Source organism: Loxodonta africana, chromosome 3 (genome assembly GCF_030014295.1).
Source record: "Loxodonta africana isolate mLoxAfr1 chromosome 3, mLoxAfr1.hap2, whole genome shotgun sequence".
NCBI classification, from domain to species: Eukaryota; Metazoa; Chordata; class Mammalia; order Proboscidea; family Elephantidae; genus Loxodonta; species Loxodonta africana.
Window position 1 is genome coordinate 174,040,046 of NC_087344.1, and position 72,089 is coordinate 174,112,134.

Genomic DNA, 72,089 nt, shown 5'->3' on the forward strand with positions numbered 1-72,089 from the left:
AGGCAGGCCCTAACAGGTACCTTAGAGATCATCTTATCTAGCGTACTGAGATCTGCAAAGGGAAATGACTTGCCCAGGATCACAGGTTAGTGGTGCTAGTTACTATCAGAACCAGAACAGCAACTTGAGCCTCTGAATTCTCATAATACTGTCCATTCTTTCACCTCTCGATGTATGGAGCAGTCCAAATAAATGCAATCAATATTTTTTGTTGTTGTTGTTAAGTAAGGAGCCCTGGTAGCGAAATGGGTAAGCTAACCAATGGCTGCCAACCAAAAGGTTGGTGGTTTGAACCCACCAACTGCTCTGCAGGAGAAAAACGTGATAATCTGCTTCCGTAAAGATTTACAGCCTTGGAAAACCTATGGGACAGTTCCATTCCGTCATTATGAGTTGGAATCAACTCCAGGGCCACAGGTTTGTTTTTTGTGGTTGTGGGGTGCCATCGAGTCAATTTTCAACTGGTAGTGACCACATGTGGCAGAGTAGAACTGCCTCCCTAGGGTTTCCTAGGCTTTAATCTTTATGGGGAGCCCTGGTGACGTAGTGGTTAAGAACTTGCTATTAACCAAAAGATCGGCAATTTGAATCTACCACCTGTTCCTTGGAAACCCTTTGGGGCAGTTCTACTTTGTCCTTCCTATAGGGTCTCTTTGAGTCGGAATTGGCTCGATGGCAATGAGTTTGGTTTTGGTTTAATCTTTATGGGAGCAGATCACCAGGTCTTTTCTCCTACAGAGATGCCAGGTGGGTTCAAACTGCCAGCCTATCAGTTAATAGCCAAGCATATAACTGTTGAGCCACCAGGGCTCTTTAATCATTATTTATGTAACTTAATAAAAGAAGTTTCTTCATTGCATCAAATGACTAAAGCTCAAAATTTTAATTAGAAGATTTTTAACTTATATTTCCCTTTTAATATTTAAATTGATAGTAACCATTCATAGTCCAGTTGTTCTTTGTGAGTTTACATTTAGAGAAAAAGATTATATATGGCTACAATTTATTACTCTTTCCAGTTACTTCAAAATAATACAACTGCTGTATTAATCAGCGCTGTGAAGTCAATTTTTATTTACTTATATTTTTAAATTCAGAACATGTAAGTCCTATTTTATAAAGATTTAAAGATGTTTAAGTAGAAAAGATCCCTTGAAGTAATTAAACTGCTTCATATCTCCCTCAATTTATACAATCATACTAGTTTCTTTCTAGTCAAGATAAGAAGGTTTTATTAGAATAAGAACTATAATTTGATGCACATTCTTTATAATGTGCCATTACCCCATTTCCATAACTTGTCTGTGAGTTAGGTATTATTTACTATTATAAGTAAGAACACGAAGGTGCAGAGTTTATGTAAATTGCCCACAACCACACACCAAAGTAACAGAGACTACATTCAAACCCTGGTATGCCTTACCCCAAAACCCACACTTTCACCACTATAAAAAAAAATTGATTCCATCTGTGCATTTATCAATATGTTTGTACTATTTATATATGCATATATGTATATATATGTAGCTTGTTTGTCAAAACTTGCATATTTGCATCTAACGAGGAACCAAATTTTCTTTTAATTACACCCTTATCAGTGCATTCAACAAGTTTCTATTTAGAGCCTATTTTCCATCAGACAGCAGGCTCCATGCTAAAGATATGGCTCTAGATATAAATGTTATTTTTCCTGGTTGCCATTGAATTGGCTCAAACTCACAGCAATCTTATGTACAACAGAACAAAACATTGCCTAGTCATGATCTGTCTTCATGAATATTGATATGTTTGAGCCCAGAGTAAACAGGTATCTGAATAGTTATGAATACTTGTTTTTTCTAATAACATTTTTTCTTTTACGAGTATTTTCTCAAATCTAACTGAAAATACTGTTATTGGGCTAATAAGCTTTAAAAATATTTCCTAACAATTGTCCAAAGTATTTCCCCCCTTGAAAAACCTACCAGTTCCTCCTTTAAAATGTTTCCTACAAAATTTCTGGAAATATGAGGATGCAGACTTGCCTGATCTGTACATGGGCTCACTGTCCTAATATAAAGAATATATTTTCTTAGCACTGCCGTTTAGGTGCCATTAGATACTTAGTCACAAGTATGAGATGCAAAATAAGGAATTTTTTTCTATTTCACCTGTAAGATATCTATTATAAATCTCTCTCTCTCTCTCTCCCTCTCTTTTAGATATTATGTATTGACTTCCAAATTTGAAAAATTACAATTAAGTCTCTTATGCCATTGCTGACTGTTATGGATTATATTGTGCCCCCAAAAAATATGTGTCCACTTGGCTAGGCTATGATTCCCAATATTGTTTGATTGTCCACCATTTTGTCATCTGATGTGATTTTCCTTGTGTTGTAAATCCTACCTCTATGATGGTAATGAGGCAGAATTAGAGGCAGTTTTTTTTTTTTATGTTAATAAGGCAGGACTCAATCTGGAAGACTAGGTTGTACCTTGAATAAGCCTCTTTTGAGACATAAAAGAGAGAAACAAGCAGAGAGAGAGGGGAATCTCAGACCATCAAGAAAGTAGTGCCAGAAATAGAGTGCATCCTTTAGGCCCAGGATCTCTGCTTTGAGCAGCTCCTAGACTAGGGGAAGATTGATGACAAGGACTTTGCCCCAGAGCCAACAGAGAGAGAAAGCCTTTCCCTGCAGCTGGTGCCCTGAATTTGGACTTTAACCTCCTAGACTGTGAGAGAATAAATCTCTGTTTGTTAAAGCCATCCACTTGTGGTATTTCTTTTATAGTAGCACTAGATAGCTAAGACACTCATATATGCATTTTCTGTGTTCTCTCCTTCCAGTATGCTTTTATTGGTTATATTCACTTTCAGGGTTTTCGATATCACGACTATGGAAACATTTCTCATGCTGAACCAAGTATTTAACAACATTGCATTGCCTTTCTTAGACAACCTTTTTGACTTTCCCCAAAGTTACATTTTAATTTATTTTTTATTTCCTTGGCATTCTTCATAATTTTCTCATTCCTCTTTCCCCTATAATCTTTCAAAAACATTTGAATTAGATACAGAAATTCCTGAAATATTCCCCTAATTTTTTTTTTTTTTTTTTTATCTGTTCTCTTGTTTTTCATCTCTTGTCCTTTTTGGTACCTTCATGGAAGATTTTTTTGGAAGATTTTCCATCTAGAGATTTTTTACATTCCAACTTTTCCATTTAATTTTTATTTTAAATATCATATATTTATTTTAATATTCCATTCTTACATATACATATACTTCTATTTCTTTAGGTTTTTGTGTGTTTTTCAAAACATCCTGAAATTTTCTCTCTTATCATTCTATCTCTTTTGTTGAGTTCATTCTTAAGTACCTTAAAGAGTTTTTATTGTGTTGTTGTTTGGTTATATCTTTTAAAAATTACTAGTACATCTAATTATTTTTGCTAGTATATAGGCATGCCAATGATTTTGTAAAGCTGTTAATTTTTTCTGTCTTTTGTTTATCTTCCTTCCCTTCTTTTATAATTACATATCATGGGCCATGTGTAGGTTACTCTTTGATTATTACTTTTTATTATCAGCAGATATCACTTTCAATTAAAGCCGTGTGTATGTGTGTATTGGCAGTGACATGGGGACATGAGCTGGGACAGCTTCAATTTGTGTATATTTTCTTAGAAAACTGTCAAAACTGTTGTATGTATTCTAAGAGCACTATATTATGTAGTTCTGTCTGCTTCTCAACAATTTTCATGCAGAAAATCTGTATGATTCATTTTGAAGCGTTGTGTTATAGGCTGACTTTGTGTTCTCAGAGAGTGCATTTTATTTCCCCTTGAGCTAACACACATCTTGGAGTGTCAAATCAGACACACATAATCAGAGATCTTACTCCAGTATCAAGCTTTAATAATAATCTCACAGATACAGTTAATCAAGAAGCTCAAACAAAACAGAGAGGTCTAAGCTATCAAAGGCAGCATCCCAGGTCCTGCATTAGACCTGCACGTCTAGCTCAGAATAATCAATGAGGTCTCTAAATAAAGTTCACAGGGTTACCTCACACAATCAGTAACTAAACCAGTCGATTCCCACTCATGGCAACCCCATATGTGTCAAAGTAGAAATGTGCTCCATAGAGTTTTTAGCTGATCTTTTGGAAGTAAGTTCCAGGCCTTTTATCAGAGGCAACTCTGGGTAGACTCAAACTTCCAACTTTTAATTTAGTAGCCCAGTGTTTAACCATTTGCACTCAAACAACAGGAGCATTTAAATTATAAAATATCTCTGTTTTATATCCCAGGGAGTTATGAAGCTTACAAGATATTTTTCATGACTCATAGAGTCTGGGTCCTATATACTATAAGTAATCCTTAGCCAGAGACATCCTGCAGAGAGCATTTAAAAGATAAGGTATGTTCTTTCTAGCAAGCCTAAGTAGTTTCTTTCCCCAGAAGCCCAGTTGACAAGAAATTAGACCAGGTAATCTGCCTTTCAATCTTCCCCCTGGGACGTCCCCAGGGAAAGCTGTTGATAGATCATGAACTAACTGCTTTAATCCCTGAATTGACTTTATTTAACAATTATCAAAGTGATCATCAAACATATTCCTTGCAACTCTTACTAACTTCTGGAAAATATGGGTTTTCTTTGTGTGTGTGTGTGTGTGTGTGTGTGTGTTTTCCCTACTATCATAATATTGAATGGAATTTGTGTACAGTTCCAAAACTCACCACACCCAAATAGTTCACTGTTCAATATAATAAATATTTGATTAGATCTTTGGGAGAGCCACCAAATTGCTAAGAAGTTCGTACCAGTCACAAAATTTGTTGATGTAAAGCAAAGGAAGACATTGAGAGGTGCACAAGAATAAAAGACAACTACAACAGTAATAACAGATGATAATTTATGAATGGATACATAAGTAGATATGTATGCTAAACAGGTGTGGGAGGTCATACAGGAGTACAACCACGTGCATATGTAGGTATGGTTGTGAATACTTCTACATAATATATATGTGCTGTATATATATTCATATATGTAGTAGAGCACATAGGGGGCACAGTTATGGAAACTTCTTAGACATATTCAAACATCTCATGAGACTGAACTATTGGGCCAAAAGGCTAAGGACTATTGTCTCGGGGGACATCTAGGTCAATTGGCATAAAGTAGTTCCTAAAGATAATGTCTACACCCTAATTTTGTGAGTGGTGTCTAAGGTCTTAAAAGCTTGCACGTAGTCATCTAAGATACGACTATTGGTCTCTTCCCATCTGGAGCAAAGGAGAGTGAAGAAAACTGAAGACCCAAGAAAGCAATTAGTCCAAAGGACTAATGATCCACATGAACCACAGCCTCCTCCAGCCTGAGACCAGAAGAACTAGATGGTGCCTGGTTACCAGTACCAACTGCTTTGACCAGGATCCCAGTAGTTAGAATGGGTGAAAAATATAAAACAAAATTCAAATTCATAAAAAAGACCAAACTTACTGGTCTGATAGAGACTGGAAGAACCCCTGAGACTATTGCCCTAAGACACCCTTCAAACTCGGAACAAAAGCCTTTCCCAGAGGCCTTTTCAGCCAAATAATAGACTGGCCTATAAAATAAAAAATAACACCCGTGAGGAGTGTGCTCCACAGAACAATCAACTATACAAGACCAAAAGGTCAACATTTGCCCAAAAGCAAAAACAAGAAGGCAGGGAGGGGCAGGGAAACTGAACCAATGGAATGAGGAACTCGGGGGGAAAATGAGGAGAGTACTGACATATTGCAGGGATTCCAGCCAATGTCATGGAACAACTTGTGCATGAATTATTGAATGGAAAACTAATTTGCTGTGTAAAGTGTCACCTAAAGCACAATAAAATATTTTTTAAAAAACCTGTTGGTGTTATTTTCTCTGTAGATTAGTCCTTATTACTTAGGCTGGAAATCTCATGGTTTTATTAAAGGTGGAATGCCATTGTTTTTCTCTATAGTTTTTGTTCTTGTTATTTTCTGTTGTTGTTAAGGGAGAATTTGGAGTGGAAACACTCTTACTGCGCCATCTTCAAACATAAGAAAACAAAATTTAAAAGGCCTTCTAATTCCACAACTAAAACTCTTTATTTTAAAGAAGTTAATTTTTTTTTTTTTTTTGCTTCAAACTCATTTGTTTGATTCTTTTGTGAAAAGATTCAAGGAGCTTTGACAGAGAAAGCATTAAATGCGATATTGTTTTGAATTCTAAATGTATATGAATTACATAGGAAAGTATAAGGTTGAATAAAGGAAAAAACAGAACTAATCTTTAGATTCACTTTCAACTATTTTAAATCTGTATCTACAGTGTCATATTTTATCTGTGGCAATAAGAAGTTTAATTCATTTCAAGGAGATAGTGAAAATATTGTGTTTTATGATATGAGTCTTCTTTTTTATATATTTTCAGTTATTCCACAAGAGAATTAAATGCAAAAATGCAAAAAATGCAAAAAAAAAAAAAGGAAGAATTGGCCAGTTTCTACTGAAGGATAGGTCCTCATTTGTCTTTTCACCACTCACACCTCACATTACACCCAGCTTTTGATAGGCAGCCTTCAAGGGTATATGCTTTGTACTGCTGTTATTATGCAATAAAATATTTTAAAATGTCTTTTCATTATTATTCTCCTAATTAATTAGTATATCTCAAAATATTGAACTTTTCTATTTGTGTCATTTGACTCTAAGGACTCTAAATATTCTTCTGAATGAGTTAAAAGAAAACCGATTATTCTCTTTTGAAAAGGGACTAACTAGCAAGTCATCAGCAAAAGAACACTTGTCAAATAAAAAGAGAAAAGAAACAACCTACTCAAATTAAATTACAGAGAGACTGACAATGTTAGAATACAATTGCCTAGATAGAACTGATCAGAATTCTTAAAGTAACATCCAATTCTTGTAAACTGTACTACTAGGAAGCAGAGGTTTCATTTTACATCTCATTTCTTCTAGAAAAATAAGCTTCCTTAGCAGAATCCCAACATCCCTCTTCAATTCCAATATGACATTTTATTCTGAGGATAATAGATATTAATAATATGCAACACCACGGAATATCAGCTACTAGACCCTAAATATAGGGAAGGTAATTCTGTGGCTTCTGTTCCATTAGGAGACCAACAGAAAATCAAATCCTGACTGGATGTAAGATCTTTATGCTTTAATTCACTCAGTCCACTATTTGCCATAGAGCACCTGAGCAAGCCCCTCAGTGACGGTGTTTTAAATAACATCTTACCAGATTTAGTTTCCTCTTTCACAGCATCTGGTAACAACAAAATTTTGGAAATAATTATTAAAGATTTTACCATCTGTATTAGTTTACTAGGACTGCAGTATCTGGGCAGCTTAAAACAACGGAAATTTATTGTCTTACACTTCTGGAAGCTAGAAGCCTGAAAGCAAGGTGGCTATGCCCTCTTTGAAGGCTCTAGTGAAGAATCCTTCCTTGATTCTTCTAGCTTCTCGTGGTTACTGGCAGTCCTTGAAATTTCTTGGCTGGTGACAACATATCTCAAATCTCTGTCTCTGCCTTCACATAGCTGTCTTCCTTCTGTGTATCTCTATGTTCAAATTCCCCTCTTATAAGGACATCAGTCATTGGATTAGGGCTAATATTTCTTTTGAATGATGGTTATATTTTTCAGATTAGTTAACATACACACACAAAAAGCTTTTGGGGGGAGTCCATAAGTTTTTTTTTTTTTAAATAATTATTGTTTTCAGTGAAAGTTTATGTAGCAAATTAAGTTACCATTTGACAATTTCTACACATATTTTTCATTTCACAATATATTAACATTCTCTTTAATTGCATTCTGGTTGTTCCTTTTCTAGTGCTTTAGTTTCCCTGCCCCCTTGTCTTTTCATCTTTGCTTTGAGAGTGATTGTTGACCTTTTGATCTCATATAGATGGTTTTTAAATGGAGCACCATGCTCAAGGGTAGCGTCTTTTATTTTGTGTGCTAAAAGGTGACCTCAGGAAATAGTTTCGGTTGAAAGTTTAAAGAGTATGTCAGAGAGATAATCTGAGGAAGTCTTCTAGTGTCAACTGGTCCATCAAGTCTGGATTTTTTAAGAATTTAAGACTTCTTCTTCCACATTTTTCTCCAGTTCTGTCAGGGTCATGATCAGAATGGTCAATGTTCATAGCTGGGCACCTACCAGCTCTTCTGGTCCATAAGCTTTTACTGGGGGATCTGGGGAGAGTATGATTCTGGAATGTTATCTCTGGATTCTTCATGACCAAATGATGCATAAGGGTAGGCGTGTCTCAAAAGGAGGAGAAAGAATACCAAGGACAATCATGGGGTATAGATAGGAATTCAAAAGCAAACTGTTAAGGCCCTTAATTTCTATCAAAGCATTCCCAGTAAAGGAAAATTTAAAAATAGGGAAAGAAACTATCATTCAGAGGGTCTTTTTTTTTTTATCTCTAGTGTTCTCTATATAGTACCCTTTGTTCTTTTTTCTTTAAAATTGTTAATTTTAAAAAATAATTTTTATTGTGGTTTAAGTGAAAGCTTACAAATCAAGTCAGTCTCTCACATATAAACTAATATACAGCTTACTACATACTCCCATTTACTCTCCCCCTAATGAGTCAGCCCGCTCCCTCCTTCCAGTCTCTCCTTTCATGACCATTTTACCAGTTTCTAACACTCTACCCTCCCGTCTCCCCTCCAGACAGGAGATGCCAACATAGTCTCAAGAGTCCACATGGTGCAAGTAGCTTGCTCCTCACCAGCATCTCTCTCCAACCCATTGTCCAGTCCAATCCATATCTGATGAGTTGGCTTTGGGAATGGTTCCTGTCCTGGGCCAACAGAAGGTCTGGGGACCATGACCGCCAGGATTCTTCTAGTCTTAGTCAGACCATTAAGTCTGGTCTTTTTATGAGAATATGGGGTCTGCATACCACTGTTCTCCTGCTCTCTAAGGGGTTCTCTGTTGTGCTCCCTGTTAGGGCAGTCATCGGTTGTGGCCGGGCATCATGTAGTTCTTCTGGTCTCAGGATGATGTAGTCTCTAGTTCATGTGGCCCCTTCTGTCTCTTGAGCTCATAATTACCTTGTGAGCTTGGTGTTCTTCATTCTCCTTTGCTCCAGGTGGGTTGAGAACAATTGATGCCTCTTAGATGGCCACTTGTTGGTGTTTAAGACCCCAGATGCCACACTTCAAAGTGGGATTCAGAATGTTTTCTTAGTAGATTTTATTTTGCCAATTGACTTAGATGTCTCCTGAAGCCATAGTCCCCAAACCCCTGCCCCTGCCTTCCTGACCTTCGAAGCATTCAGTTTATTCAGGAAACTTCTTTGCTTTTGGCTTAGTCCAGTTGTGCTGACCTCCCCTGTATTGAGTGTTGTCCTTCCCTTCACCTAAAGTAGGTCTTATCTACTATCTAATCAGTAAGTGATCCTCTCCCACCCTCCCTCCCCCCTCTCATAACCACAAAAGAATGTGTTCTTCTCAGTTTAAACTATTTCTCAAGATCTTATAATAATGGTCTTACACAATATTTGTCCTTTTGCAACTCACTAATTTCACTCAGCATAATGCCTTCCAGGTTTCTCCATGTTATGAAATGTTTCACAGATTCCTCACTGTTCTTTATCGATGCATAGTATTCCATTGTGTGAATATACCATAATTTATCCATTCATCCATTGATGGGAACCTTGCTTGCTTCCATTTTTTGCTATCGTAAACAGTGCTGCAATAAACATGGGTGTGCATATATCTGTTCATGTAAAGGCTCTTATTTCTCTAGGATATATTCGGAGGAGTGGGATTGCTGGGTCATGTAGTAGTTCTATTTCTAACTTTTTAAGGAAATGCCAAACCGATTTCCAAAGTGGTTGTACCATTTTACATTCCCACCAGCAGTGTATAAGTATTCCAATCTGTCCACAGCCTCTCCAACATTTATTACTTTGTGTTTTTTGGATTAATGCCAGCCTTGTTGGAGTGAGATGAAATCTCATTGTAGTTTTAATTTGCATTTCTCTAATGGCTAATGATCGAGAGCATTTCCTCATGTATCTGTTAGCTGCCTGAATGTCTTCTTTAGTGAAGTGTCTGTTCTTATCCTTTGCCCAATTTTTAATTGGGTTGTTTGTCTTTTTGTGGTTCAGTTTTAGAATCATGTAGATTTTGGAGATTAGGCACTGGTCATACCTGAAAACTTTTTCCCAATCTGTAGGTGGTCTTTTTACTCTTTTGGTGAAGTCTTTAGATGAGCATAGGTGTTTGATTTTTAGGAGCTCCTAGTCATTTGGTTTCTCTTCGTCATTTATGGTAATGTTTTGTATTCTGTTTATGCCTTGTATTAGTGCTTCTAACATCATCCCTATTTTTTCCTCCATGATCTTTATCGTTTTAGACTTTATGTTTAGATCTTTGATATATTTGGAGTTAGTTTTTGTGCATGGTGTGAGGTATGGGTCCTATTTCATTTTTTTGCAGATGGATATCCAGTTACGCCAGCACCATTTGTTAAAAAGACTATCTTTTCCCCAATCGACTGACACTGGGCCTTTGTCAAATATCAGCTGCTCATATGTGATTGGATTTATATCTGAGTTCTCAATTCTGTTCCATTGGTCTGTGTGTCTGTTGTTGTATCAGTACCAGGCTATTTGACTACTGTGGCTGTATAATATGTTCTAAAATCAGGTAGAGTGAGGCATCCTACTTTGTTCTTCTTTTTCAGTAATGCTTTACTTATCCGGGGCTGCTTTCCCTTCCATATGAAGTTGGTGATTTCTTTCTCCATCACATGAAAAAACGTAGTTGGAATTTGGATCGGAAGTGCATTGTGTATATAGATGGCTTTTGGTAGAACAGACATTTTAATAATGTTAAGTCTTCCTATCCATGAGCAAGGTATGTTTTTCCACTTATGTAGGTCCCTTTTTGTTTCTTGCCGTAGTACCTTGTAGTTTTCTTTGTATAGGTCTTTTATGCCCCTGGTAAGATTTATTCCTAAGTATCTTATCTTCTTGGGGGCTACTGTGAATGGTATTGATTTGGTTATTTCCTCTTCAATGTTCTTTTTGTTGATGTAGAGGAATCCAACTGTTTTTTGTATGTTTGTCTTGTAACCTGAAACTCTGCCAAACTCTTCTATTAGTTTCAGTAGTTTTCTGGAGGATTCCTTAGGGTTTTCTGTGTATAAGATCATGTCATCTGCAAATAGAGATAATTTTACTTCCTCCTTGCCAGTCCAGATGCCCTTTATTTCTTTGTCTAGCCTAATTGCTCTGGCTAGGACCTCTAGCACAATGTTGAATAAGAGCGGTGATAAAGGGCATCCTTGTCTGGTTCCTGTTCTCAAGGGAAATGCTTTCAGGCTCTCTCCATTTAGAGTGACTTTGGCTGTTGGCTTTATATAGATGCCCTTTATTATGTTGAGGAATTTTCCTTCTATCTTATTTTGCTGAGGTTTTTATCATGAATGGGTGTTGGACTTTGTCAAATGCCTTTTCTGCATCAATTGATAAGATCATGTGGTTTTTGTCTTTTGTTATATTTATATGGTGGATTACATTAACGGTTTTTCTAATATTGAACCAACCTTGCATAAAAAAAGAAAAAAAACGTTTTTTTTTTTTTTTTCTTGCATACCTGGTATAAATCCCACTTGGTCATGGTGGATTATTTTTTTGATATGTTGTTGAATTCTATTGGCTAGAATTTTATTGAGGATTTTTGCATCTATGGTCATGAGGGACATAGGACTATAATTTTCTTTTTTTGTGATGTCTTTACCTGGTTTTGGTATCAGGGATATGGTGGCTTCATAGAATTGGTTAGGTAGTATTCCATCATTTTCTATGCTTTGAAATACCTTTAGTAGTAGTGGTGTTAACTCTTCTCTGAAAGTTGAGTAGAACTCTGCAGTGAAGTCGTCTGGGCCAGGGCTTTTTTTTGTTGGGAGTTTTTTGATTACCTTTTCAATCACTTTTTTGGTTATGGGTCTGTTTAGTTGTTCTACTTCTGATTGTGTTAGTTTAGTTAGGTAGTGTGTTTCTAGGAATTCATCCCATTTCTTCTAGGTTTGCAAGTTTGTTAGAGTACAATTTTTCGTAATAATCTGATATGATTCTTTTAATTTCAGTTGGATCTCTTGTGATGTGGCCCATCTCGTTTCTTATCTGGGTTGTTTGTTTCCTTTCCTGTATTTCTTTAGTTAGTCTGGCCAATGGTTTATCAATTTTGTTAATTTTTTCAAAGAACCAACTTTTGGCTTTGTTAATTCTTTTGATTGTTCTTCTGTTCTCTAATTCGTTTAATTCTGCTCTAATTTTTCTTTGTTTTCTGCAGGTGCCTGGCAGATTCTTTTGTTGCTTGCTTTCTATTTGTTCAAGTTGTTGGGACAGTTCTCTGATTTTGGCTCTTTCTTCTTTATGTATGTGTGCATTTATCAATATAAATTGACCTCTGAGCACTGCTTTCGCTGTCCCAGAGGTTTTGATAGGAAGTGTTTTCAGTATCTTTGCATTCTATGAATTTCTTTATTCCCTCCTTAATGTCTTCTATAACCCAGTCTTTTTTGAGCAGGATATTGTTCAGTTTCCAGGTATTTGATTTCTTTTCCCTGATTTTTCTGTTATTGATTTCTACTTTTATGGCCTTATGGTCTGAGAAAATACTTTGTAATATTTCGGTGTTTTGCACTCTGCAAAGGTTTGTTTTATGACCTAATATGTGATCTATTCTAGAGAATGTTCCATATGCACTAGAAAAAAGAAGTGTACTTTGCAGCTGTTGGGTGGAGTGTTCTGTATAAGTCTATGTGGTCAAGTTGGTTGATTGCAGCTATTAGATCTTCCATGTCTCTATTGAGCTTCTTAATGGAAGTCCTATCCCTCACCGAAAGTGGTGTGTTGAAGTCTCCTACTATAATTGTGGAGGCATCTCACTTTTCAATTCTGTTAAAGTTTATTTTATCTATCTTGCAGCCCGGTCATTGGGTGCATAAATATTTAATACGGTTATATCTTTCTCGGCAATTGTGCCTTTAATCATTATGTAGTGTCCTTCTTTATCCTTTGTGGTGGATTTAACTTTAAAGTCTATTTTGTCAGAAATTAATATGCCCACTCCTGCTCTTTTTTTATTGTTTTTTGCTTGATATATTTTTTTCCATCCTTTAAGTTTCAGTTTATTTGTGTCTCTAAGGTGTGTCTCTTGTAGGGAGCATATAGACAGCTAGTGTTTTTTTAATCCAGTTTGAGACTCTCTGTCTTTTTATTGGTGCATTTAGTCCATTTACATTCAGCATAATTGTAGGTAAGTATGAGTTTAGTGCTGTCATTTTGATGCCTTTTTTTGTGTGTTGTTGAAAATTTCGTTTTTCTTCTTTTTTGTGTTCAGAAGTTATTCTTTGTAAATTGTGTGTTCCTTGTTTTCATAGTAGTTTAATTTATTTTTGCTGAGTCATTATTCTTTTCTTGGTTTTTATTTTGAAGTATGGAATTGTTAGACCTCTTTGTGGTTACCTTAATATTTACCCCCATTTTTCTAAGTAAAAACCTAACTTTTATCATTCTATGTTGCCAGTTTTCCTCTCCATATGGAAGATCTATGCCTCCTGTATTTAGTCCCTCTTTTTTGATTATTGTAACCTTTTCTGTTTAATGATTCCCTGTTTTGAGCATTTTTTTCTTTTTTAAATTAATCTTATTTTGTTTTTGTGATTTCCCTATTTGAGTTTATATCAGGATGTTCTGTTCTGTGACCTTGTGTTGTGTTGGTATCTGATATTATTGATTTTCTGCCCAAAGAATTTCCTTTAGTAATTCTTGTAGCTTTGGTTTGGTTTTTGCAAATTCTCTAAGCTTATGTTTAACAGTAAATGTCTTAATTTCACCTTCATATTTGAGAGAGAGTTTTGCTGGATATAAGATTCTTGGCTAGCAGTTTTTCTCCTTCAGTGCTCTATATATGTCATCCCATTGTCTTCTTGCCTGCATGGTTTCTGCTGAGTAGTTTGAACTTATTCTTATTGGTTCTTCTTTGTAGGTGACTTTTTGTTTATCCCTGGGTGCTTTTAAAATTTTCTCTTTACCTTTGTTTTTGGCAAGTTTGATGAAAATATGCTTTGGTGATTTTCTTTTGGGATCTATCTCGTATGGTGTTCGATGAGCATCTTGGATAGATATCTTTTCATCTTTCATGATGCCAGGGAAGTTTTCTACCAACAGATCCTCAACTATTCTGTCTGTATTTTCTGTTATCCCTCCCTGTTCTGGAACTCCATTCACACACAAAGTATTCTTCTTGATAGAGTCCCACATGATTCTTAGGGTTTCTTCATTTTTTTTTTAATTCCCTTATCTGATTTTTCTTCAACTATACTGGTGTCAATTGCTTTATCCTCTACTTCCCCCACTGTGCATTCCAATTTCTCGATTCTGCTCCTCTGACTTCCTATTGAGTTGTCTAATTCTGTAATTTTACTATTAATCTTTTGGATTTCTGAATGCTGTCTCTCTATGGATTCTTGCATCTTATTAATTTTTCCACTATGTTCTTGAATAATCTTTTTGATTTCTTCAACTGCTTTATCAGTGTGTTCCTGGCTTTTTCTGTAGATTTCCTTATTTCATCTCTGAGGTCATCCCTGATGTCTTGAAGCATTCTGTAAATTAGTTTTTTATATTCTGCATCTGGCAATTCCAGGATTGTATCTTCATTTGGGAAAGAGTTTGATTCTTTATTTTGGGGATTTGTAGAAACAATCATGGTCTGCTTCTTTATGTAATTTGATATTGACTGCTGTCTCCGAGCCATCTACAGGACATTGTAATGATTTATGTTATATATTTGCTCACTGAGTCTTATCTTCTTGTTTTGTTTTGTTTCATTACACCCAGATGGGCTACTAGATTGCACTCTCTTAATTGCTGTAGTCTTTGAATCACTTATGTCCTATTACCAGCTGGTTTGATCTGTTATCAGATATATGAGCCTATGAGTCCATTCACTATTCTTGAATAGAATCAGCTTAGGTGTGGTGATTGTGGGTCACCTAGTGTGTGGTGTAGGCTGTCACCTATTAACTTAGAGGAGTAGTGGTAATGGTTATATTCACCAGATTCTAGTAGCAGGAGGGGGTCACACTCCAAGGAGGGCAGGATGCTGACAGCCTTCCCCCACATGCCACTGAGCCAGGAGTTTCTCTATTCCCAGAGCACTTTGGTGAGTGGGCTCTGCTGCTGTACCTTAGGCACCCAGTGCTTGTACCTCTAAAGATTGGTAGGCATCACTATCCTCAGACCCCTTTAGCAGGTGGCTAGGTGGTGTGGATGGAGCTTTAGCCTTCAATTCCCTGTTGTGGATCAGTGAGGGCTCTGTTTAATAGGTATCAGACCTCCAAAATTTCTCTTTCCATTGCTTTGCTAAAACAATTACAGTCAGATCTCTATCAGAATTGCCTTTGCATTATAATAGCCACCTGGTTCCCTGTAGAGATGAAAGCCAGAGACTGTGGATCTCTTTTGCTTGGCTGGAGCTGGTTGTGTATTATTATTCCAGTTTAAGGAAGTCAGTGAAGGATTTTTCTCTCCAGAATTGTTAATTGCTGCTTCTGTCAGGCCAGGAGAATGGGTTAGGAAAAAAAAAAAAAAACCTGTAGAGCACTTCACTCCCTGGCCCAGGAAATTTCAATGTTAATGAAGCCACCTGGATTAGGAAGGGGAGGGATCGGATAGATAGGAGAGAGTAGCATGGCAATATAGGCAAAGTTACTTATCTTGTTTGGTGAACACTGTTTTATCTGAGATTCCAGAGGGTCGTGTAGCCTGTGTGCACTGGCTAGGTCGAGACTGCCCCCGATGGTCAGGCCTGTGTCCTGTGCTTGCACCATCTCAGGAAGCCATGATCAGCTTCTCCGCTCCTAGTCCAAAGCCCAGAACCAAGGTTTTCTGGCTGGGACTCTGTGCTCCAGGCTCCAAATCCAGTCGCTCCTTCCCCATGATTTTTCCTTCTCCCGTCAGCCGGAACAGGGTGCACCCTGCATGAGCTGGCCGGTTTTCTGGCCAAGGTTACTCCAGAGGTTTAGGGCTGTGTACCATGCTTGCACCCTCTCAGGAAGCTGTGATCTGCTCCTTAGTGCTTAGTCCAAAGCCCAGCTCCAAGGTTTTCTGACTGGGATGCTGGCTGCAGGCTCTGAAAACAGTCCCTGCTTCCCCGTGGGTTCTCATTCTCCTGTCAGCCACATCAGTGTGCAGCCCGGTTGCACTGGCTGAGTCTCTGCTGAGGTTACTCCAGGGGTTTAGGGGATAGGACTGAGTCCTGTGCTTTCCCCGTCTCAGTAAGTCACGATCCACCCAACCACTCTTGCACCAGGAGACCACGAGGGCTCAAGGCTGTGGTGGGTGATGCCAGTTCCAGAAACAGTTGCTGCTTCACCATGTGGCTTTTCGCTCCCCTGTCACTCAGGTCAACTCCTTAGTTCTGTGTTTGATGGTCAGGGTTGGGAGATTGTCATGTATGTGATCGATTCACTCGTTTTTCCAAGTCTTTGTTGCAAGAGGGATCCAAGGTAGTTCTACCTAGTCAGCCATTTTGGCCCCGCCTCCAGCCTGAAATTGTTAATTTTAATACACTATACTTCCTATCCTTCAAAGCACCAAAAAGCATGGAAAAGATCATTTTTCCATGCTTTATTTTCCTGAGGAATAGCTATATTTGCATAACAATCTGTCTTTTCTCTGTCTCTTCGCTCATTAGATATAGTGGGATGACTTGTCTTTTTGGTAAGTTTGGAAGGAAATATTGGGCACGTGTAGCCAAGCTACTTCATCCCTTTCAATTGGCAGTGATGTATATGTAGATAAAAATATACTGCTTTTTTCTTCTGAGAAAGGCTCTGCCCCTGTCCAGAAGAGTCCTGTCCCAGCTCAGGCTATCAGCTGGGAATGCCCATCTAATTTGAGGTTCACGATAAGGAAGCCCACTTCTCAGTTGGTACAAACTGCATTCCCCTATGACAGCTTCTTTACAAAGGTGGTGCTTTAGTTTCTATCATGCTTATTCTTTTGTGTGGCTTTTCAATTAACTTGAACCCAGAACAGAGAAAAAAGGAAACTGGTCTGGCACACCCAAATTTTTTCTATGTAGCACCTCTAAAGTTAAACCTGTGCAAAATGGAGCTGTATTTTGAAGGAGACATTCTAATTCTCAGGTGAAGTGCTACTGAATTGTTTGTCCTTTTTAAATTTTTCTTACTTTTTTTGGTTGCTTTTGTTAAAAGAATACAAATTACTTACTTCATTGATTTGCTACCCTTAGAGGAAATGGCAGAAAGTATTTTATACCAAGCAATGTTTTTCCTTCTCAAATAAAAAAATTTAAAATTTTACCCTCATCGAAGGGGTATTTTGCTGGATGCAATTTTATATTTTAATTTTTTTTTTAACATTATATTAATACTCATTGTAAGGTAGGAAAACATTTTATATGTGAACTTTCTTCTACAAAACCAACAATATAATCATCCATTCTTGGCAGATTGAGAGGCTTTGTTTAATTTTATAGGATGCTTGAGTTGTCACTTGACTGACAGTTATATCAAGGGATAGTTCAATTAGTTCCATCCCCAATGGTATAAAAATAGTAAGTAGTAAGCAGATTGTCAATCAAAATCAATTATTTCAAAACATGACAATAGAAGCTGGAGTGAGGACTGACAAACACAGGTTCATGCAAACCTGAAGAGATTTAAAGATTGACAGACCTATGTGCTAGTGGACTGCAGTTTCATTTAAACTACTGGAGGGGGTCAGGGAGGGCAGGAGGCAGCAAACAATAAAGGTAATGTACCACCACCACCAACACTAAAACTTAATAAATTAATCCTCTACCAATATAATATAAAGAATAATAGCTAGGTCTTAAAATATTCCAGTGAAAACATATGGTTATGTTGTATAGCTAGAGATACCTTTACTCTCAGAGATGACATTGCTGGTGTGAGCCTACCAAGCCTGATATAAAAAAATAAAAATAAAAATTGTGACAAGAAATGGATTCTCATGTTTTTGGTCCTGATCTACATTTCTCAAGCTATTTTCCACTAACCAGTTGCCATCTAGTTGATTTCAACTCATGATGACTCTTTGTGTGTCAACTTTGTGGTGTACAACTGCACTCCATAGTGTTTTTAATGGCTGACTTTTTGGAAGAAGGTTGCCAGGTCTTTCTTCAGAGGCATCTCTGCGTGGACTTGAATTTCCAACCTTTCAGTTAGCAGCTGAGAGTGTTAACCATTTGTACCATTCAGGTACTAACCCATTGCTGATGAGTTGATGCTGACTCATAACGATGCTCTAGGACAGAGTAGCACCATCCATAGGGTTTCCAAGGCTCTCATCTTTATGGGGAAACTGCCATATCTTTCTCCCACAGAGCACCTAGTGGATTCCAACCACCAACCTTTTGGTGAGCAGCTGAGTGCCTAACAAGTGTGCCACCAGGGCTTCTTACCTGGAGACTAAAAACAAAACACAAAACAAAAAACCAAACCCATTGCTGTCAATTGTGACTTTTAGTGACCGTATAGGACACAACAGAACTGCCCCTAGGGTTTCCAAGGAGCATCTAGTGGACTTGAAATGCCAACCTTTTGGTCAGCAGCCAAGCTCTAAGCCACTATGCCACCAAGGCTCCACCTAGGGACTTAAAAATAAATAAATAAATAAATAAACCTTGCCATCCAGTTGATTCTGGGCAACTCTGTAAGACAGTAAAATTGCCCCATAGATTTTCAAGGTTGATTCAAACTGCCAACATTTTGGTTAGCAGCCATAGCTCTTAACCACTAGTATCCCTGAAGTCCACGTTCTCCAGCATCATTAATCAATTGATCTATTCACTGCCACGCGGTATCTTACTTCCATTCCTTTGAGCCTTGTCATACTTTTATTTTCTTAGAATACACCCAGCGCCCAGCCCCCAGCCTTTCTCTCCCTCACAAACTCTCCTCCATATCAAGACCTTCCAGCACACGCATATGTCACTCTTTTGGAATCAAACAACCTACTATTCATACTTTATTACACATAACTTTATTTTCTTGTATTTTAATGTACCATATATCTTAGGCTGGGTTCTCTAGAAAAGCAAAACCAGTAAGACCTATAAATATATAGAGAGAGAGATTTATATCAGGGAAATGGCTCATGTTGTTCTGGAGGCTGGAATGTCCCAAGTCCATGAATCACAATGGAGGCTTCTCCTGTTTGAAGTAGCAGCAGGGACTGGTGAACCCAAGATTGGCAGGTTGGAGAGCAGGGCTGATGCTCACAGTCTGTGAAGGCTGATGAACCCTAAGATAGAGAGGCAAGACAGCAGGTAAACTACTAACTTAAGTCCCAAGAACTGGAGGGCAGATGAACAGAAGCCAGCTGCAGGATCCAGAGCAGACGAAAGCCAGAATGTCCACTTATATTCAGATGCAGACCACATGCCCAAGGATATTACCTTTCAACTGACTGGCTACTCCTAGGAGATCCCATTGTGGGGGTGATCACATATCAAATCTCAACAAGGAAGAGGTCACAATGTTATACCACTGCCAAACACTGAGAATCATGGCCCAGCCAAGTTGAGGCACAATCTTAACCATCACACCATATATTCATATGTAACTTTTCCAGTTATCTTTATCCTTAATATGGGTAACATGTTTCAAAGCACCTAAAAGAGTACTTGCAAGTGAAAGCTGGATAATGAATAAGGAAGATTGAAGTAGAATTGGCACCTTTGAATTGTGGTGTTGGAGAAGAATATTGAATACACCATGGACTGCCAAAAGAACAAACAAATTTGTCTTGGAAGAAGTACAACCAGAATGTTCCTTAGAAACAAGGATGGCAAGACTACGTCTCGTATATTTTGGACATGTTATCAAGAGGGATCAGTCCCTGGAGAAAGACATCAAGCTTGGTAAAGTAGAGGGTTAGTTGAAAAAGAGGAAGACCCTCAATGAGATGGATTGACACGGTGACTGCAACAATGGGCTCAAGTATAACGACAATAGTGAGGATAGTGCAGGACTGGGCAGTGTTTCCTTCTGTTGTACATAGGGTCACTATGAGTCAGAACCAACTGAATGGCACATAACAACAAAAGTGTACTGTGCACTTAAAAGTATGCGTTGAATTGATTGATGTGGGTTTTCATTGTAACGTACAAATTTACTTAATCTTCACTTGCAAACTTATATCACTCACAGGATACCTGACCATAATAAACAAAGCTGAGGCTGAAGTTTCTGATAGAGACATTACTACAGATCCTAGAACTCAAAACTGAATTATAAACAACACTAAATTCAATACAGGGACTTGCTGTCAACTAGCTTTCAGCCCTCTCATGTGTCTGTCAGTTTGGCATACTCTGAGGACCTGCATGTTTCTGTGATGCTGGAAGCTATGCCACTGGTATTCAGATACCGGCAGGGTCACGCATGGAGGACAGGTTTCCGCTGAGCTTCCAGACTAAGACAGACTAGAAAGAAGAACCTGGCAGTCTACTTCTGAAAAGAATTAGCCAGTGAAAACTTTACTCATGATTGGAATGTGAAAGCTGGAAATAAAGAAGAAGGATCTATAGTTGGAAAACATGGCCTTGGTGATAGAAACAATGTCAGAGATAGAATGATAGAATTTTGCAAGATCAATGACTTCTTCCTTTTTTTCACCAACATAAACAGTGACTGTACACATAGACCTCACCAGATGGAATACACAAAAATCAAATTGACTACATCTGTGGAAAGAGACAATGGAAAAGCTCAATATCATCAGTCAGAAAAAGACCAGGAGCTGACTATAGAACAGAACACCAATTGCTCCTATGCAAGTTCAAGCTGAAACTGAAGAAAATGAGAGCAAGTCCACAAGAGCCAAAGTACAACATTGAGTATATTCCACCTGAGTTTAAAGACCACCTCAAGAATAGATTTGATGCGTTCAACACCAATGACAGAAGAACAGATGAATTACGGAATGACATCAAGGACATCTTACATGAAAAATCCAAAAGGTCATTGAAAAGAAAGGAAAGAAAGAAAAGACCAAGATAGATGTCAGAGGAGACTCTGAAACTTGCTCCTGAACATCGAGCAGCTAAAGCAAAAGGAAGAATTGATGAAGCAAGAGAACTGAACTGAAGATTTCAAAGGGCGGCTCCAGAAGACATAGTATTATAATGACATGTACAAAAAGCTGGAGATAGAAAACCAAAAGGCGAGAACATGCTCAGTGTTTCTCAAGCTGAAAGAACTGAAGAAAAAATTCAAGCCTCGAGTTGCAATAGTGAAGGATTCTGTAGGGAAAATATTAAATGACACAGGAAGCATTAAAAGATGGAAAGAATACACAGAGTCATTATACCAAAAAGAATTAGTCAATGTTCAACTATTTCAAGAGGTAGTATATGGTCAGGAACCGATAGTACTGAAGGAAAAAGTCCAAGCTGCTCTGAAGGCATTGTTGAAAAACAAGGCTCCAGGAATTGACGGAATATTATTTGAGATGTTACAACAAACGGATGCAGTGCTAGAAGTGCTCATTTGTCTATGACAAGAAATTTGGAAGACAGCTACCTAGCCAACTGACTGGAAGAGATCCATATTTATACCTGTTCCCAAGAAAAGAGATCCAACCAAATGCAGAAATTATCAAACAATATTGTTAATATCACATGCAAGCAAAATTTTGCTGAAGATCATTCAAAAGCGGCTGCAGCAGTATATTGACAGGGAACTACCGGAAATTCAGGCCAGATTCAGAAGAGGACGTGGAACCAGGGATATCATTGCTGATGTCAGATGGGTCCTGGTTAAATGCAGAGAATACCAGAAAGATGTTCACCTGTGTTTTATTGACTATGCAAAGGCATTCAACTGTGTGGATTATAACAAATTATGGATAACATTGCACAGAATGGGAATTCCAGAATGCTTAATTGTGCTCATGAGGAACCTGTACATAGATCAAGAGGCAGTTGTTCAGACAGAACAAGGGGATACTGAGTGGTTTAAAGTCAGGAAAGGTGTGTGTCAAGGTTGTATTCTTTCACCATACCTATTCAACCTGTACATGGAGCAAATAATCCAAGAAACTGGACTATATGAAGAACGGGGCATCAGGATTGGAGGAAGACTTATCAACAACCTGCATTATGCAGATGACACAACCTTCCTTGCTGAAAGTGAAGAGGACTTGAAGCACCTACTAATGAAGATCAAAGACCACAGCTTTCAATATGGGTTACACCTCAACATAAAGAAAACAAAAATCCTCACAAATGGGGGGACCATGATCTTGGGGAACACGTGGCTCAATTGGCATAACATAGTTTATAAAGAGTATGTTCTACATTCTACCTTAGTAAGTAGCATCTGGGGTCTCAAAAGTCTGTGAGTGGCCATCTAGGATACTCCACTGGTCTTACCCCTTCAGGAGCAACGAAGATTGAAGAAAACTAAAGATAAAAGGGAATAATTAGTCCAAAGGACTAATGAACCACATCTACCACGGGTTCCACCAGACTGAGTCCAGAACAGCAGGATGGTGCCCAGCTACCACCATTGACTGCTCTGAATGGGATCACAATAGAAGGTCCTGGACAGAGCTGGAGAAAAACGTAGAACAAAATTCTAACTAAGAAAGAAAGACTAGACTTGCTGGCCTGACAGAGAATGGAGAAACACTGACAGTATGGCCCCGGACACCCTTTCAGCTCAGTAATGTGGTCACTCCTGAGGTTCACCTTTCAGCCAAAGGTTGAGCAGGCCTATGGAAAAAAACAAGACTAAAGGGGTGCACCAGCCCTGGGGCAGGCATTGGAAGGCAGGAGACAACAGAAAAGCTGGCAATAGGGAACCCAGGGTTGAGAACGGAGAATGTTGATATGTCATGGATTTGTTAACCAATGTCATAGAACAATGTGTGTACTAACCGTTTGATGAGAAACTAGTTCGCTCTGTAAGCTTTCATCTAAAGTAAAATAAAAAGAAAAAAAAAAAACAACTTCACAACAGAACCAATAAGCCACATCATGATAAATGGAGAAAGGATTAAAGTTGTCAAGGATTTCATTTTACTTGGATCCACAATCAACACCCATGGAAGCAGCAGTCAAGAAATCAAAAGACGTATCGCACACCTTGAAGACTAAGGTGCGCCTGATCCAAACCATGGTATTTTCGATCACATCATATGCATGTGAAATGAACAAGGAAGACCCAGTAAAAACTAGACACCTTTGAATTGTGGTGTTGGCAAAGAATATTGAGTATACCATTGACTGCCAAAAGAATGAACAAATCTCTCTTGGAAGAAGTACAACCAGAATATTTCTTAGAAGCAAGGATGGTGAGACTGCGTCTTACATATTTTGAACATGTTGTCAGAAGAGATCATCCTACCGTGTTGTTGTGTTTTGTTGGGTGCTATCAAGTTGGTTTTGATTCATAGTGACCCTATGTACAACAGAACAAAATAGTGCCCAATCCTTCACCAATTGTTGTTTGAGTCCATTGTTGCAGCCACTGTGTCAGTCCATCTCCTTGAGGGTCTTCCTCTTTTTCCGTTGAACCTCTACTTTACCAAGCACGATGTCCTTCTCTAGGGACTGGTCCCTCCTCATAACATGTCCAAGGGACATGAGACAAAGTCTCATCATCCTCATCTCCAAGGAGCACTCAGGTTACACTTCTTTTAAGGCAGACTTGTTTGTTCTTCTTGCAGTCCGTGGTATATTCAGTATTCTTTGCTAACACCATAATTCGAAGACTCAATTCTTCTTCAGTCTTTCTTATTCATTGTTCTGGTTTTGTATGCATACGAGGTGATTGAAAATATCATGGGTTGGGTCAGTCACACCTTAGTCCTCAAAGTGATATCTTTGCTGTTCAACACATTAAAGAGATTTTTTGCTGCAGATTTGCCTAATGCAGTATGTCACTTGATTTCTTGACTGTTGTTTCCATGGGTGTTGATTGTGGATCCAAGTAAAGTGAAATCGTTGACAACTTCAGTCTTTTCTCTGTTTATCACAATGCTGCTTATTGGTGCAGTCGTGAGGATCTCACAAATCCTCAGCCCATTGTACCCAGGATGAAACTGGCAAAATTTCAAACAAGTGAAATCTTTTTCTGCTCCAATTCCAATGCTTTGGGATTGGTCTTTGTTTCTTTTTTTCTTTTTTGAGTTAGACTTTGGGAGATTATCTGCTCGCCGTCCCTCAGTATTGAGAAGTTACCAAGGAGATCAGGAAATATGAGTAAACCAGAAACAGTATCATATAAACTGGTTCTCATTTAATACTCACAACAAACTAAAAGGGTAGATATTATTTTTCATTTTACAAATGGAGAAACTGAGGTTCAGAGAAGTGTCCCATAAATGCTCATTGGTTGAATTAAGAATCATTTTAAAAAAAATAAGAATCATTTCAAAAAAAATTTTTTTATGAAACTATCAAGGAAAAAATAGTGAGTTACATTTGGCAGATATGAAATTATGAGGAAATAATAAATATTACCTTTTATTCTAGTTTAAACTTAGTGCTTTTTTTTACCTCATACCGTTCAATACACATTATGTGGGTAGTTCTCAACCATACTTTTTTCTCTCTGTTTTTTTTTTTGTTGTTGTTCCAAGAGTTTATGTTCAAGAACAAAAAGAGCAAACAGACTGTGTACTGTGTATCCATCTGTTCAATTTCAGTAGAAGCACCTTTAAAGGTCTTTTAAGATATCACTTTTCCCTGCTGTTTTTTTTTTTTCTTTCTTTTTTTAGTATTGTTTTTACTGGACCTCTTAAATAATTTCTTCTAAATCTTTATGATTTTTGGCAATGGATTGTAAACTACGTCTGTTATATCTACATTTTTTTTATCTTATACCTAGCTGTGTTTTTGTTGTTGTTGTTGCTGTTTTTCAGACACTTACAAGGGTATGCAAAACAGAAGGAAAAATGAGACTCAAACTATTCTTGAGTAAGACCTTAAAATTTTTTCCCAGTCACTTTTAAAGTGGAAGAGGGAATTTATGTTGAGATATCCACAAGAACAAAATATAAATATTTTTAGATTGGTTTAAAAGATTAGGAATTTTTCTATCTTTTGCAAAAACTGTATCGATTTCTTCTTTATGCCACAGAAAGTGACCTCTTTGGTTTTGTTTATTAGAAATAAGTGTGTTTTTGAAAGCTTTTATTATATTTTAGTCTAGCATCTATGTGCACTTAGAAATTGAATGATAATAATGATGATACTAATATTCACAATTATATAAATGGCCATAATTTCTTAAGTTTACTCTGGACCATGCACTGAGTTAATGCCACAACCATCTAAGATTATAAGTTTATTGGCTAGGTTTTGACTTGTAAATGAAAGTCTAATTATGGATATATTTCAACACAGTTACAATCCTTTCCATGAAGAAAAAAAAAAAAACAGTTCTTTCAAACAGTTAATGCATTGGGCTGCTAATTAAAAGATTGGAGGTTAAATCTACCCAGAGTTGCCTTGGAAGAAATCCTTGGTGATCTATTACTGAAAAATCAGTCACTGAGAACCTTAAGGAGCACAGTTCTACCCTGACATATAAGGGATCACCATTAGTCAGAATCGACATGACAGGAAATGGTTTAGTTTCACCAGCAGAATTAGTTCTATAGATAAAATGAAGTATCTAAAGCAAGAAACTTTTAGCAAGTCATTACATTACAAAAATATGAAAAAAAACTCTAAGAAAATAGTAAATATGAATTTCAAATATAACCAGACCAGTATGACATCGTTTTCCCAGTTTTCTTTTTTTTAAGAATACTTGGTTAATTTATTTAGGGCAGAGCTTACCAAAAAATCAGTTGATGTTATGTCATTAAAAAAGAGTCCTGGTGGCAAAGTGGTTACGCACTTGGCTGCTAAACAAGGGTGGTGCTTCAAATCCACCAGCTACTCCATGGGAAAACATACGGCAGTTAGCTACTGTAAAGATTTCAGCCTTAGAAACCCTGTGGGGTGGTTCTACTCTGTCCTGTAGAGCGGCTATGACACAGAAACAATTCAACAGCAATGGATATGGCTTACGAATCTGGAAAACATCATGGAGTATTGCCAAAGTATTTGACTTCCCAATTACTTTTATGACTTTTAAATCAACAACCTTCAATATCAATCTCCACTTAAAATATTGATATAGTTTTTCTTTCTCCCCTTAATTATCTCAATTCACTTTATAAAAATATTATTAATCTCTTACATAATATGTGACAGACACCGTTTTGGAACTAGGCACAACAGACATGAAACTGTGATGAGTGCCAAAAAGGAAAGTACAGTCATCACAATAATAGGGGGAACTGACCTTGTGCTGGGTAAACATCCAGGTAGGAGTGGCCTTGAACTAAGATTTTAATGATAAATGGGAATTAATTAGTGGAAGAGGTGAGGAAAGAACACTTCAGGGGGAAGAGGCAGAATGTTCCTTGAGTGGAGCTAAGGAGCTAAAAGAAGTTTGTTGAATTTGAAGAACTAAAAGCTTAGTACAGCTAGGAACAGGGGTTAAAGAGGAGAATTTTGTAAGGTGAGGCTTCAGATGCAGGCAGGTCTTAGAGTTCTGTTAAGAATTTTGGTGTTGTATCCTACAGATAATGTTGACCCATTGATGAGATTTTGGTAAAAGTGTGTTGTATTCATATTGTTGTTGTTGTGATGATGAAGGTGGTGGTGTTTTTTTTTCTGATTTGAGAAGATTACAATGGCTGCGTGGTGGACAGTGGAATGGCTGGTGGATGCTGGTGCTGCAGTTCATCCCTCCACATCCACAGAACTTCATGTCAGGTATTCTAAAGGTTAAAACCTCAACGAATAAAGACATCTTGATCTTTTACTCTTCTGGACAAACTCTCTGACCCTGTAGAAATTTACTCTCTATACAAGTATTATTACTCCATTATAGAACTTGTCAAATATCGTTTTTTAAGTTTGCTAATTTATGTCTATAATATCCGTCTTTCCTTCTGGAAATCAAATGTGTTGTCATCACTACCTGAGTATCATGCACACTCTCCTCCCCTGCTATCTACTGGAAAATTCTTAAAGGAATGCTCTGGTGAAACTCTTATCAAAAGGAAGTGTATGATTTTGATATGTGAAGAATCTGGTATGAGGTGGTCTCAGCCCCTGGCTTATGATTACTCTCCCTACTTTCATCTTACAATACATTTCTCATAAACAATAAAAATATCTTTCAATTGTTAGTCTGTGGTCTTTTCTCCACAACTGTGGAAATAAAACAGGAGATTTTAGTCATTTAAGACAAAGCTGATGAGATAGTGGCAGTGAGAGAGAAAAGAATAGAGTCAAGAAATATTTAGAAAGTAAAATCAAAATGGCCTTATCCTTGACTGGATCTGAGAGATCTAAGAAAAAATGTTTAAAGATGATACTCACAATTATGTCTCACATAACTGAATGAATGATAATGCTAGTTACTCAGAGAACATTTATAAAAGACAGAAGCTAGCCATACTAAGAACTAAATTAAAAGCATTCCCAAAAAGTGTGCAAACACATCCAAAAAAAAAGTCCACATGATGAAAAATAACATGGCATATTCAAAAAAAAGGCAGAAAGACCAGTGTGCTAATTGGATAGGATCGTCAAGGTAAAAGAGCAGAGCTGAGGTCAGGCAGCTAGGTTTAGACAAGATAATGTATGGTTTAGTTGGCCACCATGAATAAAGGATTTTATTCCAAATGCAATAAAAATTTAAGAGTTGTGAACATAAAAATTCATAAGGATTTTAATTTTATGAACATAGTTTGCAGTCTTTAGTAAAATGAATTGAAGGAGTAAGATAGTTGTATGGTTGTGATGTAATGCAGGCAAGAGAGGATGGTGACCCAAATGTAGGGGTGGCAGAGGATATGAAAGAAGTGCAAGGAATCAGGATTTATTTTGAAGATACAATTAATAGGTCATGCTGAAGTTTACGTGAAGAGATAGGAAGAGTGGTTGAGAGAAAGGAAGAAAATTAACCATACCTCTGGGCCTCTAAGTAAATGATAGCATACAGGAAAAACCAAAAGATTTGTAGAAGAAAAGAAATGAAGGCTCCACTTTGAATACGTTAAATTTGAGATGCCTGTGAAACATCTAAGACGTCAAACATTTGTTGGAAATGTAAGGCTGAAGTCCAAGACAATGTCTGCATTGGAGATGTACGCCTCCATGCATTAGGATGGGTTTTAAGTTTGTGGAAATGGCTGCAGACGCCTAGGGGATAGACAGTAGAGAAAGAAGGGAATTAGAGTCAAACAAAAGAAGAATATCCAGTGAAAGAACAGAAAAAGAGCAATCAGTGAGGGAGAAGGAAAACCAGGAGAAAGTAGAATGATAGAACAAAGGGGAGAATGGTTGACCATAAGAATACTGCTGTGAAGTAGAGTAAAATGACCATAGAGAAGTATGCATTGGGTTTAGTAACATATTGTTGTTGATGACACAAGAATAGGTTCAGTGAAGGGATGATGATGAAAACCAAATGATAGAGAGAAGAAAAATAACTGAAATTGAGGATGTGAAGAATGTGTGATGAAAACACAGAAGTTTGACTAGGAAGGGTTCCAGAGAAATGAGGCTGCACCTGGAGGCAAAAGATTTTTAATCGTAAGAGTCTAGTACATAGAATCTGAAGGGAATAATCTGACAGGAAGGGAAAAATTACCAAGGCAGGAGAGGGAAAATAATCTGAGAATAAAATCGTCAAAAAGGTAAAAAAAAAAAAGGTAGTATAATTAACACAAGTGGAGGGAATGGCCTTTGGTAGAATGGGTGCACTTTCTTCATTAAAACAGACGGAAAGAGTAAGATGACAGGGGCAAGTATAAGTAGACTTGTAGGTGGAAAGCAGAAGGGTTTCTGAGAGTGGATTTTACATTCTAATTTAACTATTAGAAAAACAACTAAGAGTTATCAGAAGGCCTAGCTGAAAGCTTAACAAGGCCCACATTTAAAGTCAAGGTGAAGGAGAGTGAGTAACTGAGGATTAGGGAGAGAACAAGGAGCATGTGGTGTCATAAAAGCTCTATGCAAACATCTGTATCAGAGGTTAAGAGAAGGAACAAAAGCCAGACAACAATACTGTCAAGCCATCAGAAAGAAAAAGGAAAAAAAAAAAAAACTGAAAGAAGGTATATTTCTGTGAGCTCAGTATATATAAGAATTACAGATTGTATAACTAAGTTTCTTTTATTTTTTAACTGTATTAACAGTAAAAGTGCTTTCATATTGTAAAAACTATCAAAGTGCAATGACTTTGGGTGAGTAACTTCATTAAAACAGATAACCCTAATTAAATGTCAGACACGGTCTATAGGAGAATAACATTTGCCTAGCCCTAGACATACAGGGCTAGGCAAATGGTGTTGACAACAAACATATTTGTTAATTAAGATGCCTTTCTGACTTCTTAGAAATTTCTTTGACAAACAGGTTAAAGTGAGTCTTCTAACTCACTACAAAATGTTATTTGACCATATCATTGTAAAATTTTAGATTTTCTTATGCTTTTCTGAGTTTTTCAAGTGGATTACTCATGTTTTTAACTCATTATAGCTTTTGCTAGAAAAAGAATGAATTATAAGAATCAAATCTACATAATAAAAGACAAACACAAGTATTTTTCTGGATGCACGTATTTAATTTGAAATTCATAACTTGGAGTCAGCATGAATTGCAATAAATGGATCCTCAGCAGAGTTGCTGATGGAAAAGTTAGCTTTGCCATCACTGGAAACATAGATTTTAATTCCTGTGCAGTTGCCGTCACTTTTATCTCCAGAAATGACATCACAATATGTGCCAGCAGGAAGACCAGTTTGCAAAGTTACAGATAATGACCTGTGAAATAAAATTTAAGATGTAACTTGAATTCTACACAATGAAAAGCAGGAATACAGACTACCCTCATAACAAAGAAACCCCTTAACTTTGTGCCTGATCACTCTAAGCAGTCAAACTCAGTGAGAAGAAAACCAATCACAAAGAAATCCATCTCCAGTAGATGTGAATGGATTTCTCAGGACAAAGAAAAAAAAAAGTTTCATAGAAGAACTGGAGATTCCTTAGTGAAGGGGAGGACAATATTACCATAAATTAAGCTTGAAGAATATCAGTGAAGGTTTGAGGGAGTTGCCAGCCTCAGATAAATTTATTACCTTTGAAAAACAAAAATATTTAAATTTGTCCTCAGGTGAACCACAGAAAATATTAATTTCTCTCAAGAATTTCAATGTGGTTATTTCTTCAAAAATTTCATTTTTCAAGAGGCTAAAATGAATTTGGGCTGGGGGTAGAAATAATCAGGCATTTCTGTGATGAAGTTTATGATTTGAAATGTAAAGCTGTTTTATGTAGATTAAGCTTGCTTCACCTAGCTGCAAAACAGCAATTAAAAGGATTAGCCACAGGCTCTTTTGGCAAGAAAGTTGACAGAGAAGTTGACTGTTTTCCCCAGGAAATGTATTTTAGACTAGAATAAGTTAAGCTCATGTGGAAGCTGACCTTGGACTAAGACATTTCAACTGTTTGCAAAGAGCTCCAGTTCTGCATATGAGGAAATCAATATAGTAGGGGTCCGGGATGTAAGTATCACAAATGAAAGGCCAATAATGAGAAGTTTCAGAGCTAAAACTCAAAAATCACCTGAGGCTAATCATTGACCATAATGTACATACTCTTATACATGCATATGCTTAAAAAATTATGGGTCTCAAGAAGACAGAAATGAAGATAGAAGATCAAAGAACAAGATAAGGAAGTAGAGAAAAAGCTGGAAATGAAATATTTCAGTGTTGAGCCAGTATTTTTTTTTATTATTATTAAATAATTAGGACTATAACACATGCCCTTTTAGAGTTTTCACAACCCATATCTTAACTATTTTGTGTATTTTGTGTAGGGTGTGTGTGCATCCACGTACATGTGCATTATATAGCCACAGGTCAGGCAAGGGTACACAAAATGAACTTTACTAAACAGCAAGCCCTTACAAACAGGACACCAGGAGAATAAGAGCCAGCATCACTCTTCTGACTCTTTTCTGACGCCTATTTTTCTGAATCTACTGACTGAAAGGATTTTTCAGGTATCAGAAAAAGTTGATGAACAAGAAGAGAAAACAATAAACCAAGAACCTACTAGTATAAACTGCTATGCTAAATTGTTACCTACTTACCAGTCATCATTGTTAAAGACAATAAACCCTTTGTTTCCCCTTCCAAAGGCCACTTGGTTGCTTCCATTATCCCACCAATTTGTAAAAGGCTGGCCATCAACCACATTTCGGAAAGCAACCATGTTCCTAAAAATAAATATTTACATAAAATGGTAATGAATACTGAAACAGTTGATAATAAAATGTTTTTTAAAAAAGTGTATTATTAAGCAATATCTGAAAAAAATATTCCCACCTTATTTGACGCCATCGATGTTCACAGACCCAGCCATTGCCACAAGTAGTGTCTGGGTTAATTGTAACTTCTTTAATTACTCCATCATTATTTGGTGGCCCAATCCAATCATTAGCATCCTAAATTAGAAAAAAAAAAAATTCAATTGTGAACATTACATACATTTGCCTCTTCCTTTATGGTATACCAAATCCAATCTTTACTCATGCATATTTGTGTCCCTGCAATGTCTTTATTTAGAATCTAGTTCCTTTGGTGTTTTCACAGCCCTTTACCAAATCCTCTCCCTAGCCTTCATCCTCCAGTGCTGTATTTCAAACAGAGGTAAGTTTTTTTTTTTTTTTATCCTCCATTTTCTTTCCAAGAAACTGCAATGCCTTATTAATATCACTTTAAATCCTGTTTAAATCCCTTGCTATCAAGTCTATTTCTACTCATAGCAACCCTATCAAAAAGAGTAGAACTGCCCCACATGGTTTCCAAAGGTCGGGTAGTGGATTTGAACTGCCCACCGTTTGGTTAGGAGCCATAGCATTTAACCACTGTGCAACCAAGACTCCCTTTTATGGTTTTGGTTTTTTTGAATTTGGTAATATCACTATAGGCAATGCAATCTCATTCAAAAGGCGAGGGCTTTAGTGCCAGAAAACTAAGATTAAAACACAGGCTTTATTTTTACTAGCTAAAAAACTTAGTCAATATATGTATTTTCTCTGAGCCTCAGTTTTCTCATCTATAAAATGAGGACATTATTGGTTGCTCTAGCAAATAATGTAATTCATTGTAAAAGTACTTTGAGTATAATAATTGCTAAATAAATATTAGATTCATTCTTCTATTTGGATAAATATACTAATCAATCCACCAAAATATTCTTTACTAAATTGATCAAATTTTTAATTTTGCCTCTTTCTGATTGGTGCTTTTGAGGAAAAGTATTCAAAATAGGTAAACAAAACAGGTAAGTCTGAGAGGGACATCAGTGTAAAAATAATATCATATGATAAATAATAGACACAGCTAAGAGTTATTAGAATGGAGAAGTCTGTGAAAGGTAAATTTCATCAAATACTTGAAGGAATGTTATGGGGAAAAAACAAAACAGACACAGTACATAACTCTTAAGATCAAAAGTAATACCAAATCCTGAAAATTTTAAGCAGTTGATTCAGTATAAAGAGATGTCTTGTACATATTAAAGATGTCTAACAAAAGAAGAGGTTGCTGTATAACACAGGGGCTTCTCTAGTTTAAGGACCTGGAAGAAATAAATAAATATCTGCCGGATTACGGTGAGGAGGATTTGCTGCTTTAGGTATGAACTCGCTCTACAATGTTGACTCTGAAATCTTCAGTTTAAAAAGAAAATCTTCCACCAACATTCCAAATACTTTCAAAATCTTATTTTCCCAGCTCCTTTTAAAAATCACGCATCAGATTAATGTCTTTCTCATGCCCAAATATTTTTCTCATTCTTTTCTTTCCCACAAAAAAAAAAAATAGTCTGCAAATTTCTCTTCTTTGTTGTTGTTATTAGGTTCCCTTGAGTCAGTTCCAACTCATACTGACAAAAAGTACAACAGATGGAAACACTACCTGGTCCTGCACCAACCTCACAGCCTTTGTTATTTTTGAGGCCATTGTTGTAGCCACCTTGTCAGTTTATCTCCTTGAGAGACTTCCTTTTTCTCACTGATGTGCTACTCTTCCAAGCATAATGTCATTCTCCAGGGACCAGTCCAAACCCAAAGTACATAAGGAGAAGTCTCTCCATCCTCCCTTTTAAGCAGCATTCTGGCTGTATTTCTTCCAATACGGATTTGTTCATTTTTCTGGCAGTCCATGGTATATTCAATATTCTTTGCCAACACCGTAATTCAAAGGCACCCATTCTTTTTCGGTTTCCTTATTCAGTGTCCATCTTTCGCATGCATACGAGGTGATTGGAAATACTATGGCTTTAGTCAGTCCTGAAAATGACACCTTTGCTTTTTAACACTTGAAAAAGAGATCTTTTGCAGCAGATTTGTCAATGCAATACATCATTTGATTTCTTCCATGGATGTTGATTATGGATCCAATAAAATTAAATCATTGAAAACTTCAGGATTTTCTCCTCCATTCCTCATGCCTTGTTCTCCTTCATGTAGTACACTGTCTCAGAGCCTCTGCTCAGCATACAAATTGAGTAAGTATGGTGAAAGGATACAGCCCCAACACACACCATCTTGATTTGAAACCACGCAGTATCCCTTTGTTCTGTTCTAACAGCTGCCTCTTGGTCTAGGTACAGGCGAGGCACGAGCAGAATTCAGTGTTCTGGAATTCCCATTCTTGTAAAGGGTATCCATAATTTCCTGTGATCTGCACAGTCTAATGCCTTTCCATAGTCAATAAAACACAGGTAAACATCTTTCTGGTATTGTCTGCTTTCAACCAAGATCCATTTGACATTGTCAATGATACCTCTAGTTCCATGTCTTCTTCTGGGTCCAGCTACAATTTCTGGCAGTTCAATATCAATGTACTGCTACAACTGTTTTTGAATTATCTTCTGCAAATCTCTTCTTTAATGTATATAAATTCCTTCTTTATATAACAAACTTTCCGTATTTAACCTCATCCTCAGCTCATCTGAATCATTGCTTTGTATTCCAAAGAACTTTTCTAAAAGTATAACAAATAGTTTTGTTGCTCTTACTATGGGCAGGCACTGTTTCAAGTCCTTTACAGGTGCTAACTTGTATAATCCTCATACCAATCCTATGAGATAGATACCTATGAAAAGTACCTGTATAATTTGCTGTAACTTGCTCTTATTTGTAAAGGTTTTTTGGGGGGCGGAGATGTATTTGTCATATTTTTGAAAGAGCTTGCATATTCTCTAATAACAGAGACCACGAATTTTAATTCTTTCATATCCACTATATTACTTCAATCTGGGCCCTGAATCAAGTTTATACTTAATAAATGTTTGATTAAAAAATGAATGTGAAACTAAAATTACTTCTTATTTCTTTTGAAGAAGATATTTCAGACAATGCAAAAACTTACTTGTCCGTTCACAAAGTTTCTGTCCCAACGGTAGCTTGACATTACTCGTGTAAAGCCATAAGGATGAGCAAGCATAAATCCAACTCCCATTTTATACAGTCTGAAAGTTACAAAGTGATGTTATCACCGAAGGCAAAATACTTTTTTACAATCATTAAAAGGTAGGTAAAAAGGGGGAAAATTTGTTTCTACCTAGCATCAAAGAATGTAAGAATAGATGCTCCGCCAGCTCCATGTCCTCGCTGATTGTCATGGTTATCCACAAAGACAAGTGCTCTGTCAGAAGGCACAAAACCCCAGCCCTCGCCCCAGTTGCTATGGAAAAAAAAAAAAAAAGAGTAACCTAAGTGTGTATCTCTTTTTTGCATACCATGCTCACATTAAATTCTCTCTCCAATTAAGTGGTTTTTTCTGTAGGATTGTGTTTTGTATATAAAATACACAGGCATATATATACAGATTATTTACAAATATATTTATTTGTGCATCTGTGTTTGAATGGATTTCTTGTATTCCGATTTACAAGTACAAGATTTTGTTATAAATGGTTCTTTTAGAGATTTCAATATGTTGTAACTTAGATGAACTTGAGTAGGGTCATATTATAAAGAATGGCAAACTAGGTAAAAATAAGGCTTTGATAGTATATGAAAATCCACTACATTTTAATATTTAAAATTAATTAACTGATATACAAAAATTCCATAATATAACACCTTTTAAAATGTGGGATCACTTTAGTAATAAACTAACCATAACATATTATATACAAACATTATGTTGTCGTTAGGTGCGGTCGAGTCAGTTCCGTCTCATAGTGACCCTACGTACAACAGAACAAAACACTCTCCAGTCCTGTGCCATCATCACAATCATTGTTATGACTGAACACATTGCTCCAGCCACCTTGTCAAAATATCTTATTGAGAGTCTTCCTCTTTATCTGCTGTCCCTCTCCTTTATCAAGAGTAATGTCCTTCTCCAGGGACTGACCCCTCCTGATAACAGGTCCAAAGCATGTGAAATGTAGTCTTGCCATCCTTGCCTCTAAGGGAGCATTGTGGCTGTACCTCTTCCAAGATAGATTTGTCAGCTCTTTTGGCAGTTTATGGTATATTCAATATCCTTTGCAAACACCACAATATTAGTCAAATCTGATATAATAATACCATACATAGATTAAAATCTCTAGGTTATGTTTTGAGTTTCTAGACATACATACTTCCTTGCGATTGGCATAACATCAATGACCAACTGCAGTTTGGGGATCTATAATGCTTAATACTAATATTTGAATCCTTGACAGTTATCTAAATTAAAATATGTTTCCTAGAAGATAACTTACATTGAGAAAATATGTCTAATAGACCTGTGAAATAATTCAAATAACAAATCATATTATATTTACTTTAAGTAAGACATTTTCTCTCCATTCCACTTGCGCAGAACTGTGCCTAGTTTTGCACCATACTTGAATTCTGTCACACGGCCATTTCCAAAGTACTCACTGCCTGTAATTGGTTCACCACCCAGATCAATTACCTAGTAGAAACACAGAAAATAATATCATTCTACATAACAACTGTAAAGTATTTTAGCCAACAAATTAATACACAGAGAAAAGTGTAAGCCATTGGAAATGCCCAGTTTTGGTTTTCCTGTATATGTGCACTAATTTATTTATTTAGCTAGAATATATGCTATAATAATAAAAGAAACATAAAGAAAAGGTAGGCCTGTTGTCTTGTGAAAATGCTTATATAATTTAATCCTTTATGTAAATTATAACAATAGCGAATGCTTACTGCCTACCCAAGAACATTTCTAAGTGGCTGATGAGTATTAACCCATTTAATTCTGCAAAGAAATTAGCATAAGCTCATTTCTTCACGTGTAAAAATAGTTTCACTGAGAGTTGAATCAATTTGCCCAAATTCACAAGGTAACATTATAGCCAAGATTCAGACTCTGGTAGACTAGCTCCAGGCAACAACTATATTATTCTCTCTCTCTTCAATATAGTCTTTGGGGAAATGGTAAATGAAGGAGTAAAATTTGCAGCTTAAATAAATTGTCTTAATTTCTATAGAACTTATTACGATAAAGAGTTAGATGTGCTACCTCTGAACAAAAAAAAAAAAGGTGGTTAAAAAAAAAAACTGTTCTATATAAATGACTCATCCATTAACCGACACAAATATTTGCTTAAATCTGCCATTTATATTCAAATGAATGAAATGACATTATTTTATAGGCACATATATGTATTGATGTACCTCCTGGTAAATGAAAGCTCGACTTCCTTCGGAGAACCAGCGTGTGTTTAGATTATTCAGTGTATCCAAAATAGCCTTTATGTCTCCAGGCCACATGTGCTTGGAAGCATCAATTCGGAATCCTGCCACACCAATGTCAATGAGGTTGTTCAGATATTCAGCAATCTTGGACCGCACATAATCTTTCCCCAATGCAAGATCAACAAGACCAACCAGACGACAATCTCTGACCTGTTGAGGTAAAAATTTTGTGATCGATATATAAAAAAACAAATCTTTCATATTAAAATTCATTTGATTTTTTTTCTTAATACATGTATTCACCAATACATATTTCTGAAGTTTATTCTGTGCATTGGGCACTGGGAGTATTGACGTTCTAACATAGACAAAATTTTGAAATATCATCTGTCAAAAAATTCAAGAATGTAGTAAATATAATGGATGAGTTTTTTAATTGACTGGAATTATTTTAAGAATCTGAATTTCTTCTTTTTTTTTTTTTTGAATCAGTCATACTGGAATCATTCTGCTTTCCAAGGGAATCTACATTTACTTCAAATAGAATTCGACCCAAGAAGATAAAGCACTTAGGAATAAATCCTGCAATGAACATAAAAGACCTATACAAAGAAAACTACAAAACACAATTGCAAGAAACCAAAAGAGTCCTACATAAGTGGAAACACATACCATGTTCATGAATAAGAAGACTCAACATAGTGAAAATGTCAGTTCTACCAAAAGCTATCTACAGAATCAATGCAATCCAGACACAAATTCCAACAGTATTTTTTAACAAGATGGAGAAAAAAAATCACCAAGTTTATATGGAAAGGGAAGAGGCCTGGATAACAAAACATTACTGAAAAATAGAACAAAGGGGAAGGTCTCACACTATCTGATTTTAAACCTATTATACAGCCATGGTAGTCAAAACAGTCTGGTACTGGTACAACAACACACACATAGTCCAATGGAACAGAATTCAGAACCAGAAGTAAATCCATCCATCTATCGGCAGTTGGTATTTGACAAGGGCCAAAGTCCATTAAATGGGAAAAAGACAGTCTATGTAACAAATGCTACTGGCATAGCCGGATGTTCATTTGCAAAAAAATGAGACAAGGTTCACAGCTCACACCATACACAAAAATTAACTCAATATGCACCAAAGACCTATATATAAAATCTAAAACGATAAAGATCCTGGAAGAAAATATAGGGATTATGATAGGGGCCCTAATGCATGGCATAAATTGTATACAAACCATAACTAATGATGCACAAACACCAGAAGTAAAACCTAAACACTTATGGTCACCAAAATACTTCACCAAAAGACTAAAAGGAGAACCTACAGACTGGGAAAAAAAATTTGGCCATGACATATCCAATAAGGGTCTAAGACCCATATGCACAAAATACTTCAGAACTTCAATAACAAAATGACACATAATCCAATTAAAAATGGGCAAAGGTTATGAACAGACACTTTACCAAAGAAGACATTCCAGTGGCCAACAGACACTTGAGGAAATGCTCATGATCACTAGCCATTAGAGAAATGCAAATCAACACAATGAGATACAGTCTCACCCCTGACAATACTGGCATTACTCCAAAAGACAAAATAACAAATGTTGGACTGATTGCAGGGACATTGCAACTCTTCTGGACTCCTGGAGGGAATGTAAAATGGTACAACCACTTTGGAAAGTGATAGGGTGCTTCCTTAAAAAGCTAGAAATAGAAGTACCAAATGATCCAGCAATCCCACTCCTAAGATTATACTCTAGAGAAATAAGGGCCATCACATGAATAGACATATGCACAACCACGTTCATTGCAGCACTATTCACAATAGCAAAAAATGGAAACAACTTAAATGCTTATCAACATGTGAATGGATAAACAAACTATGGGAAATACACACAATGGAATACTATTCAATGATAAAGAACAGTGATGAATCTGGGAAACATCTCAAAATGTGAATGAATCTAGAGGGCATTATGCTGAGTGAAATAAATCAGTCACAAAAGCACAAATATTGTGTGAGATCACTATTATAACTCAAGGAAAGTTTTACACACAGAAAAAATCATTCTCTGATGGTTAAGAGGGTGGAAGAGGAGAAATCACTAAGAAGATAGTAGACTAGTGTCGACCTTAGTGACAGGAAAGGCAACGCACAATTTTGATGAAGTCAACACAACTGGACAAAAGAAAAAGCATGGAAGCTTCCTAGACACATCTAAACGCTTTGAGGGGTGGAGTAGCTGGCCTGGGGGCTGAGGATCACAGTCTCCTGGAACATCATGGTCAACTGAGATAACACAGTTCATAAAGACATGGTTCATAAAAAAAAAAAAAAAAATGTTCTTTATCCACTTTGGTGAGTAGCATCTGGGAACTTAAAAGCTTTCAAGCACCCCCTGAAATTGTATCTATTCGTCCCATCCCATCTAGAGCAAAGGAAAATGAAGAAAACCAAAGACACAAGAAAAATATTAACCCAAAGAACTGAAGGACCACATGAACCAGAGACTCTACCAGTCTCAGCCCAGAGGAATTAGATGGTGCCTAGCTACCACCACCAGCCTCTCTAACTGTGGTCACAACAGACAGCCCAGTACAGAATGGGAGAAAAATATACAGCAGAATTCATATTCATGAAAAAAAGACCAGACTTACTGATCTGACAGAGAAGAAGGAGCCCAAAAGACTATGGCCCCTGGATGTGCTGCTAACCCAGAACTGAAAACATTCCCTAAGCCCACTTTTCAAACCTAGACAGGACTATAAAACAGAAAATAAAACACATGAAGAATGTGCTTCTTAGTTCAATCCAATATATGATACCAAATGGGCAACTCCTGTTGAAAAGCAATACAAGAAAGCAGGAAGGGACAAGAAATGGATGAGTGGATAGAGGAAAGCCAGGGTGAAAAGGGGGAGCAGGCTGTCACATTGTGAGGATTGCAAAGAATGTCACAAAACAATATCTGTATGCAATTTTGAAAAAAATTAATGAGCTGTAAACTTTCACCTAAAGCTAAATAAAATTAAATAAATAGACATAAAATACAATTCAAAAACCCACATGTAGATAATTAAAGATATAGGCAAGGTTTTATTCAGACAACTATTTTTTTAGAAATTACCTGAGTAGCATCTTGATAGTTCTCAATTTCTCCACTTTCAGTTTTACATTTACCATCATTAAAATCCCAACCAGAGTATGGGACTGCTGGAAAATCCCTACTTCCAGGGTCGAAGTAACTTCCACAAGTACTGCTTGTTCCTGCACTCACGCCACTTCCACTCATATGATTAATTACAGCATCCACGTAAATACGGACCTGAAAAGCAGAGCTTCTATTTTAGTTTGACTTATACAGGGGTAGAAATCAAGTATTATTCGATAAAGCTTAGAGTATATAAATAAAAGTCCAAAATGTTTCTTTTTTTTTTTTAATAACTTCCGTTCCTTGAAGACCAAAGCTCAGGTGTGAAAGGCAACTAATATGAACTGAAGACCTACTTGCATTCTAGACACTTTGGTAATATTTACAAATATGATATAGAGAAAGAATGAGAAACTTCCTTAACTGTGAAGAGATGCAAAAAGCCTTTTCTTGGGAGAAAAGAATCAGTTGAAATAGGAAACATAATTGTATCTTGAAATTTCACTGGGTCAACCTGAGAAAGAAACAGCCAACCTCTGCTCTTGACTTGGCATTTGAAGAGGGGAAGTAGATATTATTTTTTCCTTATGTCCCTCATCAAAGACAGAAAATAACCACATACCGTCAAGAAATCTGTGGGGAAAAAGATCAAAGAATTATGGGTAGAGACACGAGTCAGAGAAAAGTGACAGCAAGTATTGTAACTGGAATGTGCAGTTCCTGACTAAAAATATGTTGACAAGAAGTATTAACAATTATAAGGTTTAAAGTCTATATTTTGCTCAGTGAGTACGGTCAGCTTTAAACTTTGGCTTACATCTTCTTTAACAGATAAATGGCAAAAATAAAAAAGTATACAAATGTTGAATATAATGCAATAGTTAATTTTGATTTATAGCTAACATATGAAGAGAAATAAAAAGTTTTAAAACCATGGAAGACTTTCTGTTTAAGAGGAGGAAAAGGCAGGAAAGGGAAATTATTTTCCTACGTTATATTTTTAAAGGAAACTTTAATTCACTTACACCAACGTTGTTGCATCTAGTCACCATATCTTTGAATTCATTTTCATTTCCAGATCTCGTGCATATCTTGTAGCTGACTGGTTGGTATCTTTCCCACCAAGGTCTTGAAGGGTTATTGATTACAGCATTTTCATTGGGTGGAGAAACCTACAAATAAAACAATCTTAATAAGTATTAAATTACATTTGACTTTAGATCACTGGATAGGCTAGAAACTAATGAATAATCTAAAATTATATTTGAGTCTTTGTATATGCAAATAATTTCTTTATAATCACTTGAAAATATTAACAGCACACTGGAAATGTCTTGCTGAAGAAAGATCATATCAAAAACAAAATACAAAGTTGCCAAAAATATGGAATTTTTTCTTCTTCAGGAAACTGTCTTACTTAGAGTACTCATGTGTGAAGTAAAAGTTTAGGGCAGCTTCTCAGATGGAGATTAGAATATCATTTACTACAGACACTGCAAACTCTACAATTTATACTATGAGCAATACCCACCTGAACGCCTCCAAATCCTTTGGGAGCTAAGTATCGTTCACATTCAAGGGCAATATCAGCCCAGCGCCACTCAAACAGGTGAACAATAGATGTTCGCCCAGATTCAGTATGTGGGCTATACTGAGCCCAGCAGAACCCAACAGCTAAAAGTAATAGAAAGAACTTCATTTTGCCACGAAGTCATCGGCGATCTTTCTAGCAACTATTTATACCCCTGTAAGAAGCATATTTTACAAAGTAAATGTTAACATGAACAAATATTTAGCTGGCCAACTGATTATTCATAATCTGAAAAGAATTATCTGCAACAATGTTAACAGGTGAAGAACATCCATAAAATTTCCCAAGAATACAAACTAAATGATCTTTCAGAACTCAACATTTTTCTTGGAAAAAAAAAAATTACTGAGGGAATATTAGCTTTTTCAAGCATCTGGCATTATGTATATGTAAACAGTCTTTATTCACGTGTTATTTGGTTAGGATTAGATCTTGTTTCTGAAGTACCCCATTGACGTCAAGTAGATTCCAACGCACGGAAATCTTCTAGGACAGAGTAGTACTGTCCCATAGGGTTTCCAAGCAGCAGCTGGTGAATTTGAACTGCCGACATTTTGGCTAGCAATTGAGCTCTTAACCTCTAAGCGGCCAGGGCTCTCCTTCCCTAATAAAAGAATAATAATAATCAGAACCAATTCACAGTCAACATACTGCCTTAACTATTTATTTGTAAATCTTTGTAGTGTTTAAACAAAGAAGAGTTGTATCTTAAAGAAAAGCAAAGGAAGTGGTTTCTTGAGGTGAGATCTACTCCTGGTGAAGATGCTGTGAACATTGTTGAAATGGCAACAAAGGATTTTCAAAGTCCATAAAATTAGTTGATAAAGCAGTGGCAAGGTTTGAGAGCATTGATTCCCAAATTTTGAAAGTAATTCTTGTTGCTGTTGTTGTTGTTAGGTGCCCTCGAGTTGGTTCCGACTCATAGCAACCCTATGCAAAACAGAATGAAACACTGCAGGGTCCTGAGCCATCCTTACAATCGTTGTTATGCTTGAGCTCATTGTTGCAGCCACTGTGTCAATCCACCTCGTTGAGGGTCTTCCTCTCTTCCGCTGACCCTGTGCTCTGCCAAGCATGATGCCCTTCTCCAGGGACTGATCCCTCCTGACAACATGTCCAAAGTATGTAAGACTCAGTCTCGCCATCCTTGCCACTGAGGAGCATTCTGGCCGCACTTCCTCCAAGACGGATTTATTCGTTCTTTTGGCAGTCCATGATATATTCAATATTCTTCGCCAACACCACAATTCAGAGGCGTCAACTCTTCTTCAATCTTCCTTATTCATTGTCCAGCTTTCACATGCATATGATACAATTGAAAATACCATGGCTTGGGTCAGGCGCACCTTAATCTTCAGGGTGACATCTTTGCTCCTCGACACTTTGAAGAGGTCCTTTGCAGCAGATTTCCCCAATGCAATGGGTCTTTTGATTTCTTGACTGCTGCTTCCATGGCTGTCGATTGTGGATCCAAGTAAAATGAAATCCTTGACAACTTCAATCTTTTCTCTGTTAATCATGATGTTGCTCATTGGTCCAGTTGTGAGGATTTTTGTTTTCTTTATGTTGAGGTGCAGTCCGTACTGAAGGCTGTGGTCTTTGATCTTCATTGGTAAGTGCTTCAAGTCCTCTTCACTTTCAGCAAGCAAGGTTCCGTCATCTGCATAAAGCAGGTTGTTAATGAGTCTTCCTCCAATCCTGATGCCCCGTTCTTCTTCATATAGTCCAGCTTCTTGGATTATTTGTTCAGCATACAGATTGAATAGGTATGGTGAAGGAATACAACCCTGATGCACACCTTTCCTGACTTTAAACCAATCAGTATCCCCTTGTTCTGTCCCAACAACTACCTCTTGATCTATGTAAAGGTTCCTCGTGAGCACAATTAAGTGGTCTGGAATTCCCATTCTTCGCAGTGTTATCCATAGTTTGTTATGATCCACACAGTTGAATGCCTTTGCATAGTCAAGAAAACACAGGTGAACCTCCTTCTGGTATTCTCTGCTTTCAGCCAGGATCCATCTGACATCAGCAATGATATCCCTGGTTCCACGTCCTCTTCTGAAACTGACCTGAATTTCTGGCAGTTCCCTGTCGATACACTGCTGCAGCCGTTTTTGCATGATCTTCAGCAAAATTCTGCTTGCGTGTGATATTAATGATATGGTTCTATAATTTCCACAATCTGTTGGATCACCTTTCTTGGAAATAGGCATAAACATGGATCTCTTCCAGTTAGTTGGCCAGGAAGCTGTCTTCCATATTTCTTGGCATAGACGAGTGAGCACCTCCAGTGCTGCATCTGTTTGTTGAAACATCTCAAGTGATATTCCCTCAATTCCTGGAGCCTTGTTTTTCACCAATACCTTCAGCGCAGCTTGGACCTCTTCCTTCAGTACCATAGGTTGCTGGTCATATGCCACCTCTTGAAATGGTTGAACATCGACTAATTCTTTTCGGTATAGTGACTCTGTGTATTCCTTCCATCTTCTTTTGTCGCTTCCTGTGTTGTTTAATATTTTCCCCATAGAATCCTTCACTATTGCAACTCGAGGCTTGAATTTTTTCTTCAGTTCTTTCAGCTTGAGAAATGCCGAGAGTGTTCCTCCCTTTTGGTTTTCCATCTCCAGCTCTTTGCACATGTCATTATAATATTTTACTTTGTCTTCTCGAGACACCCTTTGAAATCCTCTGTTCAGTTCTTTTACTTCATCAGTTTTCCCTTTTGCCTTAGCTGCTCAACATTCGAGAGCAAGTTTCAGAGCCTCCTCTGACATCCATCTTGGTCTTTTCTTTCTTTTCTGTCATTTCAGGGACCTCTTGCTTTCTTCATGTGTGATGTCCTTGATGTCACTCTACAGTTCACCTGGTCTTCAGTCACTAGTGTTCAATGCATCAAATCTATTCTTGAGATGGTCTCTAAATTCAGGTGGGATATACTCAAGGTCATATTTTGGCTCTCGCGGACTTGCTCTGATTTTCTTCAGTTTCAGCTTGAATTTGCATATGAGCAATTGTTGGTCTCTTTCACAGTCGGCCCCTGGCCTTGTTCTGATTGATGATATTGAGCTTTTCCATAGTCTCTTTCCACAGACGTAGTCAATTTGATTGCTGTGTGTTCCCTCTGGTGAGGCCCATGTGTATAGTCACTGTTTATGTTGGTGAAAGAAGGTATTTGCAATGAAGAAGTCATTGGTCTTGCAAAATTCTCTCACGCGATCTCCGGCATTGTTTCTAAGAAGTTCTACCATGGGTAAAATTCTATCAAGCATTACATGCTACAGAGCAATCCTTTGTGAAATGAAGAGCCAATCGACGCAGCAACTTCATTGCTGTCTTATTTTAAGGAATTGTCACAGCCACCCCAACCTTCAGCAACCACCACCCTGATCAGTCAGCAGCCATCAACAATGAGACAAGGCCAACCCTGGCTGAAAGATTACAACTTGCTGAAGGCTCAGATGAGAGTTAGCATTTTTTAGCAATAAACTATTTTTTAATTAAAGTATGTACTTTTTTTTAGACATAATGTTATGGCACACAGTACAGTGTAAATGTAAATTTCGTATGCACTAGGAGACCGAAAATATTCATGTGGCTCACTTTATTGTGATAATCGCTTTATTGTGGTGGTCTGGAATCAAACCCGCAATATCTCCAGTATGTGCCTGTATTCAGAAAGAATTATCAATAACAGTCTTCAACCGGTGAAGTATATCCGTAAAATTTCCCAGGAAAACAATCTAAATGGCCTTTCAGATCTTAGTGTTTACTGAGGGAGGGAAGATTAGCTCTTTCAAGCATCTGGCATTATATATAGATAAAAAATAAACAAATAAAATAGATAGTCTTTATTCACGTGTTATTTGGTTAGGATTAGATCTTGTTTCTGAAGTACCCCATTGACGTCAAGTAGATTCCAACGCACGGAAATCTTCTAGGACAGAGTAGTACTGTCCCATAGGGTTTCCAAGCAGCAGCTGGTGAATTTGAACTGCCGACATTTTGGCTAGCAATTGATCTCTTAACCTCTAAGCGGCCAGGGCTCTCCTTCCCTAATAAAAGAATAATAATAATCAGAACCAATTCACAGTCAACATACTGCCTTAACTATTTATTTGTAAATCTTTGTAGTGTTTAAACAAAGAAGAGTTGTATCTTAAAGAAAAGCAAAGGAAGTGGTTTCTTGAGGTGAGATCTACTCCTGGTGAAGATGCTGTGAACATTGTTGAAATGGCAACAAAGGATTTTCAATGTCCATAAAATTAGTTGATAAAGCAGTGGCAAGGTTTGAGAGCATTGATTCCCAAATTTTGAAAGTAATTCTTGTTCCTGTTGTCGTTGTTAGGTGCCCTCGAGTTGGTTCCGACTCATAGCAACCCTATGCAAAACAGAATGAAACACTGCCGGGTCCTGAGCCATCCTTACAATCGTTGTTATGCTTGAGCTCATTGTTGCAGCCACTGTGTCAATCCACCTCGTTGAGGGTCTTCCTCTCTTCCGCTGACCCTGTGCTCTGCCAAGCATGATGCCCTTCTCCAGGGACTGATCCCTCCTGACAACATGTCCAAAGTATGTAAGACTCAGTCTCGCCATCCTTGCCACTGAGGAGCATTCTGGCCGCACTTCCTCCAAGACGGATTTATTCGTTCTTTTGGCAGTCCATGATATATTCAATATTCTTCGCCAACACCACAATTCAGAGGCGTCAACTCTTCTTCAATCTTCCTTATTCATTGTCCAGCTTTCACATGCATATGATACAATTGAAAATACCATGGCTTGGGTCAGGCGCACCTTAATCTTCAGGGTGACATCTTTGCTCCTCGACACTTTGAAGAGGTCCTTTGCAGCAGATTTCCCCAATGCAATGCGTCTTTTGAGTTCTTGACTGCTGCTTCCATGGCTGTCGATTGTGGATCCAAGTAAAATGAAATCCTTGACAACTTCAATCTTTTCTCTGTTAATCATGATGTTGCTCATTGGTCCAGTTGTGAGGATTTTTGTTTTCTTTATGTTGAGGTGCAGTCCGTACTGAAGGCTGTGGTCTTTGATCTTCATTGGTAAGTGCTTCAAGTCCTCTTCACTTTCAGCAAGCAAGGTTCCGTCATCTGCATAAAGCAGGTTGTTAATGAGTCTTCCTCCAATCCTGATGCCCCGTTCTTCTTCATATAGTCCAGCTTCTTGGATTATTTGTTCAGCATACAGATTGAATAGGTATGGTGAAGGAATACAACCCTGATGCACACCTTTCCTGACTTTAAACCAATCAGTATCCCCTTGTTCTGTCCCAACAACTACCTCTTGATCTATGTAAAGGTTCCTCGTGAGCACAATTAAGTGGTCTGGAATTCCCATTCTTCGCAGTGTTATCCATAGTTTGTTATGATCCACACAGTTGAATGCCTTTGCATAGTCAAGAAAACACAGGTGAACCTCCTTCTGGTATTCTCTGCTTTCAGCCAGGATCCATCTGACATCAGCAATGATATCCCTGGTTCCACGTCCTCTTCTGAAACTGACCTGAATTTCTGGCAGTTCCCTGTCGATACACTGCTGCAGCCGTTTTTGCATGATCTTCAGCAAAATTCTGCTTGCGTGTGATATTAATGATATTGTTCTATAATTTCCACAATCTGTTGGATCACCTTTCTTGGAAATAGGCATAAACATGGATCTCTTCCAGTTAGTTGGCCAGGAAGCTGTCTTCCATATTTCTTGGCATAGACGAGTGAGCACCTCCAGTGCTGCATCTGTTTGTTGAAACATCTCAAGTGATATTCCCTCAATTCCTGGAGCCTTGTTTTTCACCAATACCTTCAGCGCAGCTTGGACCTCTTCCTTCAGTACCATAGGTTGCTGGTCATATGCCACCTCTTGAAATGGTTGAACATCGACTAATTCTTTTCGGTATAGTGACTCTGTGTATTCCTTCCATCTTCTTTTGTCGCTTCCTGTGTTGTTTAATATTTTCCCCATAGAATCCTTCACTATTGCAACTCGAGGCTTGAATTTTTTCTTCAGTTCTTTCAGCTTGAGAAATGCCGAGAGTGTTCCTCCCTTTTGGTTTTCCATCTCCAGCTCTTTGCACATGTCATTATAATATTTTACTTTGTCTTCTCGAGACACCCTTTGAAATCCTCTGTTCAGTTCTTTTACTTCATCAGTTTTCCCTTTTGCCTTAGCTGCTCAACATTCGAGAGCAAGTTTCAGAGCCTCCTCTGACATCCATCTTGGTCTTTTCTTTCTTTTCTGTCATTTCAGGGACCTCTTGCTTTCTTCATGTGTGATGTCCTTGATGTCACTCTACAGTTCACCTGGTCTTCAGTCACTAGTGTTCAATGCATCAAATCTATTCTTGAGATGGTCTCTAAATTCAGGTGGGATATACTCAAGGTCATATTTTGGCTCTCGCGGACTTGCTCTGATTTTCTTCAGTTTCAGCTTGAATTTGCATATGAGCAATTGTTGGTCTCTTTCACAGTCGGCCCCTGGCCTTGTTCTGATTGATGATATTGAGCTTTTCCATAGTCTCTTTCCACAGACGTAGTCAATTTGATTGCTGTGTGTTCCCTCTGGTGAGGCCCATGTGTATAGTCACTGTTTATGTTGGTGAAAGAAGGTATTTGCAATGAAGAAGTCATTGGTCTTGCAAAATTCTCTCACGCGATCTCCGGCATTGTTTCTAAGAAGTTCTACCATGGGTAAAATTCTATCAAGCATTACATGCTACAGAGCAATCCTTTGTGAAATGAAGAGCCAATGGACGCAGCAACTTCATTGCTGTCTTATTTTAAGGAATTGTCACAGCCACCCCAACCTTCAGCAACCACCACCCTGATCAGTCAGCAGCCATCAACAATGAGACAAGGCCAACCCTGGCTGAAAGATTACAACTTGCTGAAGGCTCAGATGAGAGTTAGCATTTTTTAGCAATAAACTATTTTTTAATTAAAGTATGTACTTTTTTTTAGACATAATGTTATGGCACACAGTACAGTGTAAATGTAAATTTCGTATGCACTAGGAGACCAAAAATATTCATGTGGCTCACTTTATTGTGATAATCGCTTTATTGTGGTGGTCTGGAATCAAACCCGCAATATCTCCAGTATGTGCCCGTATTCAGAAAGAATTATCAATAACAGTCTTCAAGCGGTGAAGTATATCCGTAAAATTTCCCAGGAAAACAATCTAAATGGCCTTTCAGATCTTAATGTTTACTGAGGGAGGGAAGATTAGCTCTTTCAAGCATCTGGCATTATATATAGATAAAAAATAAACAAATAAAATAGATAGTCTTTATTCACGTGTTACTTGGTTAGGATTAGATCTTGTTTCTGAAGTACCCCATTGACGTCAAGTAGATTCCAACGCACGGAAATCTTCTAGGACAGAGTAGTACTGTCCCATAGGGTTTCCAAGCAGCAGCTGGTGAATTTGAACTGCCGACATTTTGGCTAGCAATTGAGCTCTTAACCTCTAAGCGGCCAGGGCTCTCCTTCCCTAATAAAAGAATAATAATAATCAGAACCAATTCACAGTCAACATACTGCCTTAACTATTTATTTGTAAATATTTGTAGTGTTTAAACAAAGAAGAGTTGTATCTTAAAGAAAAGCAAAGGAAGTGGTTTCTTGAGGTGAGATTTACTCCTGGTGAAGATGCTGTGAACATTGTTGAAATGGCAACAAAGGATTTTCAAAGTCCATAAAATTAGTTGATAAAGCAGTGGCAAGGTTTGAGAGCATTGATTCCCAAATTTTGAAAGTAATTCTTGTTGCTGTTGTCGTTGTTAGGTGCCCTCGAGTTGGTTCCGACTCATAGCAACCCTATGCAAAACAGAATGAAACACTGCCGGGTCCTGAGCCATCCTTACAATCGTTGTTATGCTTGAGCTCATTGTTGCAGCCACTGTGTCAATCCACCTCGTTGAGGGTCTTCCTCTCTTCCACTGACCCTGTGCTCTGCCAAGCATGATGCCCTTCTCCAGGGACTGATCCCTCCTGACAACATGTCCAAAGTATGTAAGACTCAGTCTCGCCATCCTTGCCACTGAGGAGCATTCTGGCCGCACTTCCTCCAAGACGGATTTATTCGTTCTTTTGGCAGTCCATGATATATTCAATATTCTTCGCCAACACCACAATTCAGAGGCGTCAACTCTTCTTCAATCTTTCTTATTCATTGTCCAGCTTTCACATGCATATGATACAATTGAAAATACCATGGCTTGGGTCAGGCACACCTTAATCTTCAGGGTGACATCTTTGCTCCTCGACACTTTGAAGAGGTCCTTTGCAGCAGATTTCCCCAATGCAATGCGTCTTTTGATTTCTTGACTGCTGCTTCCATGGCTGTCGATTGTGGATCCTAGTAAAATGAAATCCTTGACAACTTCAATCTTTTCTCTGTTAATCATGATGTTGCTCATTGGTCCAGTTGTGAGGATTTTTGTTTTCTTTATGTTGAGGTGCAGTCCGTACTGAAGGCTGTGGTCTTGGATCTTCATTGGTAAGTGCTTCAAGTCCTCTTCACTTTCAGCAAGCAAGGTTCCGTCATCTGCATAAAGCAGGTTGTTAATGAGTCTTCCTCCAATCCTGATGCCCCGTTCTTCTTCATATAGTCCAGCTTCTTGGATTATTTGTTCAGCATACAGATTGAATAGGTATGGTGAAGGAATACAACCCTGATGCACACCTTTCCTGACTTTAAACCAATCAGTATCCCCTTGTTCTGTCCCAACAACTACCTCTTGATCTATGTAAAGGTTCCTCGTGAGCACAATTAAGTGGTCTGGAATTCCCATTCTTCGCAGTGTTATCCATAGTTTGTTATGATCCACACAGTTGAATGCCTTTGCATAGTCAAGAAAACACAGGTGAACCTCCTTCTGGTATTCTCTGCTTTCAGCCAGGATCCATCTGACATCAGCAATGATATCCCTGGTTCCACGTCCTCTTCTGAAACTGACCTGAATTTCTGGCAGTTCCCTGTCGATACACTGCTGCAGCCGTTTTTGCATGATCTTCAGCAAAATTCTGCTTGCGTGTGATATTAATGATATGGTTCTATAATTTCCACAATCTGTTGGATCACCTTTCTTGGAAATAGGCATAAACATGGATCTCTTCCAGTTAGTTGGCCAGGAAGCTGTCTTCCATATTTCTTGGCATAGACGAGTGAGCACCTCCAGTGCTGCATCTGTTTGTTGAAACATCTCAAGTGATATTCCATCAATTCCTGGAGCCTTGTTTTTCTCCAATACCTTCAGCGCAGCTTGGACCTCTTCCTTCAGTACCATAGGTTGCTGGTCATATGCCACCTCTTGAAATGGTTGAACATCGACTAATTCTTTTCGGTATAGTGACTCTGTGTATTCCTTCCATCTTCTTTTGTCGCTTCCTGTGTTGTTTAATATTTTCCCCATAGAATCCTTCACTATTGCAACTCGAGGCTTGAATTTTTTCTTCAGTTCTTTCAGCTTGAGAAATGCCGAGAGTGTTCCTCCCTTTTGGTTTTCCATCTCCAGCTCTTTGCACATGTCATTATAATATTTTACTTTGTCTTCTCGAGACACCCTTTGAAATCTTCTGTTCAGTTCTTTTACTTCATCAGTTTTCCCTTTTGCCTTAGCTGCTCAACATTCGAGAGCAAGTTTCAGAGCCTCCTCTGACATCCATCTTGGTCTTTTCTTTCTTTTCTGTCATTTCAGGGACCTCTTGCTTTCTTCATGTGTGATGTCCTTGATGTCACTCTACAGTTCACCTGGTCTTCAGTCACTAGTGTTCAATGCATCAAATCTATTCTTGAGATGGTCTCTAAATTCGGGTGGGATATACTCAAGGTCATATTTTGGCTCTCGCGGACTTGCTCTGATTTTCTTCAGTTTCAGCTTGAATTTGCATATGAGCAATTGTTGGTCTCTTTCACAGTCGGCCCCTGGCCTTGTTCTGATTGATGATATTGAGCTTTTCCATAGTCTCTTTCCACAGACGTAGTCAATTTGATTGCTGTGTGTTCCCTCTGGTGAGGCCCATGTGTATAGTCACTGTTTATGTTGGTGAAAGAAGGTATTTGCAATGAAGAAGTCATTGGTCTTGCAAAATTCTCTCACGCGATCTCCGGCATTGTTTCTAAGAAGTTCTACGATGGGTAAAATTCTATCAAGCATTACATGCTACAGAGCAATCCTTTGTGAAATGAAGAGCCAATCGACGCAGCAACTTCATTGCTGTCTTATTTTAAGGAATTGTCACAGCCACCCCAACCTTCAGCAACCACCACCCTGATCAGTCAGCAGCCATCAACAATGAGACAAGGCCAACCCTGGCTGAAAGATTACAACTTGCTGAAGGCTCAGATGAGAGTTAGCATTTTTTAGCAATAAACTATTTTTTAATTAAAGTATGTACTTTTTTTTAGACATAATGTTATGGCACACAGTACAGTGTAAATGTAAATTTCGTATGCACTAGGAGACCAAAAATATTCATGTGGCTCACTTTATTGTGATAATTGCTTTATTGTGGTGGTCTGGAATCAAACCCGCAATATCTCCAGTATGTGCCTGTATTCAGAAAGAATTATCAATAACAGTCTTCAAGCGGTGAAGTATATCCGTAAAATTTCCCAGGAAAACAATCTAAATGGCCTTTCAGATCTTAATGTTTACTGAGGGAGGGAAGATTAGCTCTTTCAAGCATCTGGCATTATATACAGATAAAAAAAATAAAATAAAATAGATAGTCTTTATTCACGTGTTATTTGGTTAGGATTAGATCTTGTTTCTGAAGTACCCCATTGACGTCAAGTAGATTCCAACGCACGGAAATCTTCTAGGACAGAGTAGTACTGTCCCATAGGGTTTCCAAGCAGCAGCTGGTGAATTTGAACTGCCGACATTTTGGCTAGCAATTGAGCTCTTAACCTCTAAGCGGCCAGGGCTCTCCTTCCCTAATAAAAGAATAATAATAATCAGAACCAATTCACAGTCAACATACTGCCTTAACTATTTATTTGTAAATCTTTGTAGTGTTTAAACAAAGAAGAGTTGTATCTTAAAGAAAAGCAAAGGAAGTGGTTTCTTGAGGTGAGATCTACTCCTGGTGAAGATGCTGTGAACATTGTTGAAATGGCAACAAAGGATTTTCAATGTCCATAAAATTAGTTGATAAAGCAGTGGCAAGGTTTGAGAGCATTGATTCCCAAATTTTGAAAGTAATTCTTGTTGCTGTTGTCGTTGTTAGGTGCCCTCGAGTTGGTTCCGACTCATAGCAACCCTATGCAAAACAGAATGAAACACTGCCGGGTCCTGAGCCATCCTTACAATCGTTGTTATGCTTGAGCTCATTGTTGCAGCCACTGTGTCAATCCACCTCGTTGAGGGTCTTCCTCTCTTCCGCTGACCCTGTGCTCTGCCAAGCATGATGCCCTTCTCCAGGGACTGATCCCTCCTGACAACATGTCCAAAGTATGTAAGACTCAGTCTCGCCATCCTTGCCACTGAGGAGCATTCTGGCCGCACTTCCTCCAAGACGGATTTATTCGTTCTTTTGGCAGTCCATGATATATTCAATATTCTTCGCCAACACCACAATTCAGAGGCGTCAACTCTTCTTCAATCTTTCTTATTCATTGTCCAGCTTTCACATGCATATGATACAATTGAAAATACCATGGCTTGGGTCAGGCACACCTTAATCTTCAGGGTGACATCTTTGCTCCTCGACACTTTGAAGAGGTCCTTTGCAGCAGATTTCCCCAATGCAATGCGTCTTTTGATTTCTTGACTGCTGCTTCCATGGCTGTCGATTGTGGATCCTAGTAAAATGAAATCCTTGACAACTTCAATCTTTTCTCTGTTAATCATGATGTTGCTCATTGGTCCAGTTGTGAGGATTTTTGTTTTCTTTATGTTGAGGTGCAGTCCGTACTGAAGGCTGTGGTCTTTGATCTTCATTGGTAAGTGCTTCAAGTCCTCTTCACTTTCAGCAAGCAAGGTTCCGTCATCTGCATAAAGCAGGTTGTTAATGAGTCTTCCTCCAATCCTGATGCCCCGTTCTTCTTCATATAGTCCAGCTTCTTGGATTATTTGTTCAGCATACAGATTGAATAGGTATGGTGAAGGAATACAACCCTGATGCACACCTTTCCTGACTTTAAACCAATCAGTATCCCCTTGTTCTGTCCCAACAACTACCTCTTGATCTATGTAAAGGTTCCTCGTGAGCACAATTAAGTGGTCTGGAATTCCCATTCTTCGCAGTGTTATCCATAGTTTGTTATGATCCACACAGTTGAATGCCTTTGCATAGTCAAGAAAACACAGGTGAACCTCCTTCTGGTATTCTCTGCTTTCAGCCAGGATCCATCTGACATCAGCAATGATATCCCTGGTTCCACGTCCTCTTCTGAAACTGACCTGAATTTCTGGCAGTTCCCTGTCGATACACTGCTGCAGCCGTTTTTGCATGATCTTCAGCAAAATTCTGCTTGCGTGTGATATTAATGATATGGTTCTATAATTTCCACAATCTGTTGGATCACCTTTCTTGGAAATAGGCATAAACATGGATCTCTTCCAGTTAGTTGGCCAGGAAGCTGTCTTCCATATTTCTTGGCATAGACGAGTGAGCACCTCCAGTGCTGCATCTGTTTGTTGAAACATCTCAAGTGATATTCCATCAATTCCTGGAGCCTTGTTTTTCTCCAATACCTTCAGCGCAGCTTGGACCTCTTCCTTCAGTACCATAGGTTGCTGGTCATATGCCACCTCTTGAAATGGTTGAACATCGACTAATTCTTTTCGGTATAGTGACTCTGTGTATTCCTTCCATCTTCTTTTGTCGCTTCCTGTGTTGTTTAATATTTTCCCCATAGAATCCTTCACTATTGCAACTCGAGGCTTGAATTTTTTCTTCAGTTCTTTCAGCTTGAGAAATGCCGAGAGTGTTCCTCCCTTTTGGTTTTCCATCTCCAGCTCTTTGCACATGTCATTATAATATTTTACTTTGTCTTCTCGAGACACCCTTTGAAATCTTCTGTTCAGTTCTTTTACTTCATCAGTTTTCCCTTTTGCCTTAGCTGCTCAACATTCGAGAGCAAGTTTCAGAGCCTCCTCTGACATCCATCTTGGTCTTTTCTTTCTTTTCTGTCATTTCAGGGACCTCTTGCTTTCTTCATGTGTGATGTCCTTGATGTCACTCTACAGTTCACCTGGTCTTCAGTCACTAGTGTTCAATGCATCAAATCTATTCTTGAGATGGTCTCTAAATTCGGGTGGGATATACTCAAGGTCATATTTTGGCTCTCGCGGACTTGCTCTGATTTTCTTCAGTTTCAGCTTGAATTTGCATATGAGCAATTGTTGGTCTCTTTCACAGTCGGCCCCTGGCCTTGTTCTGATTGATGATATTGAGCTTTTCCATAGTCTCTTTCCACAGACGTAGTCAATTTGATTGCTGTGTGTTCCCTCTGGTGAGGCCCATGTGTATAGTCACTGTTTATGTTGGTGAAAGAAGGTATTTGCAATGAAGAAGTCATTGGTCTTGCAAAATTCTCTCACGCGATCACCGGCATTGTTTCTAAGAAGTTCTACGATGGGTAAAATTCTATCAAGCATTACATGCTACAGAGCAATCCTTTGTGAAATGAAGAGCCAATCGACGCAGCAACTTCATTGCTGTCTTATTTTAAGGAATTGTCACAGCCACCCCAACCTTCAGCAACCACCACCCTGATCAGTCAGCAGCCATCAACAATGAGACAAGGCCAACCCTGGCTGAAAGATTACAACTTGCTGAAGGCTCAGATGAGAGTTAGCATTTTTTAGCAATAAACTATTTTTTAATTAAAGTATGTACTTTTTTTTAGACATAATGTTATGGCACACAGTACAGTGTAAATGTAAATATCGTATGCACTAGGAGACCAAAAATATTCATGTGGCTCACTTTATTGTGATAATTGCTTTATTGTGGTGGTCTGGAATCAAACCCGCAATATCTCCAGTATGTGCCTGTATTCAGAAAGAATTATCAATAACAGTCTTCAAGCGGTGAAGTATATCCGTAAAATTTCCCAGGAAAACAATCTAAATGGCCTTTCAGATCTTAATGTTTACTGAGGGAGGGAAGATTAGCTCTTTCAAGCATCTGGCATTATATACAGATAAAAAAAATAAAATAAAATAGATAGTCTTTATTCACGTGTTATTTGGTTAGGATTAGATCTTGTTTCTGAAGTACCCCATTGACGTCAAGTAGATTCCAACGCACGGAAATCTTCTAGGACAGAGTAGTACTGTCCCATAGGGTTTCCAAGCAGCAGCTGGTGAATTTGAACTGCCGACATTTTGGCTAGCAATTGAGCTCTTAACCTCTAAGCGGCCAGGGCTCTCCTTCCCTAATAAAAGAATAATAATAATCAGAACCAATTCACAGTCAACATACTGCCTTAACTATTTATTTGTAAATCTTTGTAGTGTTTAAACAAAGAAGAGTTGTATCTTAAAGAAAAGCAAAGGAAGTGGTTTCTTGAGGTGAGATCTACTCCTGGTGAAGATGCTGTGAACATTGTTGAAATGGCAACAAAGGATTTTCAATGTCCATAAAATTAGTTGATAAAGCAGTGGCAAGGTTTGAGAGCATTGATTCCCAAATTTTGAAAGTAATTCTTGTTGCTGTTGTCGTTGTTAGGTGCCCTCGAGTTGGTTCCGACTCATAGCAACCCTATGCAAAACAGAATGAAACACTGCCGGGTCCTGAGCCATCCTTACAATCGTTGTTATGCTTGAGCTCATTGTTGCAGCCACTGTGTCAATCCACCTCGTTGAGGGTCTTCCTCTCTTCCGCTGACCCTGTGCTCTGCCAAGCATGATGCCCTTCTCCAGGGACTGATCCCTCCTGACAACATGTCCAAAGTATGTAAGACTCAGTCTCGCCATCCTTGCCACTGAGGAGCATTCTGGCCGCACTTCCTCCAAGACGGATTTATTCGTTCTTTTGGCAGTCCATGATATATTCAATATTCTTCGCCAACACCACAATTCAGAGGCGTCAACTCTTCTTCAATCTTCCTTATTCATTGTCCAGCTTTCACATGCATATGATACAATTGAAAATACCATGGCTTGGGTCAGGCGCACCTTAATCTTCAGGGTGACATCTTTGCTCCTCGACACTTTGAAGAGGTCCTTTGCAGCAGATTTCCCCAATGCAATGCGTCTTTTGATTTCTTGACTGCTGCTTCCATGGCTGTCGATTGTGGATCCAAGTAAAATGAAATCCTTGACAACTTCAATCTTTTCTCTGTTAATCATGATGTTGCTCATTGGTCCAGTTGTGAGGATTTTTGTTTTCTTTATGTTGAGGTGCAGTCCGTACTGAAGGCTGTGGTCTTTGATCTTCATTGGTAAGTGCTTCAAGTCCTCTTCACCTTCAGCAAGCAAGGTTCCGTCATCTGCATAAAGCAGGTTGTTAATGAGTCTTCCTCCAATCCTGATGCCCCGTTCTTCTTCATATAGTCCAGCTTCTTGGATTATTTGTTCAGCATACAGATTGAATAGGTATGGTGAAGGAATACAACCCTGATGCACACCTTTCCTGACTTTAAACCAATCAGTATCCCCTTGTTCTGTCCCAACAACTACCTCTTGATCTATGTAAAGGTTCCTCGTGAGCACAATTAAGTGGTCTGGAATTCCCATTCTTCGCAGTGTTATCCATAGTTTGTTATGATCCACACAGTTGAATGCCTTTGCATAGTCAAGAAAACACAGGTGAACCTCCTTCTGGTATTCTCTGCTTTCAGCCAGGATCCATCTGACATCAGCAATGATATCCCTGGTTCCACGTCCTCTTCTGAAACTGACCTGAATTTCTGGCAGTTCCCTGTCGATACACTGCTGCAGCCGTTTTTGCATGATCTTCAGCAAAATTCTGCTTGCGTGTGATATTAATGATATGGTTCTATAATTTCCACAATCTGTTGGATCACCTTTCTTGGAAATAGGCATAAACATGGATCTCTTCCAGTTAGTTGGCCAGGAAGCTGTCTTCCATATTTCTTGGCATAGACGAGTGAGCACCTCCAGTGCTGCATCTGTTTGTTGAAACATCTCAAGTGATATTCCATCAATTCCTGGAGCCTTGTTTTTCACCAATACCTTCAGCGCAGCTTGGACCTCTTCCTTCAGTACCATAGGTTGCTGGTCATATGCCACCTCTTGAAATGGTTGAACATCGACTAATTCTTTTCGGTATAGTGACTCTGTGTATTCCTTCCATCTTCTTTTGTCGCTTCCTGTGTTGTTTAATATTTTCCCCATAGAATCCTTCACTATTGCAACTCGAGGCTTGAATTTTTTCTTCAGTTCTTTCAGCTTGAGAAATGCCGAGAGTGTTCCTCCCTTTTGGTTTTCCATCTCCAGCTCTTTGCACATGTCATTATAATATTTTACTTTGTCTTCTCGAGACACCCTTTGAAATCTTCTGTTCAGTTCTTTTACTTCATCAGTTTTCCCTTTTGCCTTAGCTGCTCAACATTCGAGAGCAAGTTTCAGAGCCTCCTCTGACATCCATCTTGGTCTTTTCTTTCTTTTCTGTCATTTCAGGGACCTCTTGCTTTCTTCATGTGTGATGTCCTTGATGTCACTCTACAGTTCACCTGGTCTTCAGTCACTAGTGTTCAATGCATCAAATCTATTCTTGAGATGGTCTCTAAATTCAGGTGGGATATACTCAAGGTCATATTTTGGCTCTCGCGGACTTGCTCTGATTTTCTTCAGTTTCAGCTTGAATTTGCATATGAGCAATTGTTGGTCTCTTTCACAGTCGGCCCCTGGCCTTGTTCTGATTGATGATATTGAGCTTTTCCATAGTCTCTTTCCACAGACGTAGTCAATTTGATTGCTGTGTGTTCCCTCTGGTGAGGCCCATGTGTATAGTCACTGTTTATGTTGGTGAAAGAAGGTATTTGCAATGAAGAAGTCATTGGTCTTGCAAAATTCTCTCACGCGATCTCCGGCATTGTTTCTAAGAAGTTCTACGATGGGTAAAATTCTATCAAGCATTACATGCTACAGAGCAATCCTTTGTGAAATGAAGAGCCAATCGACGCAGCAACTTCATTGCTGTCTTATTTTAAGGAATTGTCACAGCCACCCCAACCTTCAGCAACCACCACCCTGATCAGTCAGCAGCCATCAACAATGAGACAAGGCCAACCCTGGCTGAAAGATTACAACTTGCTGAAGGCTCAGATGAGAGTTAGCATTTTTTAGCAATAAACTATCTTTTAATTAAAGTATGTACTTTTTTTTAGACATAATGTTATGGCACACAGTACAGTGTAAATGTAAATTTCGTATGCACTAGGAGACCAAAAATATTCATGTGGCTCACTTTATTGTGATAATCACTTTATTGTGGTGGTCTGGAATCAAACCCGCAATATCTCCAGTATGTGCCTGTATTCAGAAAGAATTATCAATAACAGTCTTCAAGCGGTGAAGTATATCCGTAAAATTTCCCAGGAAAACAATCTAAATGGCCTTTCAGATCTTAATGTTTACTGAGGGAGGGAAGATTAGCTCTTTCAAGCATCTGGCATTATATATAGATAAAAAATAAACAAATAAAATAGATAGTCTTTATTCACGTGTTATTTGGTTAGGATTAGATCTTGTTTCTGAAGTACCCCATTGACGTCAAGTAGATTCCAACGCACGGAAATCTTCTAGGACAGAGTAGTACTGTCCCATAGGGTTTCCAAGCAGCAGCTGGTGAATTTGAACTGCCGACATTTTGGCTAGCAATTGAGCTCTTAACCTCTAAGCGGCCAGGGCTCTCCTTCCCTAATAAAAGAATAATAATAATCAGAACCAATTCACAGTCAACATACTGCCTTAACTATTTATTTGTAAATCTTTGTAGTGTTTAAACAAAGAAGAGTTGTATCTTAAAGAAAAGCAAAGGAAGTGGTTTCTTGAGGTGAGATCTACTCCTGGTGAAGATGCTGTGAACATTGTTGAAATGGCAACAAAGGATTTTCAATGTCCATAAAATTAGTTGATAAAGCAGTGGCAAGGTTTGAGAGCATTGATTCCCAAATTTTGAAAGTAATTCTTGTTGCTGTTGTCGTTGTTAGGTGCCCTCGAGTTGGTTCCGACTCATAGCAACCCTATGCAAAACAGTATGAAACACTGCCGGGTCCTGAGCCATCCTTACAATCGTTGTTATGCTTGAGCTCATTGTTGCAGCCACTGTGTCAATCCACCTCGTTGAGGGTCTTCCTCTCTTCCGCTGACCCTGTACTCTGCCAAGCATGATGCCCTTCTCCAGGGACTGATCCCTCCTGACAACATGTCCAAAGTATGTAAGACTCAGTCTCGCCATCCTTGCCACTGAGGAGCATTCTGGCCGCACTTCCTCCAAGACGGATTTATTCGTTCTTTTGGCAGTCCATGATATATTCAATATTCTTCGCCAACACCACAATTCAGAGGCGTCAACTCTTCTTCAATCTTCCTTATTCATTGTCCAGCTTTCACATGCATATGATACAATTGAAAATACCATGGCTTGGGTCAGGCGCACCTTAATCTTCAGGGTGACATCTTTGCTCCTCGACACTTTGAAGAGGTCCTTTGCAGCAGATTTCCCCAATGCATTGCGTCTTTTGATTTCTTGACTGCTGCTTCCATGGCTGTCGATTGTGGATCCAAGTAAAATGAAATCCTTGACAACTTCAATCTTTTCTCTGTTAATCATGATGTTGCTCATTGGTCCAGTTGTGAGGATTTTTGTTTTCTTTATGTTGAGGTGCAGTCCGTACTGAAGGCTGTGGTCTTTGATCTTCATTGGTAAGTGCTTCAAGTCCTCTTCACTTTCAGCAAGCAAGGTTCCGTCATCTGCATAAAGCAGGTTGTTAATGAGTCTTCCTCCAATCCTGATGCCCCGTTCTTCTTCATATAGTCCAGCTTCTTGGATTATTTGTTCAGCATACAGATTGAATAGGTATGGTGAAGGAATACAACCCTGATGCACACCTTTCCTGACTTTAAACCAATCAGTATCCCCTTGTTCTGTCCCAACAACTACCTCTTGATCTATGTAAAGGTTCCTCGTGAGCACAATTAAGTGGTCTGGAATTCCCATTCTTCGCAGTGTTATCCATAGTTTGTTATGATCCACACAGTTGAATGCCTTTGCATAGTCAAGAAAACACAGGTGAACCTCCTTCTGGTATTCTCTGCTTTCAGCCAGGATCCATCTGACATCAGCAATGATATCCCTGGTTCCACGTCCTCTTCTGAAACTGACCTGAATTTCTGGCAGTTCCCTGTCGATACACTGCTGCAGCCGTTTTTGCATGATCTTCAGCAAAATTCTGCTTGCGTGTGATATTAATGATATGGTTCTATAATTTCCACAATCTGTTGGATCACCTTTCTTGGAAATAGGCATAAACATGGATCTCTTCCAGTTAGTTGGCCAGGAAGCTGTCTTCCATATTTCTTGGCATAGACGAGTGAGCACCTCCAGTGCTGCATCTGTTTGTTGAAACATCTCAAGTGATATTCCATCAATTCCTGGAGCCTTGTTTTTCTCCAATACCTTCAGCGCAGCTTGGACCTCTTCCTTCAGTACCATAGGTTGCTGGTCATATGCCACCTCTTGAAATGGTTGAACATCGACTAATTCTTTTCGGTATAGTGACTCTGTGTATTCCTTCCATCTTCTTTTGTCGCTTCCTGTGTTGTTTAATATTTTCCCCATAGAATCCTTCACTATTGCAACTCGAGGCTTGAATTTTTTCTTCAGTTCTTTCAGCTTGAGAAATGCCGAGAGTGTTCCTCCCTTTTGGTTTTCCATCTCCAGCTCTTTGCACATGTCATTATAATATTTTACTTTGTCTTCTCGAGACACCCTTTGAAATCTTCTGTTCAGTTCTTTTACTTCATCAGTTTTCCCTTTTGCCTTAGCTGCTCAACATTCGAGAGCAAGTTTCAGAGCCTCCTCTGACATCCATCTTGGTCTTTTCTTTCTTTTCTGTCATTTCAGGGACCTCTTGCTTTCTTCATGTGTGATGTCCTTGATGTCACTCTACAGTTCACCTGGTCTTCAGTCACTAGTGTTCAATGCATCAAATCTATTCTTGAGATGGTCTCTAAATTCGGGTGGGATATACTCAAGGTCATATTTTGGCTCTCGCGGACTTGCTCTGATTTTCTTCAGTTTCAGCTTGAATTTGCATATGAGCAATTGTTGGTCTCTTTCACAGTCGGCCCCTGGCCTTGTTCTGATTGATGATATTGAGCTTTTCCATAGTCTCTTTCCACAGACGTAGTCAATTTGATTGCTGTGTGTTCCCTCTGGTGAGGCCCATGTGTATAGTCACTGTTTATGTTGGTGAAAGAAGGTATTTGCAATGAAGAAGTCATTGGTCTTGCAAAATTCTCTCACGCGATCTCCGGCATTGTTTCTAAGAAGTTCTACGATGGGTAAAATTCTATCAAGCATTACATGCTACAGAGCAATCCTTTGTGAAATGAAGAGCCAATCGACGCAGCAACTTCATTGCTGTCTTATTTTAAGGAATTGTCACAGCCACCCCAACCTTCAGCAACCACCACCCTGATCAGTCAGCAGCCATCAACAATGAGACAAGGCCAACCCTGGCTGAAAGATTACAACTTGCTGAAGGCTCAGATGAGAGTTAGCATTTTTTAGCAATAAACTATTTTTTAATTAAAGTATGTACTTTTTTTTAGACATAATGTTATGGCACACAGTACAGTGTAAATGTAAATATCGTATGCACTAGGAGACCAAAAATATTCATGTGGCTCACTTTATTGTGATAATTGCTTTATTGTGGTGGTCTGGAATCAAACCCGCAATATCTCCAGTATGTGCCTGTATTCGGAAAGAATTATCAATAACAGTCTTCAAGCGGTGAAGTATATCCGTAAAATTTCCCAGGAAAACAATCTAAATGGCCTTTCAGATCTTAATGTTTACTGAGGGAGGGAAGATTAGCTCTTTCAAGCATCTGGCATTATATACAGATAAAAAAAATAAAATAAAATAGATAGTCTTTATTCACGTGTTATTTGGTTAGGATTAGATCTTGTTTCTGAAGTACCCCATTGACGTCAAGTAGATTCCAACGCACGGAAATCTTCTAGGACAGAGTAGTACTGTCCCATAGGGTTTCCAAGCAGCAGCTGGTGAATTTGAACTGCCGACATTTTGGCTAGCAATTGAGCTCTTAACCTCTAAGCGGCCAGGGCTCTCCTTCCCTAATAAAAGAATAATAATAATCAGAACCAATTCACAGTCAACATACTGCCTTAACTATTTATTTGTAAATCTTTGTAGTGTTTAAACAAAGAAGAGTTGTATCTTAAAGAAAAGCAAAGGAAGTGGTTTCTTGAGGTGAGATCTACTCCTGGTGAAGATGCTGTGAACATTGTTGAAATGGCAACAAAGGATTTTCAATGTCCATAAAATTAGTTGATAAAGCAGTGGCAAGGTTTGAGAGCATTGATTCCCAAATTTTGAAAGTAATTCTTGTTGCTGTTGTCGTTGTTAGGTGCCCTCGAGTTGGTTCCGACTCATAGCAACCCTATGCAAAACAGAATGAAACACTGCCGGGTCCTGAGCCATCCTTACAATCGTTGTTATGCTTGAGCTCATTGTTGCAGCCACTGTGTCAATCCACCTCGTTGAGGGTCTTCCTCTCTTCCGCTGACCCTGTGCTCTGCCAAGCATGATGCCCTTCTCCAGGGACTGATCCCTCCTGACAACATGTCCAAAGTATGTAAGACTCAGTCTCGCCATCCTTGCCACTGAGGAGCATTCTGGCCGCACTTCCTCCAAGACGGATTTATTCGTTCTTTTGGCAGTCCATGATATATTCAATATTCTTCGCCAACACCACAATTCAGAGGCGTCAACTCTTCTTCAATCTTCCTTATTCATTGTCCAGCTTTCACATGCATATGATACAATTGAAAATACCATGGCTTGGGTCAGGCGCACCTTAATCTTCAGGGTGACATCTTTGCTCCTCGACACTTTGAAGAGGTCCTTTGCAGCAGATTTCCCCAATGCAATGCGTCTTTTGATTTCTTGACTGCTGCTTCCATGGCTGTCGATTGTGGATCCAAGTAAAATGAAATCCTTGACAACTTCAATCTTTTCTCTGTTAATCATGATGTTGCTCATTGGTCCAGTTGTGAGGATTTTTGTTTTCTTTATGTTGAGGTGCAGTCCGTACTGAAGGCTGTGGTCTTTGATCTTCATTGGTAAGTGCTTCAAGTCCTCTTCACCTTCAGCAAGCAAGGTTCCGTCATCTGCATAAAGCAGGTTGTTAATGAGTCTTCCTCCAATCCTGATGCCCCGTTCTTCTTCATATAGTCCAGCTTCTTGGATTATTTGTTCAGCATACAGATTGAATAGGTATGGTGAAGGAATACAACCCTGATGCACACCTTTCCTGACTTTAAACCAATCAGTATCCCCTTGTTCTGTCCCAACAACTACCTCTTGATCTATGTAAAGGTTCCTCGTGAGCACAATTAAGTGGTCTGGAATTCCCATTCTTCGCAGTGTTATCCATAGTTTGTTATGATCCACACAGTTGAATGCCTTTGCATAGTCAAGAAAACACAGGTGAACCTCCTTCTGGTATTCTCTGCTTTCAGCCAGGATCCATCTGACATCAGCAATGATATCCCTGGTTCCACGTCCTCTTCTGAAACTGACCTGAATTTCTGGCAGTTCCCTGTCGATACACTGCTGCAGCCGTTTTTGCATGATCTTCAGCAAAATTCTGCTTGCGTGTGATATTAATGATATGGTTCTATAATTTCCACAATCTGTTGGATCACCTTTCTTGGAAATAGGCATAAACATGGATCTCTTCCAGTTAGTTGGCCAGGAAGCTGTCTTCCATATTTCTTGGCATAGACGAGTGAGCACCTCCAGTGCTGCATCTGTTTGTTGAAACATCTCAAGTGATATTCCATCAATTCCTGGAGCCTTGTTTTTCACCAATACCTTCAGCGCAGCTTGGACCTCTTCCTTCAGTACCATAGGTTGCTGGTCATATGCCACCTCTTGAAATGGTTGAACATCGACTAATTCTTTTCGGTATAGTGACTCTGTGTATTCCTTCCATCTTCTTTTGTCGCTTCCTGTGTTGTTTAATATTTTCCCCATAGAATCCTTCACTATTGCAACTCGAGGCTTGAATTTTTTCTTCAGTTCTTTCAGCTTGAGAAATGCCGAGAGTGTTCCTCCCTTTTGGTTTTCCATCTCCAGCTCTTTGCACATGTCATTATAATATTTTACTTTGTCTTCTCGAGACACCCTTTGAAATCTTCTGTTCAGTTCTTTTACTTCATCAGTTTTCCCTTTTGCCTTAGCTGCTCAACATTCGAGAGCAAGTTTCAGAGCCTCCTCTGACATCCATCTTGGTCTTTTCTTTCTTTTCTGTCATTTCAGGGACCTCTTGCTTTCTTCATGTGTGATGTCCTTGATGTCACTCTACAGTTCACCTGGTCTTCAGTCACTAGTGTTCAATGCATCAAATCTATTCTTGAGATGGTCTCTAAATTCAGGTGGGATATACTCAAGGTCATATTTTGGCTCTCGCGGACTTGCTCTGATTTTCTTCAGTTTCAGCTTGAATTTGCATATGAGCAATTGTTGGTCTCTTTCACAGTCGGCCCCTGGCCTTGTTCTGATTGATGATATTGAGCTTTTCCATAGTCTCTTTCCACAGACGTAGTCAATTTGATTGCTGTGTGTTCCCTCTGGTGAGGCCCATGTGTATAGTCACTGTTTATGTTGGTGAAAGAAGGTATTTGCAATGAAGAAGTCATTGGTCTTGCAAAATTCTCTCACGCGATCTCCGGCATTGTTTCTAAGAAGTTCTACGATGGGTAAAATTCTATCAAGCATTACATGCTACAGAGCAATCCTTTGTGAAATGAAGAGCCAATCGACGCAGCAACTTCATTGCTGTCTTATTTTAAGGAATTGTCACAGCCACCCCAACCTTCAGCAACCACCACCCTGATCAGTCAGCAGCCATCAACAATGAGACAAGGCCAACCCTGGCTGAAAGATTACAACTTGCTGAAGGCTCAGATGAGAGTTAGCATTTTTTAGCAATAAACTATCTTTTAATTAAAGTATGTACTTTTTTTTAGACATAATGTTATGGCACACAGTACAGTGTAAATGTAAATTTCGTATGCACTAGGAGACCAAAAATATTCATGTGGCTCACTTTATTGTGATAATCACTTTATTGTGGTGGTCTGGAATCAAACCCGCAATATCTCCAGTATGTGCCTGTATTCAGAAAGAATTATCAATAACAGTCTTCAAGCGGTGAAGTATATCCGTAAAATTTCCCAGGAAAACAATCTAAATGGCCTTTCAGATCTTAATGTTTACTGAGGGAGGGAAGATTAGCTCTTTCAAGCATCTGGCATTATATATAGATAAAAAATAAACAAATAAAATAGATAGTCTTTATTCACGTGTTATTTGGTTAGGATTAGATCTTGTTTCTGAAGTACCCCATTGACGTCAAGTAGATTCCAACGCACGGAAATCTTCTAGGACAGAGTAGTACTGTCCCATAGGGTTTCCAAGCAGCAGCTGGTGAATTTGAACTGCCGACATTTTGGCTAGCAATTGAGCTCTTAACCTCTAAGCGGCCAGGGCTCTCCTTCCCTAATAAAAGAATAATAATAATCAGAACCAATTCACAGTCAACATACTGCCTTAACTATTTATTTGTAAATCTTTGTAGTGTTTAAACAAAGAAGAGTTGTATCTTAAAGAAAAGCAAAGGAAGTGGTTTCTTGAGGTGAGATCTACTCCTGGTGAAGATGCTGTGAACATTGTTGAAATGGCAACAAAGGATTTTCAATGTCCATAAAATTAGTTGATAAAGCAGTGGCAAGGTTTGAGAGCATTGATTCCCAAATTTTGAAAGTAATTCTTGTTGCTGTTGTCGTTGATAGGTGCCCTCGAGTTGGTTCCGACTCATAGCAACCCTATGCAAAACAGTATGAAACACTGCCGGGTCCTGAGCCATCCTTACAATCGTTGTTATGCTTGAGCTCATTGTTGCAGCCACTGTGTCAATCCACCTCGTTGAGGGTCTTCCTCTCTTCCGCTGACCCTGTACTCTGCCAAGCATGATGCCCTTCTCCAGGGACTGATCCCTCCTGACAACATGTCCAAAGTATGTAAGACTCAGTCTCGCCATCCTTGCCACTGAGGAGCATTCTGGCCGCACTTCCTCCAAGACGGATTTATTCGTTCTTTTGGCAGTCCATGATATATTCAATATTCTTCGCCAACACCACAATTCAGAGGCGTCAACTCTTCTTCAATCTTCCTTATTCATTGTCCAGCTTTCACATGCATATGATACAATTGAAAATACCATGGCTTGGGTCAGGCGCACCTTAATCTTCAGGGTGACATCTTTGCTCCTCGACACTTTGAAGAGGTCCTTTGCAGCAGATTTCCCCAATGCATTGCGTCTTTTGATTTCTTGACTGCTGCTTCCATGGCTGTCGATTGTGGATCCAAGTAAAATGAAATCCTTGACAACTTCAATCTTTTCTCTGTTAATCATGATGTTGCTCATTGGTCCAGTTGTGAGGATTTTTGTTTTCTTTATGTTGAGGTGCAGTCCGTACTGAAGGCTGTGGTCTTTGATCTTCATTGGTAAGTGCTTCAAGTCCTCTTCACTTTCAGCAAGCAAGGTTCCGTCATCTGCATAAAGCAGGTTGTTAATGAGTCTTCCTCCAATCCTGATGCCCCGTTCTTCTTCATATAGTCCAGCTTCTTGGATTATTTGTTCAGCATACAGATTGAATAGGTATGGTGAAGGAATACAACCCTGATGCACACCTTTCCTGACTTTAAACCAATCAGTATCCCCTTGTTCTGTCCCAACAACTACCTCTTGATCTATGTAAAGGTTCCTCGTGAGCACAATTAAGTGGTCTGGAATTCCCATTCTTCGCAGTGTTATCCATAGTTTGTTATGATCCACACAGTTGAATGCCTTTGCATAGTCAAGAAAACACAGGTGAACCTCCTTCTGGTATTCTCTGCTTTCAGCCAGGATCCATCTGACATCAGCAATGATATCCCTGGTTCCACGTCCTCTTCTGAAACTGACCTGAATTTCTGGCAGTTCCCTGTCGATACACTGCTGCAGCCGTTTTTGCATGATCTTCAGCAAAATTCTGCTTGCGTGTGATATTAATGATATGGTTCTATAATTTCCACAATCTGTTGGATCACCTTTCTTGGAAATAGGCATAAACATGGATCTCTTCCAGTTAGTTGGCCAGGAAGCTGTCTTCCATATTTCTTGGCATAGACGAGTGAGCACCTCCAGTGCTGCATCTGTTTGTTGAAACATCTCAAGTGATATTCCATCAATTCCTGGAGCCTTGTTTTTCACCAATACCTTCAGCGCAGCTTGGACCTCTTCCTTCAGTACCATAGGTTGCTGGTCATATGCCACCTCTTGAAATGGTTGAACATCGACTAATTCTTTTCGGTATAGTGACTCTGTGTATTCCTTCCATCTTCTTTTGTCGCTTCCTGTGTTGTTTAATATTTTCCCCATAGAATCCTTCACTATTGCAACTCGAGGCTTGAATTTTTTCTTCAGTTCTTTCAGCTTGAGAAATGCCGAGAGTGTTCCTCCCTTTTGGTTTTCCATCTCCAGCTCTTTGCACATGTCATTATAATATTTTACTTTGTCTTCTCGAGACACCCTTTGAAATCTTCTGTTCAGTTCTTTTACTTCATCAGTTTTCCCTTTTGCCTTAGCTGCTCAACATTCGAGAGCAAGTTTCAGAGCCTCCTCTGACATCCATCTTGGTCTTTTCTTTCTTTTGTGTCATTTCAGGGACCTCTTGCTTTCTTCATGTGTGATGTCCTTGATGTCACTCTACAGTTCACCTGGTCTTCAGTCACTAGTGTTCAATGCATCAAATCTATTCTTGAGATGGTCTCTAAATTCAGGTGGGATATACTCAAGGTCATATTTTGGCTCTCGCGGACTTGCTCTGATTTTCTTCAGTTTCAGCTTGAATTTGCATATGAGCAATTGTTGGTCTCTTTCACAGTCGGCCCCTGGCCTTGTTCTGATTGATGATATTGAGCTTTTCCATAGTCTCTTTCCACAGACGTAGTCAATTTGATTGCTGTGTGTTCCCTCTGGTGAGGCCCATGTGTATAGTCACTGTTTATGTTGGTGAAAGAAGGTATTTGCAATGAAGAAGTCATTGGTCTTGCAAAATTCTCTCACGCGATCTCCGGCATTGTTTCTAAGAAGTTCTACGATGGGTAAAATTCTATCAAGCATTACATGCTACAGAGCAATCCTTTGTGAAATGAAGAGCCAATCGACGCAGCAACTTCATTGCTGTCTTATTTTAAGGAATTGTCACAGCCACCCCAACCTTCAGCAACCACCACCCTGATCAGTCAGCAGCCATCAACAATGAGACAAGGCCAACCCTGGCTGAAAGATTACAACTTGCTGAAGGCTCAGATGAGAGTTAGCATTTTTTAGCAATAAACTATCTTTTAATTAAAGTATGTACTTTTTTTTAGACATAATGTTATGGCACACAGTACAGTGTAAATGTAAATTTCGTATGCACTAGGAGACCAAAAATATTCATGTGGCTCACTTTATTGTGATAATCACTTTATTGTGGTGGTCTGGAATCAAACCCGCAATATCTCCAGTATGTGCCTGTATTCAGAAAGAATTATCAATAACAGTCTTCAAGCGGTGAAGTATATCCGTAAAATTTCCCAGGAAAACAATCTAAATGGCCTTTCAGATCTTAATGTTTACTGAGGGAGGGAAGATTAGCTCTTTCAAGCATCTGGCATTATATATAGATAAAAAATAAACAAATAAAATAGATAGTCTTTATTCACGTGTTATTTGGTTAGGATTAGATCTTGTTTCTGAAGTACCCCATTGACGTCAAGTAGATTCCAACGCACGGAAATCTTCTAGGACAGAGTAGTACTGTCCCATAGGGTTTCCAAGCAGCAGCTGGTGAATTTGAACTGCCGACATTTTGGCTAGCAATTGAGCTCTTAACCTCTAAGCGGCCAGGGCTCTCCTTCCCTAATAAAAGAATAATAATAATCAGAACCAATTCACAGTCAACATACTGCCTTAACTATTTATTTGTAAATCTTTGTAGTGTTTAAACAAAGAAGAGTTGTATCTTAAAGAAAAGCAAAGGAAGTGGTTTCTTGAGGTGAGATCTACTCCTGGTGAAGATGCTGTGAACATTGTTGAAATGGCAACAAAGGATTTTCAATGTCCATAAAATTAGTTGATAAAGCAGTGGCAAGGTTTGAGAGCATTGATTCCCAAATTTTGAAAGTAATTCTTGTTGCTGTTGTCGTTGATAGGTGCCCTCGAGTTGGTTCCGACTCATAGCAACCCTATGCAAAACAGTATGAAACACTGCCGGGTCCTGAGCCATCCTTACAATCGTTGTTATGCTTGAGCTCATTGTTGCAGCCACTGTGTCAATCCACCTCGTTGAGGGTCTTCCTCTCTTCCGCTGACCCTGTACTCTGCCAAGCATGATGCCCTTCTCCAGGGACTGATCCCTCCTGACAACATGTCCAAAGTATGTAAGACTCAGTCTCGCCATCCTTGCCACTGAGGAGCATTCTGGCCGCACTTCCTCCAAGACGGATTTATTCGTTCTTTTGGCAGTCCATGATATATTCAATATTCTTCGCCAACACCACAATTCAGAGGCGTCAACTCTTCTTCAATCTTCCTTATTCATTGTCCAGCTTTCACATGCATATGATACAATTGAAAATACCATGGCTTGGGTCAGGCGCACCTTAATCTTCAGGGTGACATCTTTGCTCCTCGACACTTTGAAGAGGTCCTTTGCAGCAGATTTCCCCAATGCATTGCGTCTTTTGATTTCTTGACTGCTGCTTCCATGGCTGTCGATTGTGGATCCAAGTAAAATGAAATCCTTGACAACTTCAATCTTTTCTCTGTTAATCATGATGTTGCTCATTGGTCCAGTTGTGAGGATTTTTGTTTTCTTTATGTTGAGGTGCAGTCCGTACTGAAGGCTGTGGTCTTTGATCTTCATTGGTAAGTGCTTCAAGTCCTCTTCACTTTCAGCAAGCAAGGTTCCGTCATCTGCATAAAGCAGGTTGTTAATGAGTCTTCCTCCAATCCTGATGCCCCGTTCTTCTTCATATAGTCCAGCTTCTTGGATTATTTGTTCAGCATACAGATTGAATAGGTATGGTGAAGGAATACAACCCTGATGCACACCTTTCCTGACTTTAAACCAATCAGTATCCCCTTGTTCTGTCCCAACAACTACCTCTTGATCTATGTAAAGGTTCCTCGTGAGCACAATTAAGTGGTCTGGAATTCCCATTCTTCGCAGTGTTATCCATAGTTTGTTATGATCCACACAGTTGAATGCCTTTGCATAGTCAAGAAAACACAGGTGAACCTCCTTCTGGTATTCTCTGCTTTCAGCCAGGATCCATCTGACATCAGCAATGATATCCCTGGTTCCACGTCCTCTTCTGAAACTGACCTGAATTTCTGGCAGTTCCCTGTCGATACACTGCTGCAGCCGTTTTTGCATGATCTTCAGCAAAATTCTGCTTGCGTGTGATATTAATGATATGGTTCTATAATTTCCACAATCTGTTGGATCACCTTTCTTGGAAATAGGCATAAACATGGATCTCTTCCAGTTAGTTGGCCAGGAAGCTGTCTTCCATATTTCTTGGCATAGACGAGTGAGCACCTCCAGTGCTGCATCTGTTTGTTGAAACATCTCAAGTGATATTCCATCAATTCCTGGAGCCTTGTTTTTCACCAATACCTTCAGCGCAGCTTGGACCTCTTCCTTCAGTACTATAGGTTGCTGGTCATATGCCACCTCTTGAAATGGTTGAACATCGACTAATTCTTTTCGGTATAGTGACTCTGTGTATTCCTTCCATCTTCTTTTGTCGCTTCCTGTGTTGTTTAATATTTTCCCCATAGAATCCTTCACTATTGCAACTCGAGGCTTGAATTTTTTCTTCAGTTCTTTCAGCTTGAGAAATGCCGAGAGTGTTCCTCCCTTTTGGTTTTCCATCTCCAGCTCTTTGCACATGTCATTATAATATTTTACTTTGTCTTCTCGAGACACCCTTTGAAATCCTCTGTTCAGTTCTTTTACTTCATCAGTTTTCCCTTTTGCCTTAGCTGCTCAACATTCGAGAGCAAGTTTCAGAGCCTCCTCTGACATCCATCTTGGTCTTTTCTTTCTTTTCTGTCATTTCAGGGACCTCTTGCTTTCTTCATGTGT

The 72,089-nt window shown here is 38.6% G+C and overlaps 1 protein-coding gene across 1 annotated transcript; it reads right to left on the reverse strand.

Annotated features, from left to right (window-relative positions):
* Positions 1–29,743: 29,743 nt before the first annotated feature.
* Positions 29,744–41,755, reverse strand: LOC100661902 (alpha-amylase 2B). Its single transcript, XM_003409529.3, has 10 exons — positions 41,588–41,755; positions 41,082–41,228; positions 40,033–40,230; positions 36,866–37,096; positions 35,998–36,131; positions 34,782–34,904; positions 34,590–34,689; positions 31,536–31,654; positions 31,301–31,426; positions 29,744–29,964 (listed from the first exon to the last, which is right to left on the reverse strand). Exons 1-10 carry the CDS (start codon positions 41,753–41,755, stop codon positions 29,775–29,777), a joined length of 1,536 nt encoding a protein of 511 aa, XP_003409577.1. The 3' UTR covers positions 29,744–29,774.
* Positions 41,756–72,089: the final 30,334 nt, after the last annotated feature.

Coding starts and splice junctions, on each gene's coding strand:
- LOC100661902 (XM_003409529.3), bottom strand. CDS start 41,755: ATGAAGTTCTTTCTATTACTTTTAGCTGTTGGGTTCTGCTGGGCTCAG. Junction 34,905..35,997: donor GAGAAAATGTCTTACTTAAA/GTAAATATAATA, acceptor TTTTTTCCATAG/CAACTGGGGCGAGGGCTGGG. Junction 31,655..34,589: donor GAAACTTTGTGAACGGACAA/GTAAGTTTTTGC, acceptor TTTCTAATTTAG/GATGCTAATGATTGGATTGG.